The sequence below is a fragment of the Leopardus geoffroyi genome, chromosome D4 (genome assembly GCF_018350155.1).
Source record: "Leopardus geoffroyi isolate Oge1 chromosome D4, O.geoffroyi_Oge1_pat1.0, whole genome shotgun sequence".
NCBI lineage: Eukaryota > Metazoa > Chordata > Mammalia > Carnivora > Felidae > Leopardus > Leopardus geoffroyi.
The window spans coordinates 67307784-67379872 of NC_059342.1; positions in this window are offsets into that span (position 1 = coordinate 67307784).

The following is a 72089-nucleotide window of genomic DNA, read 5'->3' on the forward strand; positions in this document are numbered from 1 at the left end:
CTGCAACACTTAATCCCGGGTCACTCCTGCTGGTGGGCATGGAAGTGTTTGCGCCAGGCATAGCTCTGGGACAGTATGAGGGATGGTCATCTTCCTGAAATTTTCTTTAACATTGTCCTTTCCAGAGGGCGCTCACTTAAATTCTTCAAAGAGCTTAATCTTAAAAGAGAGCTGTCCTGCTATCTGTGGCCTCTTCAAACAGCCATATTCATACTCCCTAGCTTTTATGAATTTCCATTAAAACAATGCTGGGACACAGGTCTGAATTTCTGATGTCCTGTGATCTCATAGGACACATTCTGTCTCATAGTTTAGGCATGTAACCTACAGGCTAAATAATTACTACATTTTAAATAATGAATAGATTCTTTACAGAAAACTTACATGAATTATTTGCTTTGTTTGCTTTCTTCTTTGGAGGTAGCTAAAAAAAAAATCTTAACAATTGTTTAGGGCTTTCTGAAAATTGTCTTTTAAGGATGATACTGCATGTACTGTCTAGAGATGTTGTTGGAACAGATGTTGTGAGGCTCTTACACTATAATATGCTAAGAATGCCCATGTATCCCCCAGGTGTTATCACAGAAAGTCTGCAAACATATTCATTGCACTTCAGGGCGTTGCCTTCCACTTGACCCTTCCATTCTCTTGATTGTTCAATGCACAAGAGTTATTAAGAAGCTGAAAGATGATTATTACACTCTGTTGTGGATGCCAGCCATATACTGGCAGATTTTTGAAAACATTCAGGAAACCACCATAGGTTAATGACATAACAGAATATGAAGGTTCTAGTCTTGGACTAAGCTAGCCTATTTCATAGAACAAAATATGGGCTAGGAAAGGAGGCAGTATATCATAGTAGTTGAGCACAGACTGTAGTACATCTACCATTTTTTATTATTAGTTTTTAGATAGAGAACAGAGAAGAGGGGCAGAGAAGAATCTTAAGCAGGCTCCACACTCAGCACAGAGCCCAATACAGGTTTTGATCCCATGACCCTGGGATCATGACCCAAGCTGAAATCAAGAGTTGTGTGCTCAGCCAAGTCCCCCAGGTGTGCTGTAAATCTACCCTTTAATGGCAGCTTGATCTTGGGCTAATTTTAGCCACTTCAATATCTCAGTTTTCTCATCTGAGAAATGGGGATTATAGTAGTATTCCCCTCTGTAAGATTATTGATAGAACTAAATGAGATAATGCGTGGACACTGCCTATCATGATGCCTGGCATATAGTATGCCTTTGAAAAATATGTTACCTATCATTATAGGATAAGGTTTTTAAAAAATCTATCATCTGAGTAAGAAAAAAAATGGGAGATTAATCAGCCAATCCAAACATTTGTTCTTAATGGTTAGCAGTGAGTCCTTGAAATTCTGCTGGTAAAAGGGAACATCTTTGATCATCTCCACCTGCATCAGCCCTTCTAGTTACCCTCTCAGAGAAAATATCAGACCAAATAGGGAGAATAGCCCAAATAAAAGTCTAGAGCAGAGGTTCTCATAGTGTGAGCCTTAGGTCAGTCACATTAGCATCACAGGGAACTTTCTAGGAATACAAATTCTTTGGTCAGGTACCTTAGACCTACTAAATCTGAAAATCTGGAAGTGGGGCCCAGCAATCTGGGTGTTGATAAGCCCTCTAGATGATTCTTAAGCGCAGATTTGGGGACCACTGGCATAGAGCCACCAGCAGTAAATTTGTTGGTAAAACGCAGCCTGCAGTCATTGCAGAGAACTCATGGAGGGTCGTGAGCCCATGCCTGCACTTCCAGCTGCCTTCACTAATCTCCACCTGAGCCCTTCCAGCCCCAACTCTGCCTCCTGTGGCATCTTGGTTAATGGTCCTGCGCCACGCCATCTCTCTGCCCACTCTTCTGGATCCTTCTCTCACTTTTCATCCAGCCTGGCTCTAAGAACATGTTGATCTCCCTGCCTGAGTGTTTGTGGCTGTCTGCTCCTCTCTCACACTGCCTCTCACTGGGTTTAGGATGACAGTGCCACATTTTTGTTGTTTCTGACCTCTTTTTCTTTGGTTTCCCCAATCTTCTCTCTGTACTGCCATAGCGTGGCTTTACTAAAACATGGTCTTATTCCACCTCTTGAAAATCTTCAAATGCTATAGATAAGCTCCTTACCATGATATTCCAGACTCCTCACAACCTAACCAGAGATTACATTTCCAGCCTCCTCTTCCTGCCTGAGTCTCTCATACCATATACTCTAGCCACCTTACTTTTACTCAGTCAGTTCCAAGCTCTTCCATGCCCCCTTGCTCTGCACATGCATTTGTCCCCTGCCTCGCATATTCGTCTTCAATATCTGCTTATTGAGGTTCTATTTAAAAGCTCAGTGTTGGGGCGCCTGTGTGGCTCGGTCTGTTAAGCATCTGACTTCGGCTCAGGTCATGATCTCACGGTTTGTGGGTTCAATCCCCGCTTCGGGCTCTGTGCTGACAGCTCAGAGCCTGAAGCCTGCTTCTGATTCTGTGTCTCCATCTCTCTCAGCCCCTCCCCTGCTCGTGCTCTGGCTCTCTCTCTCTCTCTCTCAAAAATAAATAAACATTTAAAAAAATGTTAATAAAAAAATAAAAATAAAAATAAAAAAAAAAAACAAAAGCTCAGTGTTAACATCACTAGTCCCAGAACCTTCCTTGACTCTTCTAAGGAGATTTAGAATCTCTCTTCACCTGGAATATTGCATTTTTTAAAAAGCGTTTACTACTCATATTGATGGTTTTCTTACTAGACTGTGAGTTTCTTAACAGCCAGAAAAAAAAAGTATCACCTTATTTACCTTTGCATATCCAGCACTCAACACAGTACTTAGGACTTATTAAATAGTTGCTTAATAAATGTTTGCTGATGGAATGAAGGAATGAAAATAAGCATATTGTTATAAGAGAATTTTCCTTCTAAGGAACAAAACCTCAGCTGCCAAGGCATAGGATACTGCTTCTGAGAGAGTGTTTATGTTCTGGATCACAGTGGCCATGGAAGAGGGATACATCTCTCAGGGAAAACCATGGAAGAGTTTGGGCAGGTGAAATGTAATTATCCAAGCTGGCCCCAGGCCAAGGATTCTAGGAGCCACCGAGAGGCCAGGGCTAAACACAAATGGGTACGACCTTCATCTCGAATCCCTTCTGAAGTGCTGCACCTCCGGCAGTGTGGAGCCCCCTAACAGCTTGCCGGGGCCTGGGGTCAGTCTCACTCACAGGGAAAGGGCAGCAGAGCCCTGTGACCCAGCTGAGCCGGCTGCTTGGCTCTTGGCTGCCTTTGGTCTAAACACAGCCTGTTGTGGGAACAGAAGCTGGCCTGTGATCTCTCTTTCATTCTTCTGGGCTGCTCTGCTGCATTCCTTCCAGCTGAAGTTAGCCACATGCACTTGCCTTTGAGGACACAAGACCCCAGCGTGTAACCATAGCTTGACCTCAAGTTACCGGCAGCCAATTCCCTCACCTTGTGTGTGTGTTTGTGTGTTTGTGCTTATTTCTAGAAACAATAAATCCCCTTATCCAAATGATCAGGCAGCACGTGCACAAATGCACACAATTGAAAAGCCTTATTTTGCAGATTACTTCAAATCTTTTCTGGAAGGAGGCTCAGGTTACACAAAAGGTGGCTCAGGTTACACAAAAACACAAACTCGACTCCAGCCAGCGTCTGAGCTGTGAGACCCCCTGACTTTGCGGCGAGTTGGGCTCTCAGAGGATCTCCCTGGGAGGGGTGGCAGGTAGTAGAGGCCAACAAGCATAGCCAGGACGCCTGGCCCCTGGGTTTTAATAGAACTAAAATCATAGAGCCTAGGAGATTCTACAAGGAAATGACCTTGGAGGTGGCCACAGGAGACAGGCAGAAGAATGCAGAGCAAAGAATGAGGCACGTCCTTTATACAAAGAAATCTCACATTTAGTCTGTATTGTGCCTCTCAACCATTCTCCAGACAAGATTTTATGCCCAGAGCAGAGACTTTCCCCTAAACAGCAATATTCCTGTATGTTCTACTTTTCATTTCCTTGATTCTCCCTCCAAAGGTCTCCAAGCAATTTACAAACTATAGGTTGTGTTTGCAATTTGGACTCTTAAAGTTTATCCATCTTTCTCTCCCCTCTCACTTTTCCTTTGTCTTTTATGATTGTGATTGAAAAAGAGGCAGAGTTGGGAGACCAAAGCTCATGAATGTATATGAAGCCATTACACTGCTGGGTGAGAGGCATGCCCAGGCACTCTCTTTTAAGTGGTTGTCTCCGCATCACCAGAACTGCTTTGGAGCTTTTCCCTCCAATCCCACAAATTCATTATTTACTCTTTTACTGCATCTATTTACAAGTCCACATGGACCCTCTGGGAGCCCAGTTCGAGCTCCAGTAATGAAGCCTGGCTCACTCTACTTTGATATATCTCATTGCTACTGCTGCTTGGGGGATAGAGAGTGTGCCCATCTCTTTTTTGGAAGGTCAGCCTGACTGAGGACAAAGACTTTAAATTGTGCTCTGTGGAATCCTGGAATCCTGAGGAGGCTGTCAAGGATTCTAGGAAATACCAGTAATAAAATCAGCATGGGTGTTTTTTTGTTTTGTTTTGTTTTGTTTTTATTTTTCAAGGCACTGTGATTTTGGTGTGGTTGTTAAACTTTTTCTGAGGTTAAAATATATATTTCGTGCAAACAGACTGTGCTCCCTGAAGCTTAAGCGTTTATCTCAGGGATGGATCGAGTGTGTTAGGAGGAGCCAGGGAAGAGTGGCTACTGGGGACGTTCTGTGGTAGTAACTTGTCCCAAATAGAGGTTTGCCTGTTTGGCTGGGATGTCAGATCCAAGAGGAAGAATACCTGGCGGTCCTAGACACTCAGTAACCGTTAGGTGAGTGAATGAGTTTTCTGGGTGCTCTGTGTCCTCTGATAGCCCTACTTGCAGGCTTCATTAAGCTCCAGGCCTTGTGCCCATTTTGACCAAGGGAGGAGTTTTGTCAGCAGCTTTGCTGTATATGTGCCTCACATGCTTAGAGTCACGATCCTCAGGCCTGACTGGGACTGGCTGATCCCATCAGTGCTGCCCAAGTCTCCTTTGCCATGCAACACTTGTCCCCCAGGGGAATCCCTGGTCTCATGGCTCACCTTCAGTCCTAGCTCTCCCCTCTCCCAGCTAGTGATGACTCAGGTCCCTGCTCTCTAATCCCTCTGATTCAAGGACAGGAGCTCCGGGGTCCTGTTACCACTGAGTTTTTCCTCCAGATAAATGCCTACTCTAACTCCAGAGTCTTGGCCACTGATTCTCTAGTCCCCCTGATTCAAGGACAGGAGCTCTGGGGTCCTGTTACCACTGAGTTTTTCTCCAGATAAATGCCTACTCTAACTCCAGAGTCTTGGCCGCCAGCTGAGATGATCAGGTCCCTGGAACTGACAGCTGTGTAGCCTGGCTGTTCCCTGGAATATGCTTCTCTAGCTGGTGAAATCTCCCTCTTAGAGCTGAGCACAAGAGTATGGGGACTCTCTTCACCCATATACTCTAGTCCCCCAACCTCTACTCTGCAGAAAGATCAAGGTTCTCAAACTAGAGAGAAGGGAATTCCCTAACCTCTACCCAACTGGCCATAGGTAAGTTAACAATAACACATGTGCCTCAACTAACACACATCTAGTGACTCTTTGGGAAAATATCGAGGCCCTTGGCCTGTTTGTTCTCTGAGGTTGCATTTGTAACAAATGGGCAAAATCACTACCAAAAAATTTCTTTATTATAATTGCCTTGGGAAAAGTACTCAGGGTGAAAGAACCCCACTTCTTGGAGGATTTGGTCCCCTTCCCTCCATAAGGAGTGAGGAGGAGTCTCATTCTACTGTGGTTCAGTGATGGGGGAAGCAGAAGTCCTGGCAGTGACTTTTGATGAAGATGGGTAGAGAATGACCCACAAGGATGGACAAGTAAAGAGCCTGCATGGACAAGACATATGGGAAAGGTTCAGGAAGAGACACGGAAGTTTTTAGTGGAAACAGCTGCTGGAATCTAAGAATTACAAAAGAGTACAAAGGAAATTTTGAGAAGATTCACTTGGGTTATGGTTATAATCTTCTTTAGTGGTTTTTAAGAGCACAATAAAAGGTTTCAATTATTTTTGGCTGTTGAATTAGTTTACTTGAGTGAGACACCATGCTGGAATCCAACTACTTGAGAACCAGGGATTTCATTCAACAAATATTCACTGCCAACTACTGGGCACAGAGCAGTGAATAAAACAGACCCAAACACCTTTCTCATGGAACTTATTGGAAGAGATAGAAAGTAAATAAAATAAGTAAATTATGCCATAAATTGTAAAGTGGTAAATTCTATGAAAAAAGTAATAAAGTGGGGGGGGGGGATAGAGAGAGAGAGAGAGAGAGAGAGGAAGTCCCAAGGGAGGAGCATGTTGAAAATTTTAAATATGGTAGTCAGGGAAAGCCTCCATGGGACATGGGAGCAAAGCTTTGAGGTCTGCAAAGGGTGAGCCAGGCCAGATATCTAAGGAAAAATCTCAGAGTTGGTGCCAGGGCAAGTTTGTTTTACAGCAAGGAGGCCATGTGGCTGTAGTGTAGGGAGTAAGGCAGTAAATGAGTGCAGAGGCCTGCTCACCAAGAGTTTTCAAGTCATTATAAGCCCATGGCTTGTCCTCTGGAGAGCTTGGAGAAGAGGAGCAATAAATATGACTTAAAGATGACTTAAGTTTTAGAAGGAGGAACTTAAAAGGTGGAAGAGGAGGCAGACATAAGGAGAACAGGTAAGAATTATTACAAACCTTCAGAAGATAGTCAAAGATGGTAGCAATGTCTATAGTAAGAAATGTATGAATTTGTTAACACTAGGCATCCATTTATTCATTAATTATTTAATTTAATCATTTTATAAATGGTTTAATGAATATTTACTGAGTCCTCCCAGAGAAGACAAATAGTTAATCATAGGAAGCCCATCTATCTCCAGAATTCTAAAAGTCTAAGGAACCAAAGAAGGGTTCCTAACTCACACTTTTCCATCATAGAATCTACTGACAAACATAAACCAGAAGTGTTTGGCAGATGCCATTCACATTCTGTATGGGCAGAGGACTGAGCAGGGGCAGAGGCTCAGAGCCAAGAAAGTGGAACGCTGAAGAACACAATGTGGTTGGGGCCTGGTGTATGGGAGAGGCTGGAGGTTATGCCCCAAAGGCAGGTGGGAAGTGACTGTGGAGCATGGTGGTGAGAAAGCTGCAGGCTAGGTTGGGGTATGGGGGTAGGAACTCCCCTTGGCAACAGACATAGCAGTATACGAGGATTTGCTTCCCTCCTTCCCACCTGCTCTGGGGAAGGATACAGGTAGTGTGCCTGCAACCAAATATGATACTGAGGCACTGAGGCAGATAGTCAGCCAGAAGAGCACCCAGACATCACCCAGCCACATCCACTCATTATCTAGAAGATGGTATGGAAGCCCAGAGAGGGGAGGAATTTTCCAAGGTCACCAGTTAGAAAATGGCAGAGTGGGCTCTTAAGCCTGGGAAGAGTTCTCTCTTATTGCCCTTGAGTGAGCCAGGAAGTGTTTTTCAGTCTCTTTTTTCTCTCCTTTATTCATTGGCATGTGGCCCTTTCTCTCTGGCATTTACTGGTCAGGACCCATCCATGCCAAGGATCTAGTTTCTGTCTTGGTAGGCAAATCATGGATAGCACAAACGTTGCCTCGGAATCATGCTGGTCTTGGCTCTTTCTCAGGAGTTTTGACCTGCGGCCCTTTCTCACCTCTTCTCATCTGTTGGGACTCATGACTTGCTCTATAATCTCTTTCTTCTATGACAGCACATCTCTACCTGATGACCCATTTGAGGCTGTGCCCAGTTCTGTTCTCTGAATCTACCCAAGTCTCATTTTTCCCGATCCCAAAGTCTAAAATATTCTCTTCTAAACCCAGCATGTAAGGTGTCTTTCATCTCTGCATTATTTCTTTTTCTCTTGTCTTAGTTCTGTTAGGACCTTTTCTGTTTTAAATCCTGATATCTTCTCCCTCTTCTTGTTTATCTTTCTTGTTGATTATCCCACTATTCATAACAACACCTAGGGATTGATTGGATAATTGGGCAAGAAAGAATCTTTTTGGGAATGAGGGGTAAGGAGGGAAAGAGGCTATAAATAGTCGTAGCTTATTATTTTTGTGTCAAATCTGTGTCTCTCAAACAGGGGCCTGAATTTTAGGTTTGATCTGGACCGTGTAGAGTGGAATTGTTATGCCTCCTCTCCTTCCTCCTCCTCCTCCCTCCCTTCCTTCAGATTGTGACTTCAGACTGCCAACAGTGTGAGCTTCCTTATCTTTCTTTTATGTACCATTGCTAAATCATACCATCTTGGCTTGTTGATTGGAATCCCTTTGTGTCATTTTCATGTTTCTAACTCATTCAATCTATAACTTCAAATACTACCTCTACTCTGATGGCTACCAATTTTGTACTTCTAACCCATATATCTTTCTAGATCTAAGACTCTTTAGATGGTCACTTCATTCTCTTATAACTGTTACAAGTTTGGGGTTGAGTCCCAGTCCCATAATTTTTTGGCTATCACGTAAGGTAAGTTCCTTAGATTTTGTGCTGCTTTTTTCCTCTGTGGAAAAATGGAGAGAATATGAATATCCATCTGTCAAATCTGGTGGGAGAATAAAATGAGATAGTGGATGTAGAATTGTCTTATAACTTGCAGTGGATGTTAAAAAAGCCCCCAAATAGATGGCCAACAGACACATAAAAAAGTTTTTCAACATCACTAATTGTCAGGGAAATGCAAATCAAAACCACAATGAGATACCACTTCACAGCCATCAGAATGGTTAAAATGAAAAAGACAAGAAATAACAACTGTTGATGAAGATGTGGAGAAAAAAAAAACCCTTATTGGTGGGAATATAAATTGGTGCAGCCAGTATGGAAAATAGTATGGAGGTTCCCCCCAAAATTAAAAATAAAAATACCATATTATCCAATAATTCCACTATTGGGATTTACCAAAAGAAAACAAAAACACTAATTTGACAGATATATGCACACTTGTGTTTATTGCAGCATTATTTACAATAGCCAAGATATAGAAGCAACCTGTGTCTATTGATAGATGAATGGATAAAGAAGATGTCACACACATACACACACATGCACACACACACACAATGGAATATTGCACAGTCATGAAAAAAAGGATGAGATCTTGCCATTTGCAAGGTGGATGCACCTAGAGGGTATTATGCTAAATGAAATAAGTCTGACTGAGAAAGAAAAATACCATATGAATTTACCCATATATGGAACCTGAGAAACAAAACACATGAATACAGAAAATAAAAGCAGAACCAGACCTATAATATAGAGAACAACTGATGGTTGCTAGCAGGAAGGTGGGGTTGAGGATGAGCAAATGTGTTAAGGAGGTGGGAGGTAAAGGCTTCCAGTTATGGAATGAATAAGTCAGGGGAATAAGAGAAGTTGAATCACTGAAACTAATTAACATTGTGTGTCAACTATAATAAAAAAAAAAAAAAGCCCACTACAAATCATTGTCTTATGACTTGTATTTGCAACTTCAGCAGATACCAGCTAAATTTAGAAATTGCCCCTGCAATAGACAGGTGTTGCCACCAGGTGGCAGGAGAAACCCGTGATGCAATCACAGAAGGAAATGCTCCAAGAGAAAATAAATTCTGACTGTTAATGGCAGAGAACTCTTCAGTGATTACTAAATAAAACACAAAGGGTATTTATAAATCACAGCATACCTGAATAAACCAAATATAAATCCTGTAATACAATGTGTTTCAAATAGTTTTTTAGGCAATGGTGTTCATTTTCCAGATAAAATCTTATACAAAATTCCAAATATATAAAATAAATAAAAGTGGCAAAGATACTGGGAATCTGCTCCCTCATGCTCCTCTTTTATTCTTGAGCCACCTCTGCCAAACCTGAGATCTTCATGGGACATAGTTTCATTTTATTATGGTATTTTTGAATTTTATTTATTTTATTAAGGTATAATTGACATACATATTAGTTTCAGGTGTACACATAACGATTCAATATTTGTACATATTGCAAAATGATCACCACAATAACATCTGTCACCATATATAGTTACAGAATTTGGGGGATGGAGTTTTAAACCACTGTTTTTATATTTTCCCAATGCCTTGTTAAAACATTCTTTTATCATTATGAAAAAATACCTAGTACTCTTTAAAAATATAGTTTTAAAGTTTATATAAAATTTAAATCATAAATATATAAAGTGTATATAAATTATAAAATTTATAGAGTTTGGGCCACCTGGCTGGCTCAGTCAGTGGAGCATGCGACTCTTTTTTTTTTTTCCCTCTTAAATGTTTATTTATTTTTGAGAGAGAGCACGTGAGCAGGGAAGGGGCAGAGAGAGAGGGGGACAGAGGATCCGAAGCAGGCTCTGGGCTGACAGCAGAGAGCCTGATGTGGGGCTCAAACTCACAAATTGTGAGATCATGACGTGAAAGAAGTCAGATGCTTAACTGACTGAGCCACCCAGGTGCCTACATGCCACTCTTGATCTCAGGGTTGTGGGTTCGAGCCCCATGTTGGGTGTAAACATTGCTTAAGAATAAATCTTTTAAAAATATATCGAATTTATAGAATATACAAACATATAGAATGTTTATAAACTCTATCTAGAATTAGAACATATAAATATAAATTTTTACATTTTGGAATAAAAACATCTTAAGACACTTAAGGAAAGTTTCTTAAAACAATATTCTTTTTTTTTTTCAACGTTTATTTATTTTTGGGACAGAGAGAGACAGAGCATGAACGGGGGAAGGGCAGAGAGAGAGGGAGACACAGAATTGGAAACAGGCTCCAGGCTCTGAGCCATCAGCCCAGAGCCTGACACGGGGCTCGAACTCACGGACCACGAGATCGTGACCTGACTGAAGTCGGACGCTTAACCGACTGCGCCACCCAGGCGCCCCTTAAAACAATATTCTTAATATTCTCAGCTGCTCTCAACCATTAATTGTTGGAAAATTTCTACCTAGCTTTCAGTCCAAGAGCAGACTGAGGACAAACGTTCAATCCCTTTCACCCTTAAAAGTATCAATATGATTTCACAGAACTAGAACAAATAATCCTAAAAACTGTATGGAAACCCAGAAGACCCCAAATAGCCAAAACAATCTTGAGAAAGAAGAACAGAGCTGGAGGTATCACAATCCCAGATTTTAAGTTATACTACAAAGCTAGAATAATCAAAACAGTAAGGCACTGGCATAGAAATACACACAAAGGTCAATGGAACAGAATAGAGAGCCCAGAAATAAACCTACATTTATATAGCCAATTAATCTATGACAGAGGAAGCAAGAATACACAATGGGAAGAGACTGTCTCTTTAACAAATGGTGTTGGGAAAACTGGACGGCTACATGCAAAAGAATGAAACTGGACCACTTTCTTACACCATTCACAAAATAACCTCAAAATGGATTAGAGACCCAAATGTGAGACCTGAAACCCTAGAAATTCCTAGAAAACACACACACACACACACACACACACACAGGCAGTAGTTTCTCTGACATGACCTTTAGCAACATTTTTTAAAAACGATTTATTTGTTTTTTTAATTTACATTCAAGTTAGCATATAGTGCAACAATGACTTCAAGAGTAGATTCCTTAATGCCCCTTACCCATTTAGCCCATCCCCCCTCCCACAATCCCTCCAGCAACCCTCAGTTTGTTCTCCATATTTAAGAGTCTCTTATGTTTTGCCCCCTCCCTGTTTTTATATTATTTTTGCTTCTCTTCCCTTATGTTCATCTGTTTTATATCTTAAAGTCTCATATGAGTGAAGTCATATGATATTTGTTTTTCTCTGATTGATTTCACTTAGCATAATACCCTCTAGTTTCATCCACGTAGATGCAAATGGCAAGATTTCATTCTTTTTTTTTTTTAATTTTTTTACATTATTTTTGATAGAGAGAGACAGAGCACAAGTGGGGGAAGGGCAGAGAGAGAAGGAGACACAGAATCTGAAGCAGGCTCCAGGCTCCGAGCTGTCAGCACAGAGCCCGATGCAGGGCTTGAACTCACAAACCGCGAGATCATGACCTGAGCTGCAGTCGGATGCTTAACTGACTGAGCCACCCAGGTGCCCCAAGATTTCATTATTTTTGATTGCTGAGTAATATTCCATCATATATATATATATATATATATATATATATATATATATATATACCATATCTTCTTTATACATTCATCCATCGATGGACATTTGGGCTCTTTCCATACTTTGGCTATTGTTGATAGTGCTGCTATACACATTGGGGTGCATGTGTCCCTTCGAAACAGCACACCTGTATCCCTTGGATAAATACCTAGTGGTGCAATTGCTTGGACTTAGGGTAGTTCTATTTTTCATTTTTTGAGGAATCTCTGTACTGCTTTCCAGAGTGGCTGCACCAGTTTGCATTCCCACAAAAGAGATCCTCTTTCTCCGCATCCTCACCAACATCTGTTGTTGCCTGAGTTGTTAATGTTAGCCATTCTGCCAGGTGTGAGGTGGTATCTTGTCGTGGTTTTGATTTGTATTTCCCTGATGAGTGATGTTGAGCATTTTTTCATGTGTTGTTTGCCCATCTGAATGTCTTCTTTGGAGAAGTGTCTATTCATGTCTTTTGCCCATTTCTTCACTGGATTCTTTGTTTTTTGAGTGTTGAGTTTGATAAGGTCTTTATAGATTTTGGATACTAATCCTTTATCTGATATGTCATTTGCAAAAATCTTCTCCCGTTCTGTCAGTTGCCTTTTAGTTTTGCTGATTGTGTCCTTCTCTGTGCAGAAGCTTTTTATTTTGATGAGGTCCCAATTGTTCAGTTTTGCTTTTGTTTCCCTTGCCTCTGGAGATGTATTGAGTAAGAAGTTGCTGTGGCTGAGGTCAAAGAGGGTTTTGCCTGCTTTCTCCTCTAGGATTTTGATGGCTTCCTGTTTTACGTTTAGGTCATTCATCCATTTTGAGTTTATTTTTGTGTATGGTGTAAGAAAGTGGTCCAGTTTTTCCAGCACCATTTAGCTTTAGCAACATTTTTAAAGGTATATCTCTTCAGGCAAAGGAAACAAAAGCAAAAAATAAACTATTGAGATTACACCAAAATAAAAAGCTTTTGCACAGTGAAGGAAACCATCAACAAAATGAAAGGGCAACCTGTTGAGTGGGAGAAGGTATTTGCAATTGATATATTGATGAGGGGTTGGATAATTAATGATCACAAAACTAATGAAGGGAGTAAGAAAGAGGAAATGAAAATGAACCAACAGAACTGACTTCAGAGGAAATAAGGATAATTCAGGGAAAAGAAGAAAACTTTAAAAGGATTATTAAAGATGTGAATTAGTCAGGATCATATTTTTTAAAGATTTTTTTCAAGTTTATTTTTGAGAGAGAGAGAGCACAAGCACAAGCGAGGGAGGGAGACAGAGAGAGAGAAACAGAGACAGAGACAGAGGATCAGAAGCAGGCTCTGCGTTGACAGCTTTGATATGGGGCTCGAACTCAGAAGCCATGAGATCATGACCTGAACCAGAGTCAGCCGTTTAACTGACTGAGGCACCCCTTGGTGATATTCTCATTTTGTAAAAATGTCTGTTTATTTATTTGTTTTGAGAGAGAGAGCACGAGTGGGGAGGGGCAGAGAGAGGGGAGAAAGAGAATCCCAAGCAGGCTCAGTGCAGAGCCTGATGTGGGGCTCAAACTCACGAACTATGAGATCATGAGCTGAGCTGAAATCAAGAGTCAGACATTTAACTGACTGAGCCACCCAGGCACACCAAGATGATATTCTTATAAAAGGAGAAGAGTGTATTATGATAAAGAGGCAATCAGTGACCAAAAAAATTCCAAGGATTTAAAAACCGTAGTTCTTAAATCAAAGCTGCCACACTGTACGATTCTAGGGGTGTAGCTGTATGAGTGGAGCTCTCTCAATGGCAGTGTACCACCTGTGCAGCCATATGCAATGGTCTGAGTTTGGAGGTCAGGCACCTGGATGCAAGTGTAGACTATGTCACAGCTAGGGAGATAGCTTGACTTCTCTGGGCCTTAGCTTCCTTCTGACCCTGAAATAGTGTGGGGCTAGAAATATATTCAAGGAAACCACAGCAAGAGACCTTTTCCTGTCTTTGGTTCCTACAGACGTTAACAGACTCCTACAGGTGGTTCTGCCCCTTTCAAGGTCATTTAATCTCTGCATTTAGAACCTGGTGCAACTTTTCTCTCCTTTGGATCTGAAGCTGGAAATGTGAAGGAGTTGGGAGGGCACCCTCTTCCACCATCCCTTGCCCAAACTCTGATTAGTCCAGAAGCAATTCTTTCTCAGCAATCCTTCAGTCCTGGATGAGGTAATATCTCCTTCATAAAGATGAGAATGGAACAAATTCAATATAAAGTTTATGGGAAAATTCTGTTGCACAAGAGAAGCAAGGTAATGTACTGTGACTAAGCAAATTCACTTTCCCCTGAGATAGATTTCTTATAAGAAACTGAAAACACACACACACACACACACACACACACACACACACATATATATATATATAGATATAGATAGATAGATAGATAGATAGATAGATAGATTCCTAACAAGGCATGCAAAGATACTTGTTTCTATTAAACTGACCCAGCTGTTATGGGGTAGGAAGGGAATATGAAAATAAAAGGATGCACAGAAATGAGCAAATATAGTAGCTAAAATAAAATCTACATAGGAATCAAGAAATAGGAGACAGGATGCTATTTTAAAAAGCAGTTAATGGGGCGCCTGGGTGGTGCAGTCGGTTAAGCGTCCGACTTCAGCCAGGTCACGATCTCGCGGTCCGTGAGTTCCAGCCCCGCGTCGGGCTCTGGGCTGATGGCTCGGAGCCTGGAGCCTGTTTCCGATTCTGTGTCTCCCTCTCTCTCTGCACCTCCCCCGTTCATGCTCTGTCTCTCTCTGTCCCAAAAATAAATAAACGTTGAAAAAAAAAATTTTTAAAAAGCAGTTAAGTGAGGTAGAAGACAAACTCTAGGTGTTCTCAGAACACAGAGGAAATGGGCAAAGATATGAAAGCAATATCAAAGAAGATGGCAACTATAAGCAATAGAAAGCAGAAATTAGCTTCATGATTAATACCCATTTGAGGAAAGAATCCACAATAAATGGAGTAGAGACAGTAAATATAAGAAAAAATAAAAACAGGATTTCTGATCTTAAAAAAATCTTTAAAAATTAAAAAAAAATTGAATTATAAAGAAAAAGAAATAACCCAGCAAACATCCTGAGAATAAAGTAAAAAACCTATTTCTGACAAATGAGCAAAAAGCAGATTGATGTTAGAATTCTTGGCAACACTGAATGCCAGGATACAATGTAGCAATGTCTATAGAATTTAGCGGAGAAGGCTGTGGTTCCTATGTGAAGGGAATAAGAAGATACTGTCGGATATGTTTGGTATCTGGAGAAATACCCCACCCACATAATATTGCTTAAAAAGTTGTTCACATGGTGTCCCAGATCCTTGAGATGTGATATACTGCAGTGAGCATTGACACAGGTATCATTTAAGTAATAGTGACAGAAGGCAAAAGACTATATATAAAGAAATTATACATATTATATATATTTAAATGAGAAAATAATATTATCTGGATTCAAAATAAAAGAAAGCAGAATGGAAAGAATAGAGGCAAGAGAAAATGTCGGTGCTAATTTTCATATTTTCAATAGATTACAGTAAAAATTACAGTCTCAGTATTTGATATAGATTTGAGAGTGCTTTGAAAATTCTCCGTGCAATTTATTACTAGAATTCCAAATTTTTATAGAAGAGTAAAACAAAGATTAGCCTATAAAGAAAAGTGGAACATAAAGGAAATATCAAAGAAAGAAACATAAAATGTCATTAGAAACACGAGCATAACAAGTATGAGAATAAATATAAATAGTTTAAAATTTCCTATTTAAAAAAGTTAAGCTTTCTCCAATTTGATCATAAAATTCAGTGGTTTGCTATGTTCAACAATAAACTAAAAGGCAAAGATATATTAGGAAAACAAAAAAGAAAGCAGAGTGGTTATAGTAGTCACTACTCAGAATCGTTTTATTTTGTATTTATTTTTAATTTTTTAATGTTTATTTTAGAGAGAGAGAGAGAGCATGAGTGGGAAGGGACAGAGAGAGAGGGAGACACAGAATCTGAAGCAGGCTCCAGGCTCTGAGCTGGCAGCACAGAGACCGGCTCAGGGATCAAAGTTACGAACTGTAAGATCATGACCTGAGCAAAGTCGGTCACTTAACTGACTGAGCCACCCAGGTGCATCTAGAATCATTCTATACTGCTAGAACTGCTAATACAGACCAGTGGTTCTCTAACTCTAAGGTGCATCGGAATCACCTGGAGGGTCTGTCAACAAACAGATCCCTGGGCCCCACCCACAGGGTTTCTGATTCATTAAGTCTGGGATGGGACATGAAAATTTGCAAATTTAACATATTCCCAAGTGAGGCTGATGCTGTCAGTCACCAAGAAACACTGATTGAGAGTGGAGATTTAATAGTAACACAAATGTTATGTACTAAGGAACAGTATCAAAATATACATAGCAAAAAACTATGGCAAATACAAAAAGATAAGAGAATAACAAATCTCAACATATTTTTAAAAAATAAAATTACTAAATCTCCCAAAAAAAAAAAAAAAGAAAAGGAAACACACTCCAGGCTAGAGTAATTATGGATAATCTCCCCCAGTTGACAAGAATTGGAAAATTTTCCTATCCTTTGTATTGTTCTAGAATAGGGAAACTAATGAGTTTAAAGCCCATTAAAAAGTAGCATAATCTAAATATTCTCAACAGAGATTGATGAAAAGGAAACCTATAGACCATTCTTAAGAATCTTAAGTGTTAAAAAGAAAAAGTGAGTGGAGAATGACACCTTAGAACCAAACGAGGTTTATCCCATTAAGGGAAGGATCATTTTTAGGAATATATTATAATAAAACATTATATTCATATAGTCACAGTGAGATCCCTAAAAAAAGATAAAATATTTTTGCTACCCATTTACTAGAAAACTTAGCCTTATTAAGGGTTGCTGTGTAAACCCAAATCATCCTTGTTAGTGATCAATAATGGTGATCTAGAGTTCCCATTAATCTCACAACATGAGTGGGAGCATTTACAGTTCTCAAAATAGATGACTTGATTAGGTCAGTTTGCCCCCATTTATGTGGAATATATCTCTTTCCCCTTTCTTTCTTTCTTTCTTTCTTTCTTTCTTTCTTTCTTTCTTTCTTCTTATTTATTTTTTTGGCAGGGGGAGGGTTCATCACTTACACATAACACCCAGTGCTCATCCCAACAAGTGCCCTCCTTGATGCCCATCACCCATTTAGCCCCACCCAACACCCTTCCAGCAACCCTGTTTGTTCTCTGTATTTGAGTCTCTTATGGTTTGCCTTCCTCTCTTTTTATCTTATTTTTCCTTCCCTGCCCCTATGTTCATCTGTTTTGTTTCTTAAATTCCACATATGAATGAAATCATATGATATTTATCTTTTTCTGACTGATTTATTTTGCTTAGCATAATATACTCTAGTTCCATCCATGTTATTGCAAATGGCAAGATTTTTATCTCCAAGTAATATTCCATTGTATTTGTATACCACATTTTCTTTATCCATTAATCTGTCGATGGCCATTTGGGTTCTTTCCATACTTTGACTATTGTTGATAGTGCTGCTATAAACATTGGGGTGCATGTGCTCCTTCAAATCAGTTTTTTTGTATCCTTTGGATAAATACCTAGTAATGAAATTGCTGGGTCGTAGGGTAGTTCCATTTTTAATTTTTGGAGGAACCACCATACTGTTTTCTGGAGTGGCTGCATCAGTTTGCATTCCTACCAGCAGTGCAAAAGGGTTCCCCTTTCTCCATATCCTCACCAACAGTTGTTGTTTCCTGAGTTGTTCATTTGAGTCATTCTGACAGGTGTGAGGTGGTATCTCATTGTGGTTTTGATTTGTATTTTCATGATGATGAGTGATGTTGAGCATCTTTTCATGTGTGTGTTAGCCATCTTGATATCTTCGTTGGAAAAATGTCTGTTCATGTCTTTTGCCCATTTCTTCATTGAATTATTTTTTTTTGAGTGTTGAGTTTGGTAAGTTTTTTATAGATTTTGGATACTATCCCTTTATCTGATATGTCATTTGCAAATACCTTCTCTCATTCTGATGGTTGCCTTTTAGCTTTGTTGGTTATTTCCTTTGTTGTGCAGAAGCTTTTTGTCTTGATGAGGTCCCAATAGTTCATGTTAGCTTTTGTTTCCCTTGCCTGTGGAGACATGTCTAGTAAGAAGTTGCTGCAGCTGAGGTCAAAGTTGTTGCCTGTTTTCTCCTCTAGGATTTTGATGATTTCTTGTCTTACATTTAGGTCTTGCATCCATTTTGAGTTTATTTTTGTGTATGGTGTAAGAAAGTGGTCTAGGTTCATTCTTCTGCATGTCACTGTCCAGTTTTCCCAATCCCATTTGCTGAAGAGACTTATTTTTTCCATTGGCTATTCTTTCCTGCCATGTCAAAGTTTAGTTGGCCATCCATTTGTGGATCTATTTTTGAGTTCTCTCTTCTATTCCATTGGTCTTATGTGTCTGTTTTTGTGCCAGTACCATACTATCTTGATGATTACAGCTTGTAATACAGCTTGAAGTCTGGAATTGTGATGCCTCCAGCTTTGGATTTCTTTTTTAACATACTTTGGCTATTTAGGGTCTTTTCTGGTTCCATACAAATTTTATAATTGTTTGTTCTAGCTCTGTGGTGGACTATGCCTCTTAAATAGTGTCTGTATCAAACGATCTTAAAATGTCCCGGCCAAAAAAAAGAGGTTCCTGGCTTTCTTTCAATCCTTTGCAACTGCTCCCTGGTGCCATTAGCTATGGCTCAAATGGCAAGATTGTGTATGTGACACATATGGCTCCAACCAGGGCATGCATGTGGGAAAACCTGCTTGGGTTCCCTCTTCTCAGGAGGAAGGTGACCTGGAACACATTCCTAGGACTTCTTTTGCAATGTAGACAGTTCGTGGGTATGACTTTCTGAGCCATACAGCATCTATGATAGAAAAGAGTTCGGAAAGAAGGATGATGGAACATGACACATTTTTCCATAGAGGAATCCTTAAAAATACTGGTGATGGCACTAAACCTTCTGCAGCTATGTGGGTTGAAGTTTTGAACTATTTATCTTGCATATGAAATAACACAGTGACTCAAAAGGCCAGAAGAGGGTCTGGGACAACTAGATACCCAAATGTAAAAGTATGAAGTGAACTCCTATTGCACAAAATTAGGAAAATCAAAACAGATTAATGACTGAAATGTAAGAAGTATTCCTAAAAGATTCTTGAAGTAAACATAGATATAAATCTCCATGATCTCATATTTGGCAATGGTTCCTTAAAGATGACACTAAGAGTACAAGCATGCAAAGAAAATGTAGATAAGTGGGACTTCATCAAAGTTAACCATGGTGCTTCAAAACATTTCAGAGGACACTATCAATAAAATGAAAAGATAATTCACAGAATGGAAGAAAACATTTGCCAATCATATATTTAATAAAGGATTTATAGCTAGAATATTTAAAGAACTCATAAAATTCAATAATAAAAAGGCAAAAAAATTAAAAATGGGCAAAGGATCTGAATAGGTATCTCTCCATAGAAGATCTACAAATGGCCAATAAGTACATGAAAAGATGCTCAACATCATTAGTCATCAGAGAAATACAAGTTGAGACCACAATGAGGCACCGTTTAATACCCACTAGGATGGCTCTAATTAAAAGGACAGATAACAAGTATTGGCGAGGATATGGAGAAATTAGAATGCTCATATACTGCGGGTGGGAATGGAAAATGGTGCAGTTGCTTTAGAAAACAATCTGTCAGTTCCTCAAAAATATAAATCTGCAACTGTCATATGACCCAGCGACAACTCCACCCCTAGGTATAAACCCAAGAGAAATGAAAACATACATCTGCCAAACACAAACAAACAAACAAACTTGTATGTAAATGTTCACAGCACCATTATTCATGATAGCCAAAAAAGATGAAAACAAACCAAATGTCTATTATGTGGTCATGAAAAGGAATCTTGATACATGCTAAATGAATAAATCTCAAAAATATTATGCTATGTGGAAGAAGCCAGTCACAGAAGACCACATATTGTAGTATTCCAATTATATGAAATGTCCCAAATAGGCAAATCCATAAAGACAGGAAGTATACCAGTGGTTGCGTATATTAGGGCCTGGTGGGGAATGAGGAGTTTCGGAGCTAACGGGTATGGAATTCTCTTGAGGGTGATGAAAACATTCCAAAATTGTTGGGGATAATGGTTCTGTGCATATGCTGAAAACCACTGAATTGTGCACTTCAATGGATGAATGATGTGGTATATAAATTATATCTCAATAAAACTGTTATAAAGTCTAGAATACTATGGACACTGGGGTCTTACATAGATTGAATATCTTCAATGTATTTTCCATATCTTCTTACATTTAAAAATATGTGTATTTTTCCTGCTTAGAGTTTTAAATTCTCATGTCCCTTCCACTGTGGTAATCCAATTTTTTGCAGTATCTATCTGCTCCCATTAAAGCTTTAATTCCAGTTTTGTTTTCACGTTCATCAAATCTTTCTTGATGTCAAACTGTTACTTCTTCATGACTCTGTTTTAGTTTCATAGATTCAATATATTCTTGAATATTGCTGAGCATATGACTCATAAAAGCTTCAAAATTTCTCCTCAATTTCTACTCAAAATTTCAAAATTTTTGGAGTAAATCTATTTCATAAAAGCAATTTAAAAAAAAGATTTCCTCTTCTTCTGACCTGAAGTATTCTTATTTTATAGATGTGGTGATTTTATTCTGTTTCTTCACTTGGGGCATCCCACCTCCAAGACTCAGCACTCTGCCTGTCTTCCAGAAAGTAACACAAATCAGCCATTTGCTAAATGTAGTACATGCCCTGGGGTAATGCCAATGTTAGTGGTCTTCATTGGGGTCAGTCTACAAATTGCTAATGGAGCGTTGACTAAATTTGCTTGTTTGCGAATGGAGACATCAAATGTTTGCTCTAAGTCACCATCTTACCCAGGCCCCTTTGTGGTCAAAAGGAAATTTTTATTTTAAGCGTAGACTTGTTTTATTTGGAAATTCCAAATAAGAGTAAATTTTTTATATCAATGAATCCTTCAAAAGTCTTCATTTTGCTGTTGGCCAGCTTGGGACCCCGGTCACTCAAGCAGTGTGTGCTCTCTTCTTTCTGGTCAAATTTATTTGCTAAAAAGTTTAATGTTGAATTACCTATACATAGTTTAGAGAGATTGAAACTCAAAGATGTATTGACAGGGATTCAAATAATTGGAAAATCATTTGGAAACTTAAACTTTGAGAAAAAACCAACTTATCTTGTGATAGTAATTACAGGAAGAGGCAATAGGGAGGATTTTGTCAGAAGTAGTGTTAGTTAGACCAGTGGTATAAAATCTGATTACTATCATACATCAAAATGAATTCCAGATGGATTCAAGAGTTAAAAGAATGTACAGTCAGAAAACAGACCAATGTAAAATAGAGTTGTTATCACTTTTTCCCCAAAGAATACCTTACTGAAGCACTGAAGTCACAGGAAAATAATAAGAGAAAGGGTTCCAGGTTCAGACCCATGAAATGAAAAACTTCTGTTCAACAACAAAAGTAACCAAAAATTTTAAAGGCAAACATATTTTGGATGTATTTGTAATGATAATGACACAGTCATGGTCATGGAATTTCATATCTGCATGGAACCTTAGGAACTACTTTGGTCAAATTTTAATGAGGTATAGTGTGGGCTATTAGGTCCACACCGGCCTTGTGGCTAATAGGTGTACTGGTTAAGAGTGTGGCCTTTGGAATCTGTAGGCCTGAGTTGGGTTTCAGCTACTTGCTGTGTTACCTTGGGGAACTCATTTCTATCTGAGCTTCATCTTCTTCATTTGTAACATGGAGGATAATGGCAATCTCTATTTCACAAGGTTATAGGAAGAATAAAATGAGGTAGAGGATTTGGAGTACGTAACAGCATATGGAAAGATCTCAGTAGGTGGTGCCATCATCTTACTCATCACCTTCATCATTGATCATTACCATTCTCATCCACCTCATCCTCATCACTACCTGTATTTGAATCCTGAATAAGCTTTACCTGAAACTTTCCAGAAGCTTTTTGGAGTCTTCAAGTTACCTTGGAGGAAGTCAGTGCAACAGGTGGATGAAATGAAAATGAGGTCAGGTAGGGCAGAACATCACATGTCCCTGCTGTTGGTCTGTTCTGATTCTTCTCTTCGTCTCTCTGCCGGTTTCCCGGTTTGGCATTATTTTCCCTAATTCAGACACTCCATCCCCTGGCCAATTTTGATGTTACATGACACTGTGCAACACTGGAAAGGTTATGAGACTTTTCTTTCTTCCAGTTTCCTCACTTGGAAGTTGGGAATAACAATTCCTACATCCTCATGGTTGTGATGAGAATTTTTTAAAGTGCATGATTATGAAACTTAGCATAGCAGCAGACATACTGTGGGTCCTCCAAACTCTTAATTAATTTTGAGAGAGGGTGACTTGATTAGTGTCACATATGTTATTGAACCAAGGAATGCCCTTGGGCACAGCGTCTAACTATTGTTAGATTTATGGCCTAGTCTCATGTTAAATACGGAAGGACAGGCTGTTGCTTGGATATGCTCTGCTTGACCCATTTTTCTCAGAGCTCCATATCCATCTACTTTTGAAATTCCTGGAGTGGCGTTTCCTCACCCAGTAGAAATAGCCTTTTGGCTTTCTGTGATAGCTTTCTTTTCCTTTTTTTTCTTTCCAAATTACTTATGACCACTTGTTTTTTATACATAATTTAAAGAACCAAAGCTGACACCCCTCCCCCATGTAACAGTTGGCAAAAACACTAAAAATATGCCAAAACTTAATTTTATGTGTGTACTTTTTTTTTTTTACCCCCTAAGAAATAATAAAAAAATTATACTTGCAAAACATGTAGTGTGGGTCTTGAATCAAGTAATCAAGTTACTTCTGCCAGATGCCTTTGACAGCACCCAAAAAGGTCTAGATTCCTGGGAATTACATTCCCTGTGTGTACCCATCCACATATCTGCTCTTTGTGTGCATGCAAGGTGCAGGCTGGATGTGGCCCGCCCCTGAGGATACAATCCCTGGTATTAAAAGGTAATACTAAGGACATTTTTTTGTGTGTTTCAAACAGCATATTTTTGTCTCAACAGTCTGATGCTGAAGCAGACCTCTGGAAAAGCAAGTCTGTTTCTTGTGCAATTCCTCCTCAACCCCCTCCCACCCTAGCCATATGCTTTTTCTATCTAACTCCCATCTCTTGGATGCCATAAGGTTTGGCAGAATCTTGGCATGGGGCTCAGAGATTTGAAATTATGTTGGGTGTGATGTCTGACCATTCTCCCCTTGTCTGTCCAGCTTAACTTTTTGTGGTAATATGGATGCACATGGTAATATGGGTTTTCATGTATTCCTCTGGTAGTTGGAATCAATCACATCTCATTGATATTGATATGCTCACTCTGATTTAAACACCGCCTCTTAATTTAAAGAATTTTATTGCAAAGGTGTTCTTAGCATATGTTCCCAAATGACATTATTCTTCTGTAACTGTAATTCAGTGGGAACTGGATTCAGTAGCAGCTGCATCATTGCCCCTTGGATGTGATTGCTCTGCCTCCAAGTCATAGTACCACAGTACCAAGCACCATTGACAAATGGTTGCCCTCGAGTTATATAATACCGAAGATGTACTCACATTGTTATGGTCCCTATGCTGCAAACACTCCAGGGTATGTTGCGAAACACTCTAGAAAGACCACGCATCAGCTGCCATGTTGATATTAGCTGCCATCTTCTTTCCCTGAGCTCTGCCTTCCTCAGCAACTTCCCATTGGATTTCCTGATATCTTCCCCCTATAGGATCTCTCCTTCCTCAGGTCCTGAGCACATAATGATTGAGAAAGCTCTTGTACTCCTTTCCCTTAACACTACGACCCTTAAAAGGAATTCAACATCTATCCTAGATCCAGGCCCACCAGCTAGCCATCACTCCTTAGTATCTGCTTTACCCACAACTTAACATACCCGCTCAAGTCTGTCTGGTGCTAACCAACTTTTGGACCTATGTACCACCAGGAGCTAGTCCAAGGCACCGATGGAGCTTTTCATTTATCCATTTATCCATTTATTCACTCATTCATCTATTCATTTACTTTCTCATTCATTCAGGAAACATTTACTGAATCCCTGCTCCTAGATAGGCTCTTCTCAGGCCCTGTGATGGGAATAGAAAAATAAGGGGGCAATTATACTATAGTATGATACAGACTAAATTAGAGGGAAGCACAGAATGCTATGAAAACAGGCAAAATTTTACATCTGGGGAAGAGGGATGTAGTTTCTGCTTTAGTTCTCTGCCTTGTACTTTATTGGTTGTACTACCTAATTCTTTAGTTCCACCTTTGGGTAGAAGTCCCTCCCTGAAACTCAGTGAATTTGGTTGGAACCCAGGTACCCTGCTTGACTGCTTTGGGCATTCCCTTCCCCTCTGGGAGATGGACTATGCCTGGTCCCCTGTCCATTCTCTGAACTCTTCCATAGCCCGGTCCACCACCTCTAGATTTCCAAGTGTTTGACCTCTGAGTCTTGGACCCCAACCCAGGTGTGTAGAGGACCAGACTTTGGGAGCTGGGCTGGGACCTACATCCTGGTCCACACCAACCTGACCCTGAGCCAGGTTAGCTTCCCCAGGCCTCTTCTGTCTGGCCTCACCTTATGGCTTCTTCTCCCATCTCAGAGTCCACACTTAATACCTGTCTCCTCTAAGAGTCTAGTATGCCTTGCATCTGAGCATATCTGAATTACAAGTAGAATGGGCTGAACTTGGTAGAGTGAAATCCAAAAATAATTTTTTTTATCAACCACTGCTCTTTAAAGCAGCTCTTTTGGGAACCCTTTTCCTATTCCTAGATAATATCTCAGAGATACTAGCTTTTCTGGCAATTTCAGGCATCAGAACAGACTAATTTGGGGAGTATTAAAAAGCTCAATTTGATTTAAATTAGGTTGGACTCATCTTCCTGCCTTGGAGAAGAGAGACGTGGTCTGTTCTTTTACCTTGCCTCTCAGCTCCTCTACCGCTTCTGGATGAGTGGGAAAGAGGAATAAGAGGGAAATCTTAATTCTTATTTGACAGCTGCTGGCATAATTGGCCTTGATGCTGTCTGTGTGGCAGATGCCCAAATGCTCAAAGAGAGACTCTGTGAGTCCTTGAAGCCCCAGCCCTGGCCCTCCCGGGGATCTCTGGCGTGGGCGATGCATCCTCCGGCTGGCAGCCAACAACCCCTCCTCAGCTCTTTCTCAGAAGGAATACCTCCAGACTCTTCCTGCTGGCATCTCTTCAGCCATCCTCCTGTGTGGGCTCTTTTTAAGATGGCTCCAGCTTAGATACTCTGGGTGAAGTCCATTTGACCCATGGGAAAACCTATGTCTGCCCTTGCTTCACCTTCTGAGGAGGTGGAGCTCACCCCTGCTGGGGCATTCCTTCTCCGCAGGGAGTCACGGGCCACTCCCTGTGGGTTGAGGTGGGGTGAGTACCCCCCCCCCCCCACACACACACTTCTTTCCTTTGTAGAGAGAGGACAGGGATGTCAGACACTTCCTGCCAGATGGGCAACTCTCTTCAAAGAAACCCTGACTCTGACTCTCATAAGCTTGGCGAGGCTGAAGGGGAGTGATGAATTAAGAGATCCGGACCCTGCCAGTTTTGGGCTTCAACAACAAATCTGAGATATCAGGGAAATGCCCATTTAACAGAGCCACACTATGGGGTGTTTTTAACTGAGAAAATGTACCAGCAGGAATAATGACAGACTTGGGGGGACTTGAGCTTCAAGTTGAACTACATGGATTTGTGAACTGAGATTCCCTCACTCCTCAGTGAAACTCCTGTAGCTATAGCTGATGTCATAGTGGACCCTGTTCACCCAAGCTGGTATGAGTCTCCCCCAGAAGATTTTGAACCCATAGGCTCTGGAAGGAAACCAGTGGCAAGCAGGAATTGAATAGAAAGATTTTTAGGTGGATCAACCCTAAACAACACTCGTTGCCCACTGTGGGCCACAAACAGGCTCATTGGCCAAAGGTAGTCATGGTGACTGGCAGTGTGTGTGCCACCAGGAAACATCAGGTGGGACTCATCTCTCACCGGGGCCTCAACCTGTGATGATGGGGAGGGTATGTATTTCAGAGAGAGAGTTTGAGAGAAACAACAAGAGACGCTCTCCTGGAAAAGAATTTGAGTCTGTGAAGGGAAGTTGGGTGTAGGGAGAGAGGAAAAGGAGGAGAAAGAGAGACAAAGAGAAAGCTAGAGAGAGAAGGAGAGAGAAAGAGAATGCAAATCATAGCAAGAGAGCCAGAGAGTAGGTGAGGAGGCGTGAGGTCTGGCCAGCCTCCAGGAGCTCGGTGGAAGGCAGCCTCACAGAGCTGAGCCGCTTCGCAGTGGGTGTCGAGACCACATTTGTGCCACTTCAGTGGGTCATTCAGTTCTGAGCTGCAGGGTTGTGTCTGGCCTCCTGCCCACCCTCATGAGACTCATAGTCTATGTCCCAAAGAACATTAATATGAGGGGTTCGGTGCCAATTGCTTCAAAGGAAGTGTGGATCGGCGGGGGCTGGGGGAGGACCTGGGAGGTACCGACAGGGGAAGAGCCGGTATTTGGCCTGAGGCTCCAAGGGAAGGAATTAGGAAATGTGGTGCCAGGAGAGTGTTTCAGGAGGAGGGAGCAATAGCAGCTGCAGATGGCATGTCAGTGGAAACAGAACCCCTCACATCCAGCAGGAGAGTAGACTGGACCAAGGGCAAGAGTGGTCAAGGGGCCAGGGCTCACCGTGGACTTGGTTCCTTGCCTTCTCTGACCTTTAATGATTTCCAAGCCACCTGGTTTAGTGGGAGTTCAGGTGAGTAGCCGGTCCTATTGTCTCCTACAGTGAAAGGAATCTCCTTGTCACCACTGCCTGCTTCCCGCTTCTGCCTGGCTCCTCAGCCAACTTCCCTAGCCGCATCTTTGCCTCTCCAGCCCACCTGCCACAGGTGGATGGGATGTCACAGAAGCTTCGTGGCTTTTTTAGTCAGCGTGGCTGCCTTCCCACCCCTGCCATAGCCACAGGCAGATAGGAGGCCCAGAAGGAACATTCCTTGAATGATGGAATGAAGGATAATGGAGGGGCAAGAGTGTAACTTTGGAGTCGGGAAGCCTGGGTTTGATCTCAACTTTATCATTTCCTCCTGGATGAGTATGGGCAAGTCACTTACCTTCCCTGTTTCCAGTTTCCACTTAACCCCCTTGGTGACTGTGAGACTTGTATGAAATCACTGTTAAGTAATGCACAAATATCAGTTGTTAACAAGACTCTAAGACAAGGTGTTTTAAAAAACCATATAAAATTGTGTTTTTGAGCTAAGAAACTTTCAGAAATTATTTACCATGGCATATGCGTGACATCAGTGTTTTCCAACCTTTTCTGAAGGTAAGAATTACCTGAAGCTCTTAGAAAATACAAGTTGCTGGGGCACCTGGGTGGCTCAGTCAGTTGAGCATCCGACTTTTTGGCTCAGATCGTGATCTTCTGATTTGTGAGTTTGAACCCCACATCAGGTTCTCTGCTGTCAGTGTGGACCCCTCTCTCTCTGCACCTCCCCTGCTCACATTCTCTCTCTCTCTCTCTCTCTTTCTCTCTCTCTCTCTCTCTCAAAAATAGAATAAAACATTAAAAAAAAAGAAAATACAGATTGCTGGGCTTCTTTCCAGAATTAGGATTTTCAAGGGAGAGGCCTGGTGATCTGTATATTTAGCAAGTGTTCCAGATAATTCATATCAGCAGTCAAGTTTGGGAAACTGGCCCTATGATATTATGTAATACTCAGGTGATGGGAATCCAGTAGAGGCAGTAAGAATGAGAAATGGAGGTTGAGGGTGGGAAAAGAAAGGCATTCAATAATTATTAGAGGTGAGTGCCAAAGCCTTATTTTTTAAGTATTGGGCATTATACTTATCATTTTTAGTCCTGGTTGTGAATCAGAGTCTGGAACCTTTGCACCAAGGAGGCTGACCTTCTTCTGTCGCTCTCATCCTGAAGATTAACAACCCCATTCTGCAGCAGCTGCACCTGAAGTCTGGGGCACTGAAAGCACGAAGACAGGGAAGGACACAGAACCGCTCACTTTAGTAGTTGCTAAAGACAGGGGCTCCTGCCCGTAGGAGAAGGAGTCTGACAAAGAGCAGAATCCTTTAGTCAGGGTGGGCTTCAGCTTGACCCAGAAGGAGAGCTGGTCCAGCCCTTTCTCTCCCTTGTGGGTAGAGAACTCACTTCACTGTTCTGGAATACATAGCCTGACCACTGAGGACAGAAAAACCACCTCTTTTTCTCTTGGGTTGTTGGGCTGGAGGAAACTGTCTCTCCTCATGAGGAGGAATATCACACTCTACTCACCTCTTGGGGAATAAGACACCTGCTGCTTTGTTTTCCAGTTACTTCTCTAGCACAGCCTGGCTGTGTCTGCTCTTCCTAGGTATCCTGTGGTTGGAAATGATGTTTGCCACATCCAGACCTGGGCATTACAACTTCTCTGCAATATTCTTGGCTCTCTTTTTCTTGTCTGAGACACTAGAGGTTAAAGACGCTGATTTGGTGGAATGACACAATGGAAGGATCCAGATCCCTGATCCTGGCATGAACAAAACCTCATAGACCTGCATGGGACTATGAGAGCAGTGAGAAATACACCACTGTGATTTTAGGGTTGTCATCATGATTAATACATCCCTATAGACTGGAAATTTTGTGATGGTGATTGATGTCCAACGCATCTGTATAGCCTCCATAGCTAGAGACAGTGCCTGGAATTGAGTACATGCAAATGAAAATACTGTAGGTTGAGGAAGGGGAGGAGTCATGAATACTTTGGCCACTAAAGCAAAACTGATGAAATTCTATTCTTTGGATAAAATGATATAATATTAAAAGCACAGATTTGGAGCCAGATTTACCTGAGTTCAGATTGCCACTCTGCCACTGATAAATCAGAAATTTTATCACCTCTGGAAGCCTGTTTCATCATCTGTAAAATGGGCCTGAAAACTACCTAACCTGATTGTTTTGAGGATTAAATGAACTGACATTTTTGACACAGCTACAGGCTATCAGAATGTTCATTAATGTAATATATGCAGACTGGTTCCTACCTGTGACAATCCCTGCATCCATGCATAGATTTTTTTTTCTGGTTAGATTTATATAGACATAAATGTATTGGACCTGTCTTATGCCCAGAGAGGAATCTGTTATAACAGTGCAAAAGTTACTCATGGAGGCTAGAGTGCAGTTAGACTTCAGGGGCCTCTCTCTGTCCTTTAGGAGATAGTGGCCCCTGTTGGGGCCACTGCTTTATTCTTCTCTCATTCTCCAGACCAGTTTACTCTGGTTCCTGGACCACAGCTTCTGTTGCTAGAGTTCTCTATCCTAGAGATCAGCCAGAACAGACCAGTCTAAAGTTTTGGGGAAGGGAGCTCCGTTCACTTTATTAGAACATAAGCTCTGAGGGGCGCCTGGGTGGCGCAGTCGGTTAAGCATTGACTTCAGCCAGGTCACGATCTCGCGGTCCGTGAGTTCGAGCCCCGCGTCGGGCTCTGGGCTGATGGCTCAGAGCCTGGAGCCTGTTTCTGATTCTGTGTCTCCCTCTCTCTCTGCCCCTCCCCCGTTCATGCTCTGTCTCTCTCTGTCCCAAAAATAAATAAATGTTGAAAAAAAATAAAAAAAAAAAAAGAACATAAGCTCTGAGAGGACAGAGATGCCATTTCAACTATTTGGTACTTGTCTCCCAGATATACAAAATTCATGCCATGGCTTAGAAGAATTAATGTTGTTAAAATGTCCATACTACCCAAAAGAATCTACATATTCAGGGGATAACTATCAAAATCCCAATGATGTTTTTCACAGAAATAAAAAAATTAATTCTAAAATTTATATAGAATTACAAAAGACCCAGGGTTGCCATAGGAATTTTTGAAAAAGAAGAATAAAATTGGAGGCACCACACTTCCTGATTTCAAATTATATTATAAAACTATAGTAATCAAAACATATGGTACTAGCATAAATACAGACACACAGATCAGTGGAACAAAATCAAGAGCCCAGATAGAAACCCAGCCATATACAGTCAATATTCAACAAGGGCATCAAGAATATTCAAAGGGGAAAGTATAGTTTCTTCAATAAATGGTTGTTGGGAGAACTGGATATCTACATGGAAAAGAATGAAATTTGACCCTTACCTTACACCAAACATAAAAAAAAAACAACTCAAAATGAATTAAAGACCAACCTAAGAGCTGAAAGCATAAAACTCCTAGAAGAAAACATAGGGGAAAAATCTCTTTGACATTGGTCTTTATTGATGATTTTTTGGATGTGACACCAAAAGTATAGGCAACAAAAGCAAAAATAAACAAATGGGACTACATCAAACTAAAAAGCTTCTGCCCAGCAAAGGAAACAATCAACAAAATGAAAAGGCAACATATGGATTAGGAATAAATATTTGCAAACCGTACATGTGATAAGGGGTTAATATCCAAAATATATAAGGAACTCGTACAACTCAAAAACATAAAAGCAAATAACCAAATTGAAAAATGGGCAAAGAAGTTGAATAGACATTTTGTATATGGAAGACATACGAATGGCCAACAGGTATATGAGAAGGTGTTCAGTATCAGTAATCATCAGGGAAAGGCAAATCAAAACTACCCTGAGATATTCCCTCACACTTGTTGGTATGGTATTGCCTACACACACACACACACACACACACACACACACACACCCAATTGTTGGTAAGGATATGGAGAAAGGGGGACCCTTGTGCACTGTTGGTGGGAATGCAAATTGGCACAGCCATTGTGGAATACAGTATGGAGGTTCCTAAAAATTAAAAACTAAACTACCATATGACCCAACAATCCCATATACTTGTGAGTATATATCCAAAGGAAATACAATCAATATGCTGAAGAGAGAACCACACTTCCTGTTCACTGCAGCATTATTCATAATAGCCAAGATATGGAAACAACCTAAGTGTCTGTCAATGGAAGAATGGATAAAGAAATTGTGAGATTATATATATATACATATATATATGTATATATATATACATATATAGAAATTCTTCCATTGACAGACACAACCTAAGTGTATACATATATAGAAATTCTTCCATTGACAGACACAACCTAAGTGTCTGTCAATGGAAGAATGGATAAAGAAATTGTGAGATTATATATATATATACATATATATATGTATATATATATATAACTTTATATTATTCTATAAATATACATAATATAAATATTATCTATATTATTATGTGTATAGTATATATATATTATTTAGCCTTAAAAAAGAAGGAAATCCTGCCATTTTTGAGAACATGGATGAACCTAGAGGATATTATGCTCAGTGAAATAAGCACAGAAAGCAAAATGCTGCATGATCTCACTTATGTATGGAATCTGAAAAAGTCACAGCCATAGAAGCATAGAGTAGAATGGTGGTTACCAGAGTGGGGAAGTATGGCAGGAATGGGAGATCTTGGTCAAAGGGTACAAAGTTTCAGTGTATGCAAGATGAGTAAATTCTAGAGATCTAAGGAACAGTATGATGACTATAGTTAATAATACTGTATTATATACTTGAAACTTGTTAAGAGAGTAGACCTTAAGGGGTGCCTGGGTGGCTCAGTCAGTAGGCGGCTGACTTCAGCTCAGGTCATGATCTCACAGTTTGTGAGTTCGAGCCCCACGTCAGGCTCTGTACTGACAGCTCAGAGCCTGGAGCCTGCTTCGGATTCTGTATCTGCCTCTCTCTCTGATCCTCCCCCACTCACACACACACACACACACACACACACACACACTCTCTCTCTCTCTCTCTCAAAAATAAATAAACATTAACAAAAAAAAAAAGTAAAAAAAAAAAAAAGAGTAGACCTTAAGTGTTCTCATTACAGGAAGAAAAAACAAAGAGGTAACAGTATGAGGTGATGTTAATTAATCTGGTTGTAGTAATAACCATTTCACAATGTGTAATGTATAGCAAAATATCATAGTATACACCAGTGAGATAATAGAAAATATATATTGGTGTCTGTCTTTGGTTCCTGGCACAGAGTTCCTGAAAACCTTGTAATTTCCTAGGTGATAGGAGTATCAATTTGTTCTAATGAGGCAAGTCTGGGTGGGCTCCTGGATGAGGGCTGGTCCCTGGCAAGACCCAGCCATGATTAAAAGCTTGGAATTTTTAGCCCCACTCACCATTCTCTTGAGAAGGGAGAATGGCTGAAAATGGAGTTAATAATCTGTCATGCCTACATAATGAAGCCTGCATTAAATCCTAAATGAAAAGAATTGGGAGAGCTTCTAAGTTGGTGAATACATGGAGATTTGTGGAGAGTGGGGTGCTCCAAGAGAGCATGGAAGCCCTGTGCCCTTCCCCCAGACTCTGCCCTGTGCATCTCTCCCATCTGTCTGTTCCTGAGTTATATCCTTTTATGATTAACTGGTAATCTAGGAAGGAAAATGTTTCTCTGAGTTCTGTGAGCCACCCTGGAAAATTAATCAAATCCAAAGAGGGGGTTGTTGGAACTCCCAGTCTATAGCTGGGCTGTCAGAAGCCCAGATCTGACTTGTGACCGGCATCTGAACTATGTGTGTGGAGGGGGGCGGTGTTTGAGGGCTGAGCCCTGAACCCGTGGGATCTGATGCGATCTCCAGGTAGAGAGTGTCAGAATTGAGTTGAATTGTGGGATCCTCAGCTGGTGTCAGAACAATGCTTGCTGGTACCTAGACCCCATGAATATGGTGGATTTTGTACAGAACCTTTTAATACCTTAAATATATACAATTTTCATAGAAAAAAAAATAGAGATTCCCCAGTACTGACAATAGTATCTGGCTCATAGTAGGCCTTTAGCAACTGTTGAACAAATGAACAACCAGTATATGGAGACACAAAGTTATTTTGTGATGGCTGGGGGTCTGTCCTGTACTAGGACAATTCCTAGCAAAGGATGGGCTGGGTGAACACTCCGATTATATCTCCCAGGGTTGGTGTTTTACAGGGCAATAATGATGGCCACCACTTACTGATCAAGTGCCACTTGGCAGGCATTGCACTACGTGCTTCACTACAGTCTGTGAGGCAGGTGCTATTGGTGTCATCATTATCCACTTTTTAGACAGGAAGCTCAAAGAAGATAAGTAGCTTCTTGAGGATCCACAGCTGGTGGGAGGGGAGCTGGGTCTTGACCCCAGGCAGTCTGACTGTAGTGTTGGAATTATTAACTGCAACACTTACCCATATCTCAGGTAGCCTGTGAGTTGCTGAATGTCTTTTACCGGAGGAATTAGTTTGGATCCTGAGGTTGCAATTTGAAATGGCACCCACCTGGGTGGCTCAGTCGGTTAAGCGTCCAACTTCGGTTCAGGTCATGATCTCGCAGTTGGTGGGTTCGAGCCCTGCATCAGGCTCTGTGCTCACAGCTCAGAGCCTGGAGCCTGCTTCAGATTCTGTGTCTTCTCCCTCTCTGCCCCTCCCCCATTCACGCTCTGCCTCTCTCTCTAAAATAAATAAACATTAAAGTAATTGTTGAAATGGCACTTTGTAGACAGCAAAAGATACTGGGAGGAGGGAGACCAGTCAAGAGACCAGGGGAGAGATGTAGTATGCATCAGGCCTGTGGCCCGGGTTCGGAGCGGAGACCTGGGAGGCAACATCCAATCTCAGACCCAGCAGCTTCTGGCTCCACACGCTTGGATGCGTGTCTCTGATGCATGGTCTTCAGGCCTAGGGCATCCCATTCAGCATGGTGGCCCTGTGGTGATCCCGTGGGTTTGCTGTACTCCCCGTGCTCTTGGGCTGGCACCTGGTGACGAGTAATGGAAATATTCTCCCTCTTGCAAAGGACCTTTCACTGTTGGGTCTGCCCTGACAAACTTTCACTCAAGCACAGCTTTGGAAATTTATGATGCTGTTTTGCTGTCATTGGTCACAATTCCTTTCTGAACTCTCGAATGCTCTCTCTCGACTTCCATTAGAGTCCTCGTCCTTTTCTTCTACTTATATTTTCTCCTGCTTGAGTTGCCCTCCTGTTCCATTCCATCCAAGAAACCCCTTCACTCTAGTTCAATACTGTCTGCCAATATTGTCAGCTCCAAGTGTTGAAAGAGCCAGGAACCTAGAATCTGGGAAAACCCAGTGTTCAGGGACAATTTGATAATTAGCTTGAATTCCTTGACCATAAAGTGAGGATAACTTACCTCACAGGGTTGTTCCGAAGGTTAAATGAGAAGATATTTGTAAAAGGGCTCTGGAAATCCTGTGGCATTATGTAAAGGCTCATTAGCTTAAGTTCCGTCGTTCATAATTTCTTCGCCTTTAGTAATCTTCTTCCTGGCTCTGTGGACAGGAGCTTCTAAAGTGCACAAACACCTACCTGTATGTCAGGTAGGACCTAATTTAAATCACTTGGTCAAGGAGATCCACTGGAACACTTTATCATCCTGATTCAAGGTTGGGGCGCCTGGGTGGCTCAGTCGGTTAAGTGTCTGACTTTGGCTGAGGTCATGATCTCACAGTTCATGAGTCAGGCAGACTCTGTGCTGACAGCTCAGAGCCTGGAACCTGCTTTGGATTCTGTGTCTCCCTCTCTCTCTGCCCCTCTCCCACCCCCTCAAAAATAAATTAAAAAAAAAAATCAAAGTGGGCTTCTCTGTTTTAATGCAGTCCAAATACTTTCTTTACTGCTTAGATGGGCAGACGGCTTTCATTTCTAGTAGTGCTTTCTTTTCTGAAATTAATTATAGCAGTACTTTATTAAAAGTTAATTGTCAGTCACCTTAGGGAGTTGTTTAATGATGTGGTGGTTGCGCTGGCCAAAAATACTTGAGGCCAAAATTAGTAGCCTCACAGGGAGGTGAAACATCTTGAAATTTGCAAGATGGGTTTGAATAGTATCTTCCCAATTTGCCTTGTTTCAAGAATAACCTGGAGTGCTCTGTGAAAGCACAGTTTTCTTGTCCCCACCCCAGAGCCAATGAATCAGCAGGCAACTTTGGGAAGCACTGATTTTGTACATCTGGGAGATATTTTTGATACCCTTATTAGGATTCCTACCTTAATCCCAAATAATAAGTCAATTTTAAAAGCTAAGAAGCTCAACCTATATATTATTTTAACACATCCAGTGTGTGCATTTTTTTTTTTTTTTTTTGCATATCCCCTCATATATAGCAAAAGTGAAACGTATTCTCTGGTAGGTAAAAGTAAAAAATTTATAATATTCAGGTATGAAGTTCATTCAGTGTTTACTTTCTTCCTGTTTATTCTCAACCTAGAAAAAGATGAACTTCCTTGCTTTTTTAATTCCACAAAAGAATTTATCCAAGGAAATATTTCCTTACATCTACAAAAGTAACCATGGGCATTAGAAGTTAGATTATCACTTCAATGGTTTCTGACAGTACGGGATTTCCAAACTATTTCCGTCAGGCTGATTTGAAGATTCAGATTAAAAAACAGGCACTTTGCTGGGTGATTTCCCATATATAATCTCATTTAATCTACATGGTGATTTTGCAAGATATTATTATCTCCATTTTGCAGGTGAGCAAATAAGGGCTGAACATTTAGGGAATTGACTCCAGGTTCTGACACTAGTAAGTGCTGTGACTCTCTTGAAAACCTCATTAATAAGAATCACCTTTATCCCTAAAATGAATTAATATTGAGTCTGGAGAGTTGACTTCCAATGTGCTTCTTTGGGAGATTAATGATTCACGTTAGTATTAAGAATAATAGCAAGGATATTGGTAACATGCAGAAATATTTTTTCTGTAATAGAAAGAGAGCAGGTTTTTGCAGTCATAAAAAAAATACCACTTAGTAACTAAGTGACCTTGAGCAAGATACTAAACTGGTCTGAAACTCAGTCTCTGAAAAATGAAGACAACAGTGCCCAATTCACTCTTCGGAGATGGTTGTGAGAAGTGAATGAGACAAAGGATTTAGGGTCTATGAGTGTCTGTCACATGGTTAATGCTTAATAAAGTTGAATTGTTTCTTCTTTTCTCCTTCTGCTTGCGATTTGAATATCTTCAATTTAACCCATCCATTATATATTTTCTTCTCAGACTTTCCACCAACCCCTTTCTAACTGTAGTAAGATTCTTAATAATAGTACTTAAATGTATGGATAAGAAGTAACATTTATTGTGTGTTTCACGTGCATTATCTCCTTGAATTCTTACCACAACTTTTTGAGGAAGATATTATTATTTTTTTAATTTATAGATGAGGAAGAAGGCAGAAAGAGGGAAGTGGTCGTCCAAGGACATTAGAGTAAATGATAGAGATGAGATGAAAACCGGATCTGCCTTTATTATTAACTGCCATGTTGCCATGTTACCATATTGCTTCTGTAAAAATAACCACTTGCCATTTTTTCCATGCCTGGTGAGATGGCTTCCTGGAGGGGCAGCATGGGTTCTCTGTTTTTCCTGAGACCAGGACTGTCAACGTTGGTTCTGAAGGATGAGTCGTCTTGGTTATGTCTTTCTTTGGGAATTGACATCTTGTGATGGTTAATTCTGTGGGTCAACTTGACTGGACCATGGGGTGCCTAGTTTAAACAATAATTTCTATGAGAGTGTCTTTGGATGCAATTAGCATTTGAATCAGTACACTTGATAAAGCAGATTGCCTTCCTTAATTTGGGTGGGCATCGTCCAATCCATTGACGGCCTGAATGGGACAGAAAAGCAGAGGTAGTGGGAGTGAATCCTTTCTCTGACTGACATCAGTATTTTACTCTCAGGCTGGAACTTATACTATCAATGATCCTTGTTCTCAGACTTTTGGAACTTATATCAACAGGAATTTATACCATGAGCTTTCCCGGGCCAGGCTCCAGCTTGCAGATGGCAGATTGTGAGACTTCTTGGCTTCCATAATCACATGAGCCAACTCTTCATTATCTGTCTCTCCTCTGAGAAGTTCTATGTCTCTGGAGGACCCCCACTAATACATATCTAATCAGGCTAATTTCTAGTATGATGCTTAATCTCCTATCATGATTTTTCCTGGAGTTTTCTTGTGACTTTTCTAGGTGGCAATAGTAGCAATGGCAGCAGAACCAACAACAAAATGGTTTTAAGCATTTACAGATTCTACAACTTCACCCAGTGTTTCCAGAACAGCAAAAGGGCTTATCAGAAAAAGCCCGCATCTGTGTTATTAATGCCAATGTTTTATCACTGATTTCTTTTCACCTTTCATAAAGGTTCTTTTTCCCAACAAAGCTACCTCCCAGATTCTTCAACTTTCCTCACCATTTGCTCTAATATCTTCACTATGTCTTCTTTATGCATGGTGGGTAATAACAACAAGTAATGTGAATGGAGCCCTTTATACTTTATAAAGTACTTTCATCCATATAATCTCATTTTGTCCACATAATATCATTGCCCCTGCTGTGCCTTCTATCTGGAGCACCCCTTTTAGGTCTGGCAAACTCCTATTCATCCTCTGTAGCCTAGATCAAATATCCTCTGTTTGAGGCTTCTGAACTTCCCAACATTCTGACAATCTGACAGCTTTGCTGTTCCTGAACATGCTAAGCACATCCAGCTTTAGGACGTTTGTGTTAGCTGTTGTCTCAGGTTAGAGCACCCTTTTTCCAGATTTCTGCATGACATCGTTTCATTTCAGACTTTGCTGGAAAATCACCTCCTCCAAGGGGCCTTCATGACCACGTGTTTAAAAACATTACTAATGTTCATGAATATTGCTTTCGATTACATTTCAGTGAAGCTGAAAAAAAAAAAGGCAAGATAATATTGGTGTCTTCTCAAGTTTTGTGGGTTTGAAGACTCACGTTCCCTGAGTTCTGGAATTAGGTGGAGCTGCTGACTAGTTCTGGCCCATGCGCAGGGAGCAGAAGTGCTGTGTGTCACGTGGGATTATGGGTGCTTGCTTCTTATTTCTTTCCTCACCTGCTGTGGTGGACCTTGAAGCCTCATGTTGAGGTGGCAATATTTTAAATTGGTGGACCCTTAGCAGCACTGTGTGGAAGTGCCCATCAGGGGCTCCTAAAGCAGAGGGAGGAGCAGAGAAGATTGGAGGAAATGATTTCTCAGCTGAGTCTGGAAGGCTGAGCAGGAACCACGCATTCAAACCTCCTAGTCCACTGCACAACAGACCTCAATGAGAGCAAACTATAAACCTATGTTGGGCTAAGCCCCTGAGACATTGGCATTGTTTGTTTTCACAGTGCAAGCTCAGTGTATCCTGACAGGTCCGACAGCTCCCATCCCCACTTTCTCTGATTCCTTATTCTGTTCTATTTTTCTTCATAACACTTAATACTACCTGGTATAAAGTTATGTGTTTATTTGTTTGTTTATTTACTTGTTTATCATCTACATTTCTCTAGTAGAATGAAAATTGCATCAGGGAAAAGTTCCATGGAGACTTTGTTTTCTCTACTGCTGTGTTCTTATGGTCCAGTATAGTGGCTGGTACATAATAGATGCTCAATAAATAATTTTGAATGAATAATTGAATAAATGGCTACCCAGGCCTGTCATACACTTACCACACAGCCTGATGGTGTTTTAATTTACATTTATCCATTTAACACACATTTCTCATTCATGCCTGTTATGTGCCCAATGGGCCCTGGGGGATAGAGTGTATTATATGACTGTCTCCCTTACGATGAGCACTGGAAGGCCAGAAGCTGTATTTTTCCTATTTGTGTCCCCAGTTCCTGTACTTAGCAGATATCCAGTAACATTTGTTGAGTAAAGGAATGACTCAGTGCCCATGAGGAAGGCACTGTTAGCATCTGCAAAAGAGGACATGGGCTGAAATGACTTTCTTGGGCTCACATAGCCAGTAAGAATAAAGAGCAAGCTTGACTCTTGCCCCTGTATCATCCTGAAATATATATTCTTACAAGGAGACATTATTCTCTTCAGTTGTGACTCAGATAAAGCATATAGGTCATTATGGACATCCATAGGGGCTGTAAGCCCCATGAGGGCAGGGTCATGTCTATTCTTTTCATTGGTGTTTCATCATCTGTGCCTGCACAGTACCTGGCTAATAGCAATAGTAGTTCAGTATATGTATGGAATTAATGAATGAGTTAAATTTAGCAACTTTTATAAATGTGTCCCTTTCTTTATGATAAACTTCCTTGAGCATTTTACTTTGTGAGATGTTAGAAGGCCTGCACATGTCCTAAAGAATGTGTCAGAGTATGACAGTCCTGGCCTTTTTGCTTAAAAGCTCATTTGAACTTCTTTCTTCTCTTTTCGGGGTTTGTAAGTTCAGCACTCACAGGTGGCTGTCCATCTTGCAGCTACAATGGCACATTGCCCTGATGATGATGGGGCTTTAAGTTCTGGCATATGAGGGTCAGTCTACTAGATCTTACCCATCCACAGAGGTCTTTGGGAGAAAAACTAGCTTGCTTTCCTCTTAGTATATTTTTGTATCAAGAAACACAGTGTATGGTGGGGTGCCTGGGTGGCTCAGTTGGTTAAGCGTCTGACTTCAGCTCAGGTCATGATCTCTCAGTTTGTGAGTTCGAGCCCCGCGTCGGGCTCTGTGCTGACAGCTCAGAGCCTGGAGCCTGCTTCAGATTCTATGTCGGTCTCTCGGCCCCTCCCATGCTCATGCTCTGTCTCTCTCTGTCAATAATAAATAAACATTTAAAAAAAGAAAAAAAGAAACACAGTGTATGAAACTTGCAGACTGCCTGGATTTAAATCCTAGTTTCAGCAATTATTAGCTGTGTAATCCTGGTTTGGAAACCAAACTTCTCTGTGCCTCAGTGTTCTCATCTGCAAAATGGATATAATAATTATATCTACATAATAAGTATAGGTGTGTGTGTGTGTGTGTGTGTGTGTGTGTGTGTGTGTATCTCACATGGAACAGTAACAGGCACACAGTAAACATAAAATAAATGTTAATTATTACTATAATCAAGAACATATCTACTATTTAATTAAATTTTACTAGTGCCCATTAGGGCTCAGGTACTTTGTTCTGGGAATAAATGAGTGAATAAATGAATAAGACACAGTCGCCGCCTTTAAATTGTTTGCAGTCTTAAGTGGAAAGACAGGAAAAAGGGCACCTATTACATAGTTGATATGTGCTGGGAGAACAGAAGTTGAGGCTATCTTGGAAGCATATGACAGGGGCTTCTAACCTGGTTGGTGGAATCAGGGAAGACTAGAGGAAATGATTCTAAGTTGAGTCCAGAAAGTTAAACAGAAAGCAAGAATTCAAAGTGTTGTGGTGTAGGGATGGGTCCGGGCATTCCAGGCAAAGGATTATCTGGTAAAAAGACTTTTTGGAGGCTGGAGAAAGTAGGAGGCATTTTCAGAGGAATGCAATATCGTTGGAGTTTGACTTCCGGGGTGGGGAATGGTCCAAGATAGGGCTGGAGAGTCAGGGGCTGGATCAAAAGGATCCTAAAGGTCAATGTTTTCCAAAATTTAATGTGTTAACAAACCATCTGGAGATTTTGATAGAATGCAGATTCTGGCTCAGTGAGTCAGTGATGAGGTCTGAGATTCTGCCTTTCTCACAAGCCCCCATGTGCAGCAGATGCTGCTGAATCACTTTAAGTGGTAAGGGGGTATGATTTGATTATATTCTGTAAAAATGAAGGATTTTAGGCAGGAGCATGAAGCTGTTGGAAAGAAAATAAGGAAAATGAGCAAAGGAAATCAAAAGAAGACCTCTTTGTTCTAAGCCCCAAGCCTTGCCTTTTCCCAAATGAGCTAGACTCTTCCACACCCCAGGCCATTGCAAATGCTGCTCCTTCTTGCTGAGATGTGTTTGTCCTACAGATGAATGCCTCCTTATGCATGAAGTGGAGATGCCTTCTAGGTTTTATGTTTCTGAGTTGGACTAACTTATCAGAATGTTTCTTGGAGAATGTTAAGGAAACTTCCTGCATCTAAATCACTTGGGGATGCTTATTAAAACCGTAGGTCCTCCTTGCTTATGGTAGCTGACGAGTACCAACTGGTGAAGTTGGAGGGGGTGCCGGAGACGGCACGGCAACATTCTGCCACCGTCACAGTGAAGATTGGTTCAGGCAAGACACATCAACAGGTGGTAAATCTAGGGGAATTTTAATTAGGTGCAGGATATTTACTTGATCTTTAACAGATGGGTTATTAGAAGCAAGGGAAAATAGTTTCTATACAGTGGAGGAGGACAGTACCTTGACTGGATGTTTATAATTAACATCACCCGTGTGAGGCAGATGGACAGTGTACAAGTGTGTCTTTAGATATGATGCTTTGAGAAGGCCACGACTTTGCTTAGATGCGAGCATAGCTGGGAATGCGTAGCCTAGATCTATTTAGGAGAAAACATCAGCACATAATAAAGAATTTGGGCTTACCCAAAGACGTGTGGCTGTTGCCCTCAGTTCTGGGAAATAATCTGTATCATAACTGACAGGAGTGTCTTCATTTAGGATGGAAATTAGTCACCTCAGAAAGACCAACCTTGTGACTAGAATGGGGGACCTGGGTCACATGACACAGGTTGACCTGGGGACTCAGTTCAACCATGTGAGCGATCAGTCAATCAATCGATCATGCCTCTGTGCTGTGATGGAACTCCAGTGCAAGCTCTACGCACTGAGGCTTGAGTGGGCTTCCCTCACCCAACACTTGTCTATTGTCACATATCAATTCTGGGAGGCCACTCTATGCTAATTCCTGGGGGAGAGGAAGACAGAAAATTCCTGTTTAGAGCCCTCCAAGACTCTGTCCTATGCATCTATTCTTTTTGCTCATTTTAATCTTTAATCCTTTCCCTATAATAAACCATAACTATGAGTAAAACAGACTTCAGTGAGTTCTTTGAGCCTTTCTAACCAATTATTGAACTCAAAGGTAGTTTTGGTAATCCCCTGACTTTGCAGTTGGTATCAGATGCGAGGATAGACTTGGGGACTATGCCTTCACACTTCACAGCTTGGTCAACTCTGGACAGTTGGACAAATCCCCAATGAGGAACTTTCCATTTAAAAAAGGAGATGATGTTCATTCACAAAATGTCAGCGTCATAAAAGACAAAGTGAGGCTGGGGAACTGTTCCAGATTAAGGGAGGTTTAAAGGGGCATGACAACTAAATGCAATCCCTAATCTTAGACTGGGACTCTACTAGAAGAAAAAAAAATCCATAAAGGATATTGTTGGGTCCATTGATAAAATTGGAAAAAGGATGGTAGTTTAGAAAAAAGAATTATACATCTATGTTAAACTTGCAGTAATCAAAACTCTTTGTGGTTATGTAAGAGAACATCTTTATTCTCTTTAGCAGAAACACACGTAAGTGTTTAGAGGTAAAGAGCCATAGTGTCCCAAATGGTTTAGAAAAATTATATACAGAGAGAAAGAGATCAAATGACATAGCAACTGGCACAAAACACAATGCTATATTGTAACTTCCTTCTAAGTTTGAAATTATTTTCAAATAAGAAGTTTCACAAAATGCAGGCTCTACACCTAGCACTCAAGTCTTTGTTTCTAAAATCATTCTTCAATAAAAGGTACCAAGGCTCCTTGAAGAAATGGACTAGGACTGGTACACGAAAAATGTAAGATAGGCCTGAAGCATCTTATATTGCTAGAAAGTGAGGACATGCTTAAAAACAAACAAAATCCTAAATTGTTGGGCATGTGTCAAAGGGACACAGAGGCCAACCAGGAGAGCTTCCAATGGCCAAAGCCGGAATAATTTGTGCAACCAAATACAACAGAATTGAATTATAACCTAAAGTTTAAAGTAAAGAGCCATTTATTCATACTGACATAAAAATGATTGAATAAATAAATAGCGAGAAGAGACAAATCTCCTATGCAGAAGAGTTCCAAATAATTTGTGTAGGTACTCTGTCCTCAAGGATGGGGAGGGAACCTTCCCATTTCTTAAGTGTGGGCTGCACGTTGTGACTTCCTTCCAAAGAGTAAAGTATGGAAGTCATTTAAGAAAGAAAGAAAGAAAGAAAGGAAGAAAGAAAGAAAGAAAGAAAGAGAATAGCTTTACAGTGGAGAAAACTGACAAACACAACTTCAGTTAGTGACCAAAGTCAATGTCAACAGTGGTAAGTCATGTTGATTGATATGATAAAACGGCACTTCACCCTGTGGTTGCCCTCCCCAAACCCACAACCCCAGTCTAATCATGGGGAAAACATCACACAAATTCCAATAGGGGGCATCCTGCAAAGCACCTGACCAGTACTCCTCAAAATCCTGAAGGTCACAAAAAACGAGGAAAATCTGAGGAACTATCACAACCAGGGGGAGCCTAAGGAGACACGACAACTAAATGTAATGTGGTGTCCTGAATGGGATTCTGGAACAGAAAGAGGCATTAGGTAAAAAGTAAGGAAATTTGAATAAACTACGGACTTTAGTAAGTAAAAGTGTATCAATATTGGTTTATAAATTTTAACAAATGAACTGTACAAATCTATCAGTAATAGAGGAAACTTGGGAGAGAGGGCATATGGGAACTCACTGTACCATCTTCTCAATTCTTCCATAAATTTAAAACTGTTCTAACAAGTAAAGCCTAAAAAAAATGCAGGACCTGGGTGAAAGCACTGAGAGTGGGGCTCAGCAAGCTACAAATTTAGAGTCAGATTAATTACTATCAGTCAACATTTAAAGATCACTGGCTGATCACACGTACTTGGTTGCTCTGTTGCTTCCCCAGCTAGACATGATTTAATCAAAGTCGTGGAGCCTGTCTCCTAGTTTCTGAGACCCCAGCTAATAACAGAGCCTGGCTCAGGGAAGTACTCCATAGAAGCCAACTGAATAATTAATATTAACGACCAGTTCTGCGTGTGTGATAGCACCCGGGGAGAGTAACAGTTAAAACAATAACCCCCTAGGTTCAATTTCAACTAATCTTAATGACTGAGCACTTGCTATCCATCAGGAGTCAACAGATATTTACCTTGGGCAGCCCTGCGATTGTTAATGATTCCAGGTTCCCATCGACTGGTCTTTGAAAGGGAGGAGTTGGGGCTTCCTGGCTCTGGGGTGTGTTCTCTGCTCCCGCTGGTGCTGGGGAACTGGGTGAGGGGACGAGGGTGAGCAGTCTGCAGACATCCAGGGTGCCTGCTGGGGGAGCTGCTTTCCTCGGCGTTGTTAACTGAGCAGAGCTGGGAACAGAGCCAGGCCACCGCCTGGGTGACCTCTCCCGGCTCATTCACAGACACTTATGGGGCACTGGCTCCCTGCTGCTTGGCTAGATGCTGGGGCCAGAGAAGCTCAGCGACTAGCTGAAAGCTTCAGGAGTGCTGGTATCTCCTCCCTCCTCTCCTGGCTTCCCTGTGGTCTGGTCTCATTTCTGGTCATTTTCTTCCTCGATCGGCTGTCTTTTCTTGGCTATGATCTTTGGCTCTGGCTCCGGGTCCCGATTTTGTTTTAACTCTGGGGCAGCAGCGTCTCTGCAGATTGAGCCTTTGCTAACAACGTTCTTTGGCACTGCTGTGGGACAGCACATCATGTTCTGCCTTTGTAGAGACCAGTCCTGGAGACCGTGTGGACTATTAAGGCAAATCAAAGAGCAGCTTTTGAAAAGCACTCCTAGAAGTGAAACAAGCATAGCAACTGTTTCACTCTGTGGCAGGCAGTGTTCTGGGTGCTTTGCAAGTATCACCCCAGATAACCTTAAAAAACAACCCTCTGAGGAAGCATGAGTAGACCCATTTTCCAGAAGAAGAAACTGAGGGCAGGGAGGTTCGGTCCCTTGCGTCTAGTAAGTGGCAGAGAAGGCTTTGCATGCAGGCAATGTTACGTTTGTTGGTTAACAGAAATATATGCATTCAGAGAGATCAATAATGGTGACTTAAGAAAACAGAAGGTTTATTTTTCTCTTTCATAAATGGCTAAGCTAGAATGCAGGGATGGAGAGGTGGGTAAGTGCAGCAGACACATCTGTCCTGTGGGGTGGCCCAGATCCCCTGCACAGTCACCATTTCTGTGCACGTGGACCATCCATCTTCTAGCGCCTGTGCCTCCCTGAGGGCACTCTACCCTCCAGAGCACTCTTTGCCTGGAGTGAGGCAGGCTCAAGGTGCTGGCAAATGAATGCCCCCTTCTTCCAACATTCCTATCAATTTCTGCGGGTGTTGCTGTAAAATCCCTCAGCTCCCTTGCCCTTGAGGCAGGATAACTCTGGGTCATGTTTTACATGCTCCCGGTATTCCCATTGTGATTGAGTTCTAACTGCCCATGGTGGAAATGTCTTGGTAATATACACTTTATTGTTTCTTTCCCTTATCTGCTTTCCTCCCCCACTCCCTCCTGGTGTTTCCTGGAATCATCTCTGAAATAAATGCACTCAAAGCCTTATCTTCAAGGAAGCCAAAACCAAGCACAACAGTGGTGTAGTCCGTAAACCCTCAGGGACCCAAGTTCCTTCTATCTTGTTGCTGTATCATTTCCCAGGGTGTTGTCTTCATCTGCATGGTCAGAGCTGGTTTATTACCAGCACATGTATTTTCTCACCCCTGAGAAAGAATAGAAAGTGGAGAGCAACAAGCTTCTCTTCAATGCTGTATCCTATAGGTAGCAAACGTCACTTTCCCTTACATCTTATTGGCGGGAACCTAGTCATATGGTCACACCTAGCTGCAAGGGAGTCCTTGTGCTCAGCTGGAGTTCCAGGGTTCCATTGTCAAAAGGAGTACTTGGAGAATAAATTAGCATTAATTATAGGCCCAGTACTTCATTGTCTTGTTAAGCAATTGAGTAGGGGCAGGGAGCGGTCTTGGGGTGGAATTGATATTAGAGAGGTGGCCTGGATCAGAATGTAAAAGAGGTTGTTTTGCAGGTTAAAGGATTCTGGCTTTCTTTGGGGGATGGTGGGGGTGTCATTGTAACATTTCATCAGGTATGTGATTCCATGGCATTAAGTTTTTGAAAAAGAGCCCTCTGTTGGCAGCAAGGAGTTGGGTTGATGAGGCAGGAGATTTGGAGATTTGGTCATTAGGTGGCTGACTTTTGCAGGGATCCTGCTGAGAGCCAGTGGGGGCCCAACCTGGGGCACAGGTCATGGAGACAGAGATAAAGTGACTAATTCAAGATATGTGTAATCAGTATTGAGTTAAGAGTTAAGGAAAGCATTGAGGATAATGCTCCTGAGTTCTGTAATCAGAAGTCCAGAGTACTGTGGCACTCTTTCAGCTCAGTCTAGAGGCAATGTATGCATGAGAGAAAGTTGTTTTTCTGTGCCCGGAAGCCTCACTTGCCAACTGAGGGACCTTAGATATTTAAGTCACATCCAGCCTCAGTTTCTCCACCTGTGAAACGGGTTATTATTATTATTTGTGGGGCTTCATTAGAGTGATTAAAGAGGTTGAGGTCCTTTGAGGGTGAATTAATTGGAAGCAGTTTCATACCAAGGAAAAGTCAAGAAAGAAATTGAGATGGCTGAGATTAAAAAGGGGGACACATTACACAGGAACACTTTAAAGAGCGCAATTTCAGAGAGATTTTTTAAAATCATATTTTGTGTGCACTGTTGGAAAAACTCAGACTTTGATATTGAGCACATAAGAAATCCAGATCTGGCTCTCCCACATACTTGGCTGTGTGACCTCTCAAGTTACTCAACCTCTCTGAGTCTCAGGCACCTTGTTGGTAAAGAAGCAGAGAAAAGCGCCTCTCCATTATAGGGTCGTGGGCATTATGTGAGTGTTAGTAAAGTGCCCAGCACAGAGCCTGGCACACAACAGGTACTTTAAAAATATGAATTCCCTCTTCCTTTTGCCTAACAGAGTTCAAAGGATCTAGTTGACTCTGTTGGTTTAGTAAAAAAGGAGTTAATTCAGAGAGGAAAAATCACCCCATTTGATATTTGGAATTCAGTCAAGGGAACCTGGTTGTTTGAGATGAATCTTCTTTTTCCACCAGTTGTGTTGGCATGGTTTCGACACAGCCTTTGTCAGAGCCACTTGCTGGAATACCAAGAAAAGGCTCTGTGGAAATACAAGGCAGGATTAATACGGTGATTTCAGAAATATAAGGTAGGGTGACATGAAACTGATTAAATAACATTTTTCCCCTCCCACCTCAGGGTAATGATTCCAGAATTGAGGGGAATGGCTCCAACAGAAGGAGAGGGAGCCATAGTTTGCGGTCCATATGCCTGCTTCATTTTGCAGCCACTTCTAGCTGCCCATCTGTTTGTGACTGCCTAGTCTAGCCATGGGGCTTATAAAACGGCATCTACATCTATGGATGCCTTCACTCAACAGATGTGAGAGTGAGGGATGTCCACATCTGACACCAAGAACATTCACCATCCCTTTATGCCTCTTTCCACTCTTTTTTCTCCTGTTTGCCTTTCAATTTCACTTAAATATATTTCTCAATTATCGTTATTGCAAAATGTAAAAAGGAAAGGATTCTAGAATCTGTGGCATTCCTGTTCTGTGCTAGGTGCTTGCTGGACATACTGTGTCTATTATATCTCACATAATCATTGCCATTGGATAGGAATGATGAAGAAACTTTGAGCCAGAGAAATGAAGTCGCTTGTCCAAGTTTGTAGACTAGGAAATGGTGACCCTGGGATTGAACTATGGCCTAACTGCAGAGATCTGGACTAATGACGAATGATGATTAAAATACTGACCCCCACCCTGACTCCCACCTTCCACACCACCACCAATAAACCAGCCAAATCCTCTCCCGCTTTCTGTGTCCTCTAGCGGATGACCTCTTGAGAATTTGAGTTCAAATGACTCTGATGCTGAAGGATGAGCTCCCTCTAGTGGAAGAGTATGGTTTGGCCTAACCTCAATTTTTCGGGGACATGGGAACATAAAGATGGCTCTTTGTTTCATGTAGTACAATTTTGTCTAAAGATACATTATTGAGATTCAATACAGTGCAAAACTGGAATCCAAATCTGGGTAGACACCCACTACAAAGTTAATGCAGGGAGAAAATGTTAACCCCTGTGTACCCCAGTGTAGTAAGAGGACAATGGAATTAGCATTTTCACAGAGCTCTGTGATTTGCCAAGAGCTTTCACATCCCTGTCTCGGGATCTTCACATCTCTGGGAGGCAGGTGTTCCTTCTCTATAGTTGAGGGAGCTAGGAATCAGAGAGGTGAGGTGGATTTTTCAAGGTTACACAGCTGGTCAGTAAAGAAGTCATAATTCTAACCTGGGGTTTCTACTTCTAGACCTTGTTCTCTTTCAACTACACCATAGAAATTTTCCATTACAGAAGTAGATCTACATCACAGTGGATCATCTATCATGTGAGGGACAGGTAATCATGGTGGTGATGTCAGAATTAAATAAGACAGATTCAATTATAGCCGATAGTTAAAATTTCCTGCCGTGCCCCTCCTTCTCAGGTCCATCCTCTCACTGCTCCCGAAAGATAAAAATTAAAATGACAAATTCCATTGGATCCTTGCCTGAAAACCCCTATTGCTCTCCATGACTCTCAGGACAACATCCAAACTCTTTGGCTTGGCATGCAAAAATCTTGCATGATCAGAAGCCTCCTTACATTTACAGGCTTACCTTTTTCTGTACCTGAACCTACTGCCACAATGGGAAACTCAGCTTTTTCATTTTTCCCTACAAATATCAGCTTCTGTCATACCTTGCTCCATCTGGAGTAATTCTACTAACCTTTTCTTTCCAGGTGAGATATCGCGTGTCTCTGAAGGTCACAGAATCCCATGGATTATGCCCTGTGCTTCCATCCCTGCTCTTCTCACATTTGGTGTGTAATCTTACTTTCTCTCAACTGTTGCTCCTGGCTTAGTTCATCTTTGGGCCTCCAATGCCTAACACAGCTCCTTGGCACACAGTGAGTTCACTAAATGTTTGCTGAATTTCGTTAGTAAAGGTACAGAGGAATATCTTTGAGAATTGTAGGCAGAATCAAAGCACAGTTGATGTGCGAAATCGGCTTTAGAGCTAATTAAAACTCCTTGGAAACCTGCATTCAAATGCGACTACCATGGTTTATAAAAGAGAGTACTTTTAGGGAAAAATGATTGAAATAGGGGCCGCTTGGTTAACCTTGGGGTTTTTCTTCACTATACATGTAGAAACTCTTTTGAGCATGAGGAAGAGATAGGAGTTTGTGGCTTCTTGAATGACTCATCCTTGAAAGGTCTGGGTTGTTTTGCAGGCCAAATGCAGATTAGTGGCTCACTACAAAATGGTGCTGGAGGAAAGCTCTCTCATTGCCTTTCTCCATGGGCTACCCTGGACCATCTCACTTGGCCCTCCAAGAACCCATGAAGATCTGACCCAGCTGGTCTCTACCCAGCCTTCCTTGAGTTAAGTTTTTAATGGTTTAATTACCATCTATAAAGTCCCCTGATTCAACAAATCAAGGCAGGGTCACTCACCTCCTGAAATTCTTCTACAGCATTCTTGACCAATGATCTTTTTGATGTTAAAAAACAAGAGCCATTTATTTTACCAGCAAAATGAGTTTATTTGGGAATAGCAGAGGAATTACAATTTGGGACAAACAAACTATGGTGAACCATAGGCAAGTCCAGAGAACAGGGGAGATGGGTTTGCTTTTGTTGGGGAAAGGAGGAAGCTGGGAGAAGCTGTTTTGCTCATTTCTCATGGCTGGGCTGTTGCTGGGCAAAGAGAAATTCTTCCTTCCCCCTGCTGGGCTGTGTAAAGTCAGATCCTTCCGGTTGGAGAATGGGAGATAGGTTTCTTGCTGTAAATGGTAGTGTGCGTGAGCTCCCCCTGCAGGGCTTCATGACTCCATTTTGCATGAGGTTTCCTTTATTTATTTTCATAATCTTTTAGCATCTGCTTGAATCCAGTGGGCTCACTACTCTGGAAACAGTCCATCAGTTGTTATTACAAACACTTTGCTTTAAATATTTATCTAAACTCTGCCTCCTTTCACATCCCGCTTACTAGTTGTTGGGTGTGGGAGGCATAAAACCCTCGTTTCTTCCCTCCTAGAAATATTTTTCTCATTGCCCACTTTTGGACCCCTTTTGCTCAGAGACATAGCTAATGGCTGCCTCTGAGCAATCTCTTAGCAGGCTTGGAGGTCTGCCTGCAGTGTGGGCTGCACACAGATGTCACTGTAAGTACGAGATGGGACGTAATGTCTGCCAGCCGCACACCAATACGAACGCATCTGCAGCCTCCTCTGGTGGGAGGTGGTCAAGGCTGGAAAAAAGTATTTATTACAAACTATGATAATAGGAACTAAAATCCATCCATACTCCCTCAATCATAAAAATCAATGGTTCTATTTTCTGTGTTTGCTGCTAGTGTCCGTCCGTATGCAGAGCTCATTTTTAGAGTTACACCAATGAGATAGATATTTCATGTGCTTTTCTTTGCTGAATGAATCCTAACTGTTTCTCGTGTGATTTAAAAATCGCCTGAGTTATTTTAAAGGATGTGGAAACACGATGATTTTCTCGTCTGTGCTCTAATGTTGGATAGGCAGGTTATTTCCAGATTTTGGCAATTGTGGGTAGTGTACAACTGAGTGCCAACCCTTCCCATTCCCACGTGGCCAGCAGCAGCTGCCAGGGACCCCGGCCTGCAGTGAGTCTGTCATCTTTGAGGGCAATAGTCTGCGGGGCTTTGAACACTCCAGTGAGTCTCAAAAGAATCCTGCTGCCCTCGGGCTGGTGTCCACAGAGCTTGAGGAAGGCTTGGCTCCTTCATGCCCCTAAAACCCCCACTGAGTGGCTCCATGTTACACCTGGGCTTTTGTTCTGGTTTCCAATCCCCTCACCAGGAGACTGGCTCCAGCCTTTGTGCTTAACTCTGACATCATCACTAACGGTGCTGCAATGGACACTATGCTGGCCACCCAAATCCTTCTTCGGAAGTGTAGGACGTGGTTCCCTAGCTGCCGGTAGTGTTACCTGCAGACAGTTGTACGAGGTTGCCGCCGTTGAAGACAGTTGCCTTGCCAAAGCCATGGCCCCTTCCCTGAGCCACCTCCACGATAGATGAGGGACATAAAGGCCTGGTCCTCTCTCTGCAACCTGGGACAACTCTGAAGGGCCATCCTAGCCTCAGGGCTGAGAGGAGCTTTTCCATCAGGGCTCCATCACAGCCCAACTGCTCTCTCTGCTCATTCTGCTTCCTTTCCCCCCTTCCTTCCACAGGCAGCAATCCCTAGGTCACATCCTAATAAACCTCCTGCACACTAATCTCTATCTCAGAGTCGACTTCCTGGGAAAACCTGTGACACCTCCCTGGTCCCCGCTGCCAGGCTCCACTCTCCCCACAGCAGCTGGCCACTGCCTGGGATGCTGATGCAGGTGGCACGTCCCTACTCCCCTGAGCCACAATACTGCCCTCAGCTACACTCGGGGCATCACTGGCCCCTGTTGAGGTCAGTTTCCAGATCTTCCTCTGAGATTGTTTTCAATTCTCCTTTCACCCTTAACTCTCCATAAAGAATTACTAAATTCTGGTGACTGGGTGATTGTAGTATGCAGAAATCTCCTGCCATCCCTTCTCCCCCATCCATCTCTTCCTCTCCTCCTACCGTCTCTACTCTGTGGAAGCCTCCATTGTCTGTTCCTCGCCTGGACCATGGCCACATTCTCCTCGCTGGTCTCCCTGTATCCTCTTATCCATCTGCTATCCACTGCAGCCTGAGGAACCATTTCAAAGTTAACATATGTGCATATCATTCCCTTGCCTAAAGCCTTCAGTGCCTCCTTATAACCTATAGCGCAAAGCCTAGACTCTTAGCAGAATCCTGAAGGCTCTGTGGCATGGACCAACCTGCCTCTAAGCACCTGTAAGCCCTGGCCTCCCTCCTGCAAGCTTCCAAGTCTTTGCTCAAGCATTTTCAGAAATCTTTTCCCTGAACTTCCAGGGAGGGCCAAGAGGCCCTCCTTGGAAGGTGTCATGACCCCCAGTGCTCACCCCTTACCTTTAATGTTGGAACAGGCATTCATTGTCCAGTGCACAGTGAGCTCTTCAAAGGCAGCGAGCAATTCCTGTCTGTACCCGTATTTCCAACACCTATCATAGTGCCTGGCACAAAGTAGGCACTCAGTAAACGACCCAGCCTGAAGCTCTTGATTTATCATGCCACAGTGGTTTGCAAACTATTATATCAATTTAAAGTGTTACATGCAATGTGCAGATGAACCAGTTTCAGTATAACCTCACCCAAATTGGGTGTTGCTCGCCTTAAACTTGACGGCTATGAAATGCCCTACATTGTTTTGATTGCGTTTTAAAAATAGATATTAGAACTAAATTGCTGATTAATAGCATCTCTTCTTGTATGGATCTTTGCATTATAATTTACAGTTTCCCATCGGTTTCTTGACACTGGAGTGGGCTTGTCCAAATGTGAGCTGGTTTGAATAAGGCTGTGTGATTTTGAGATAGTTGTGTCCCTCCATGAGCTTCAGTTTCTTTCTGTAAATTAAAAAAAAAATTTTAACGTTTTATTTATTTTTGAGAAACAGAGAGAGACAGATTGAGAGCGGGGGAGGGGCAGAGAGAGAGGGAGACACAGAATCTGAAGCAGGCTTCAGGCTCTGAGTTGTCAGCACAGAGCCCAACGCAGGGCTCAAACCCACGAACTGTGAGATCATGACTTGAGCAGAAGTCAGAGGCTCAACCGACTGGGCCACCCAGGTGCCCCATTCAGTTTTGTTTTTTCTTTTCTTTCTTTCTTTTCTTTTCTTTTCTTTTCTTTTCTTTTCTTTTCTTTTCTTTTCTTTTCTTTTCTTTCTTTTCTTTTCTTTTCTTTTCTTTTCTTTTCTTTTCTTTTCTTTTCTTTTCTTTTCTCTTTTCTTTCCTTTCCTTTCCTTTCATTTCCTTTCCTTTCCTTTCCTTTCCTTTCTTTTCTTTTCTTTTCTTTTCTTTTCTTTTCTTTTCTTTTCTTTTCTTTTCTTTTCTTTTCTCTTTTCTTTCCTTTCCTTTCCTTTCCTTTCCTTTCCTTTCCTTTCCTTTCCTTTCCTTTCTTTTCTTTTCTTTTCTTTTACCTTGCTCTTGACAAAAATCACTTGGTAACTTTTAAAAAAAATATGGGGTCGTGGGTTTATGCCCACTCATTTGGACTCTCCCAATGGAATTGGGGATTTTTAGAGCCTCTGGTGACTGTGACACAGCCAGGATCCACAGGCTGAATTTGGGAATCTCTGGTCTCCCAGGTCTGTAGTATGCAGCCTTCTGTTGGGCCCAAGTATCTGTCAGGCCAAGGAAAAAAGAAGAAAGAGGAATCTACTCTTTGTTCTTATACCTGAAGGTATCTCGTAGAGCCCAAAGCCTCCTTACTCCACGTGGCTCCAGAGGGAGAACAGGCACGAACGTGTGGAAACTCCACAGAGGCAGATTTGGCTCAGGAGACACAGAAACTCTCTGAAGACCCCCATCATCCAACACAGGGAAGGCTGCCTCACAGGCCATGGGGGAGAATCGGTGCAATAGTGTGTGGCCCAGGCACTCCCAGAAAGCAAGCCCTCTCGAAGTGGCAGCTACCCTCAGAGAGGCAGGGGAGCCGCGTGAGAGACAGGTGTCTTGGCTCTGCTCCCTGCTAGTCGTGTGACTTTAGGGCGTTATCGTACCTGCCTGAGCCTTGGTTACTTCATCTCTAAAAAGGGGAGAATAGTAGTTCCTGCTTCACTGAGCTGTTTTTGTTTTTATTTTTTAGAACAGCTTTATTGAGATACAATTCATATACCACACAATTCACCCATTCAAGGCCCACAATTCAATGGGTTTTAGTATATTTGCAGAACTGTACAACCATCACCCCCTCGCTGACTGATCTGGGAGATAGAGTGAGACCGTGCAGGGGAAACTGTTAGCTCGGTGCCGGATGCATAGGGTGTAACGGTAAATGGCAGACATTATTGTTCTTGATGGATTCCTTATCTAGTACAGATACTCACGGTGACAGCCTCGTGGACCTGGTGCAGGGGACAGACACTCAGGCATCAAGGGAGGGAGCTTCAGGTCTGCTCTCTTGTGGCTCAGCATGTCTAGAACAACAACTATAATGCACACACGTGTGAAAATTGTGAAAATTCTCTCATCCCCACATTAGCTCTGTGAGCCGGGCTTTTATCCTCATTTATTCCTGTTCTTCAAAGGTGAAAAGTGAGGCTAAGGGAGGCCGTGGCTTTTCCAAGACCGCCACCGTAGGATCTCTTTATTACAAGAGCAGATAAATAAGTCTGACTATTTACCCCCTACCTTTTTGTTTCTTGGCCACCATTTACATTTGCAAGTTTCCAGAAGAGATAAGATCAAGTAGGGGAAAAAACCCCCCAAAAGAACTGACTTTAAGTTTATGTGCTGATCAGGGACCAGGGAGGTCCCCTCTCCCTGCACCAGGGATCTAGGTGGCTCCCTCTCCCTGTACATCCCGCTTTCTCACCTTCTCCACTGACTGTCTCACATGTGCTGCAGGTCAGGGAGACACGCTAGACAATGATCTCAAAGACCAGAGACCGCTCTTTAATGAGAGAACAACAGTGCAGGAAGGTCTGGAGGCGGCACTCCAAGCTCACCGGGAGCTTGGGCCCTTGGTACGCATTTGGTTTTTGGGCGTTAAAATCCCAATGCTTGGGAATTCCTGATCACCCAGTTTCCACCAGGTGGGTTTGAATCAGTTCCAGCCTCACCTTCTGGGCTATTTCCCTCTTTGTCAGCTGCCAGCTGGATGCACTGGTGTCCCTGTGTGGGTGCTTTCTTGCCGCTGTCTCATCCCCATCCCAACGGAAGCAGCGGGGAGGCAGCTGTTGTAGGCACCACCCCTCCTCCCAGATGGGTGTGCTCAGTGTCGCATCAGCCCCCTTGTTAGAGCAGGGAAGGGGCACCGCGTTTGGGCTCCTGGGACCCCTGACTGTGGCCTGAGATGTGCCCCGCCACATGTCTCCCTGTCCCTAAATCAGGAGAACTACTTCAGGCAGTGGTTTTACTATTCCTGAGTTTGCATGAACCTTGACAGGTCCCCTATCATTGGCCTGTGTCCTGTGCTGGGTACTCTCTGTTCATAGGGCTGTCTTCCTCTTCCCCTGCACCTGCCCCCCAGTGCCAACTGTGGACCCACCTTCTGGCTGGGCATCATCTATTTTTGTTTATGGTTAAATCCTGCCTTACACCTGGTGCATAGCAGGAACTGAGTGAATACTTACTGGATACATTGTAAACCTTCAAGGGAAATGGATATACAGGAATGGATGGTGATCAGCTGTTTGTTTTCAAAGCCAGGATGATCTGAAAAGTTTGAATTATTTATTCTCACCAAAATCTCACCTGTTAGAGAAACAAAAGACTGATTTCCTTAGGTTTTAAAAGATGTCAAAGGACTTAATTTAACATGCTGAAACTCTTCAAATTTCAGAGCAATTACCCTGTATGCCGTTGCTGTATAATCCCAAATCCTGTTCGCAATTCTGCCATTTAGATTTGATGTGTATTCCCACCTACTTGGGCTTAAACTGCTTTTTAATAATTCTGTAATAAAATGATTCCAGCCATCTTTGCTGTTCAAACCCAAATTTATCCAGATATTTATTTATAAACACAACCCTTCATCCATTTCGAAGGAATTCACATACTCTTTGGAGGTATTTCAAGTCTAAGAATTCACTGTTCAAAAATGAAATTTTGTGGTTGTCTCCCTATGGGGAGACCAACGACTTTACTAATGAAGTAAAGGAGAATAATGGGGTGTCTGAGTGGCTCAGTTGGTTGAGCGTTGGACTTTGTTTGGCTCAGGTCATGATCTCAAGGTTCACGAGTTTGAGGTCTGTATCAGGCTCTCTGCTGTCAACATAGAGCTATTTCAGATTCTCTGTCTCCCCCTCTCTCTGCCCCTCCCCCACTTGTGCACTCTCCCTCCCCCCCAGTCTGAAAAATAAATAAACATTAAAATTTTTTTTAAATAAAGGGGAATAATAGTGGCCCAGCATAAACTGCCTGCGAGGCAGACTTGAGAAGGTGACTGAAGGTATAGGGAGTTTTCCTCCTGGCCCTACCTTTGCTGTTCCCTGTACTTGGGGCCCCATTCTGGGAAATTGGCTTGTGCGTCAGAATATTTCCATTTGCCATAGTGGAGCTGTATTTATTTGCTCTGGATTTTAACACATTCTTCAAACGGGCTCTGTTACTGACAGAAGTGTATTCTCCCCCAAAATTCATATGTTGAACAAATCCCTGACCCTCAACATGGCTGTATTCAGAGATAAGGCCTTCATGGAGGTAATTAAGGTTCGATATAAAGGTAGAGCTCTAATCCAAAAGAACTAGTAATAAGAAGAAAAGACACCAGAGTTCTCTGTCTCTGAGCATGCACAGAGGAAAGGTCCTGTGAGGACACAGAAGGTGGATGTCTCCAAGCCAGAAAGAACATCCTCACTAGAAGTGCCATTTCCTCACACTTTGACCATGGACTCCCAGCCTCCAGAACTGTGAGAAATACATGTCTGCTGTTGAAGCCCCCTCGTTCTATGGTATTTTGTTATGGCAGCTCATGTTTTTTGGTTTTTGGTGTTTTTTTTTTTTTTTTTTTTTTCCTTTTCTTCCCCCAGGGACAGTACATTCATTTCCTAGAGCTACTGTAACAAAGGGCTATCAACTTGGTGCCTTTATTAAAGCAACAGAAATTTATTCTGTCAAAGTTTCAGAAGTTAGAAGTCCGAAATCAAGGTTTCAGCAGGGTTATTATCCCTCTGAAGTTTGTAAAGAAGGGCCTTTCCTTGCCTCTTCCCCCTTCTGGTGGCCCCAGGTGTTCCTTGGCCTCTGGCTGTGTTCCCTCAAATCTCCCCTCTGTGGCTTCTGCTTTTCTCTGAGTGTTCTCCTGCTACTAATAGGAACATCTATTGTTGGATTTAGGGCCCACCCGGATAATCCAGGATGATCTCATTTTGGGATCCTTAATTTAATTACATCTGCAAAGATCCTTTTTCCAAAAAAGGACACCTTCCCAGGTTTGGGGGATTAGGATGTGGACATATGTTTTTTTTGGTTCCCATTCAGGCTACTATAGATAGGCTATTTTATGCCACACAAGTGATGACCACTGTGTGTGTGTGTGTATGTTTCTTGATAGATAACCATGCCCTTTTGAAACATGTGAGCTTATGTGTTCTCAGTAAATGCTGGGAGAGGTAGCTCTTATTACAATCTCCATGTACGGAGAAGGAAAGAGAGCTAGAAATGAATTGCTCAAGGCCACACAGTGAACAAATTATGTGGCTACATTTTCACCCAGGGTTTCCTGTCTCCAAATTTCATCTTCTTCTCACAGTGCCCCATTGTCTCTGAATCATTGTTAATGAAACGAAGATGATAGTGTTAAAAAGAATAACTATGACCCTGTATGGGATGCTTACCCGGGGCCTGGCCCTGTGCAAAGAGTTTTATTTGCACTAACCCATTTCATCCCCACTGCAATGCTAAAAGGCAGGTGCCATTATTATGTCCATTCTAAGGTTGAAGAAACTGAGGCACAGAGAGCTGAAGCTAGTTGTCCACGTTTCCCTGCTTGGCAAATGGCAGAGCTAGGATGTGAATCCAGATCTGTCTTAATCCAAAACTTAAAATCTTAATCCATGTTAGTACTTCCTTGAGAGAGTGACGTAGTACCTTGGCATTTCCAAGTACCTATGGAATGAAAACCCAAATGATGTACAAATTAACAGTCCAGATTATGGAGTTAAACCTGCATTCTAATCTGTTTGCTTTTTAAGCCCAGAGAGGCAACCCAACACAACATAACAGTTAAGGGCACGGATTCTGGAGCCAGTCTAGGTTTGCATCCTTGTTCTACCAATTAGTGTCTACACAACAATGAAGTAACTTCCCTCTGTGGTCATCTCAGTTTCCCCATCAGTAAAATGGGAATGATTCATAGTACCTACTTTATGGGGTGGCTACATGGATTAATGAGTTAATGTTTGTCAGGCTTTTGAAACGGTGCCTGGCTGGTGCATGGCTAGTATAATGTGTGTGTCAAACTAAAGCACAAACAGAAACATCAACCTCCCTAGAGTCTCAAGACAGGGATAACACATACCACAGGAAACTCGTGTGAAGGTTAATTATGAAATCTCACGACACAGGCTTGCTTTGGTGTAGCGGACAACAAATGGTGGCTATGGTTTTTATTGCATGCAGAGAGTTGAAGTTGGCCTTGATCTTTTCCCTGTCCCTTCTTTGGCAAAACCACTGCAGCCAGGGTTCCGGGAGATGAAGTCCTCCAACTTCCCACCCCAGCTGGCCCAGAGAGGCACAATCTTTTTGGGTGATTTTAAGGAAGGTGGTATTGCATCAGTCAAAATTCCTGTTAAAGGAGTGTACTTTACTGTCATGGAACTGCAAAGGACCTCAAGGGGACATCTGGCTCTCTAAAGACCGTCATTTCCTTGTAGCACTGGGCTAGCTGTCTTTAGCCCGATTTTCTTGAACTCTGCCTGCCTCCCCCCACCCCCCAGCCTTTTGCAGAGTGAGTGAGGTAATTTACAGGGCACTGTGCATGAGATGGTCTCCAGGGCACATTTGCACTTTAACAGGTCATTGTTCACCCCTGAGATTCTGGGATCTGGAAGGGAGCCCATCCTCCTCGCAAGCCTGCAGGGGAGTAAAGATACACTGAATTGTTTTTTTCGGATATGCACCGGCTGCTTTTGCACTGTTAGGCTCTGAGCTTCATGAAGGCAACAACAGGGCACAGGTGAGGTGTTTAGTGAATGGATGTTTCTAGCACTGAATTGCGTGGGGGTAGTTCTGGCTTACCCAGCTTTCCAGAGTGAAGGAGCAGGACCAGCTTCCTGGATGTAGTCATACGGAGAGGCCCTGAGCTTGGCTAATGTTCTGCTATCACTGTCTTGAAATTCTTGATAGTTTTAGAAGGGGCTCCATGGGTTGTGTGTCTGCTCTAATGAAGGAAGGCTTGTCTACCTCAAGAGTTCTCTGACCACAAGCCCTCAGGAGCTCCGAGGGCCTGATTTGTCTCTGGGTGGTGAATATCTTAAAAGATGTGCAGAAGTTTAACATTTTTACTTGGCCGATGCTTTCTTTAATATGTATGCCCTTGGTACCACAATTAAAATGCTTCCCCTGCCTTCCCGAGATGATGTGCGTATCTGTTGGTCTTTCTCTTTAGTTAGTGGGTTTAATTTCATTTATCCATCAACCAGAGACTGCTGGTAAGCACTGACTCTTGCCAACCAGAGAGTTATTATTTTTCTCAAGAAAGGTAATACTACAGACCTGCCAAGGTAGAAACAAATAAATGCACAGTCTGGCCTGCTGACCACCAGGGCTGATGGAAGGATAGACTGGCTTGGATCACTTGAACCAGGGACTAACCTATAATGTCAAGGGTCCTGGGATCCAGAAAGGACTAGTCTTTCTTCTCAGCATTGCCCTGCCAACTTTGTTCCCTCTGGGAGACAGAGACTCTTGTTGAGTTAGGGGATGCCATTTGGAGGCAGAGGGACCTGGTCTGAATATCATCTCTAGCTTATGCAGTTTCTGGGAACTTGGGCATACAAGAATGAGCAAGAGACAATCTCTCTACCCTTGCAGAGCTCAGAGCCTAGGGGACAGAGCAGACAGAGGAAACCACCTAACAGCACAAAGAGGTCATTGCAAGTGTTTTGGAGTATTTAACAGGGAGGAAATGTAACAGGGGGAAAGGGAGGCATCAGGAGGAATCAGTGTGTGAGGAGACAGAGGAAGGAGGATTTTTCTCAGGTGAGGGGATGGGAATAGGGGAGTAGAAGAAAGAACATGTGCAAAGTCCCTGAGATGGGAGGAAGCAGGGGGCATTTGAGAGGATGAAAATGACCAGTGTGGAATGGCAGGAATGAGAGGCAAGAGGTAGGTGAGGGTGCAAAGCAGAGATTCGGATATTGGTGTTGGTCCTGAGAGCAAGAAGTCATTGAAGCCAGTAAGACACTTTAAGCCTTGTGTTACTAAAATTGGTCTGTTTGAATTATGGAGGGCAGATTGGATGGGACAAGAGTAGGTAAGGGGCCCAGGTAGGAGGCTGCACCACTGGCCCAGACAAAAGCTAGGACTTGGAGGTGCATCACTGGAACAATCTGAGGGATATTTAAGAAGGGAAAGAATGGGACTTGGTGATGCCTTGTTCCAGGGGGTTGTGATGACTCTTGACACTCTTTGCCTCATGGAGACGTAGGAGTGGAGTGAGATAGCCTGCATGGGAAATGGTGCCTGCACACAGCAGATAGCAGGCATTCAGTGAATATTTGTTGCCCTTCTCATCCTTGAACTTGGGTTTCTGAGGCTCTCCTAACCCTTAAACCCTCGGAGGTGCCTGTCTATAGCTTCACCTTCTCAGAGAATTCAAGAGAAAGACCTCTCACCTTTCTAGATCCCATACCTGTGCAGCGGTGACCCTACCTCGTTGTGGGACTTAGTGGGCAGCATTCCATATCGACATTACTGTCCACTAGGGCCCTTGAGTTTTTGTTCTCATGCTGTTGAGGCACACCTCTGTCACCATGTACTTGCTGTCCACACACAGACCACACATGAGGACAGCTGTGTGCTGGCAGGTAAATCTTATGCTGAGGTGGGGCTGAGGCCTTCTGAGGGGCCCCTGATAACTGAGCCATGGAATGAGCACTGCCTACCCTCTAAGAGCAGGAGACCAGAGGGCAGAAGCCATGTAGGCTTCTGTCTTTCCCTAGGTGGTGCCTGGGAGGAAGGGAGGCGCAAAAAGGGCCAGGGGGAGGGTGGGGCTCAGTCAGGGGCCGGGCTTTAATGTATATGCACTTGTGTGCATGAATTTGTGTGCCCATGGGGGTGTGCAGGTGCACGCTTATGAGCAACATGTAATTCTGTTATGTCCGTGTGCTTGCATGCTTGGGTTCACGTCTGCATGTGCATGTATATATATGCATGGCCCTCTGTGTACTTGGGCATATGTACTTGGGCCTGTGGGATGTTTGCTTTTGTGTGGGTGTATGTGTGCACACCATGTACCGGGGTGCCTCTGTGTGTGTGTGTCCCTGCAGGAGCCCTGGGTCTAAGCAGCCCTATCCCCAGAGTCACACATGCCCCCAGCTGCCAGCAGGTGGCCCCTGAGCACCGTGTGCTGGGCTCTGGGGAAGGGGGCCAGCAGTGTTCCTCCAGCCCTCTCCTTCCTGAGAATCACCACGGTGAAGACTGCAAGAATCCTTCTCAAATGCTCTGGTCTCTCAGGCTTTATCTCTGAGCCTGTGCCTACCCTGAGTTCCACCCTCAGCCCATCCAGAGCCACAACTAGTAGTCAAGGGAGACAGTGGGCTTAAGGCAGATGATTCTGACCTGTGGCAAGGTTCTGAGAGTGGCAAGGCCTTATCTTTAGGTAGGGTTACTGGGTGACTGCTCTTGGTTCTGTGCTAGACTCTTGCTGAGAGATACTGGCCCTACACCAAGGCAGACAGCAGGTGCATAGGCGAGCCCCTGGCCCAGGTGGAGGCTGGGGAGCAGTGCAATCTGAGTCAAGAGCTACTCCCTCTGGGCCACAGAAAGGACAGAAGACAATGCCTAGGGATGCTTGCTAACCTCTGCTTGAAGTGGCATTGAACCCAAGCAAGATAGACAGATGGCATTTCCCTTTCTTGGAGGCGGGGCGGTGCCATCATCCATATCTCATAAAGACAGCAACTGAGTGCATGCACAAAGACAGCCAGTCTTTATTTAATCTTGACCGTGTAGCCTCAGGACAATCAGGAAGGCTTGAAAAAGAACCAGGCGTCCAGTTGATCTTGACCACATTCCTGTGAGAGCCACTAGAATGCCAGGGACTCTTTTGGAATTGACTCTGGCCTGGCTTATCTCCCACACGCAGCTCCTGTAGGACAGGCTCCTGGTCTGCTTGTCTCTGGGTCCATTGTGCCCAGTGCAGGGATGAGTGCCTACTACATGCAACTCACTGTTCCAGATTCCAGAGCTACGTGGAGAACAAGACATACAACATCCCTGTTCTTGCCATTATATTCCAGTAGGGAAGACAAGTAAACAAATAGACAAGTCAGTTTTGGGCTGTAAGTGACGTGAACACAATAAAACAGGGTATGTGACAGTGACTTGGGGGAAGGGAGCAGTGGAACTCCTTTAGATCCTGTGTTAAGGGTGGCCTCTCAGAGGTGATATTTGAGCTGAGGCCTGAATGATGACAGTGGGAAAAGCATTCCGGATAAGATTTTGTTTGAAGAAAAAGCTCTGCGGAAAAATTTGAAAATCACTCAGTTAGTCTTCTTTTATTTATATTCATTTATGTAAATTTCAAAGGTAATACATATTCATTGTAACGATTTCAAACCTTATTAATGTATATAAAGTCAAATGTAGAAGTAGCTTCTTTCCTCTTCATCTCCCCTCCCCCAATTGCACTTCCTGGAGAGAATCCCTTTATCAGTTAGGTGGATAACCTCCCAGATTTTTCTCTGTGCATTTGCAAATATATATGTTAATTTCCCACTTTATCTCTACTTGCCTGTCTCATAGGACATTCAAGCTTAACAGTTCCAAAATGGACTCTGGACTTTCTCCACTAAACTTTCTCCCCCTGGGCTTTCTCATCTTAGTAAATAATACCACCAGCCCACCCAGTTGTTCGGGCCCCAAGACTTGGTGACATCCTCAATTCCTTCTTTACTGTCAGACCCCAAGGCCAATCCTGTTGGCTCTACCTCCAAAGTATGCCCATATCTGGACACTTCTCACATTGTCCCCTGCCAGCAACCTGTTCTAAGTCACCAGTACATCTTGCCAGGGACTCCTAACTGTTGGCCATCCTCTCATTGGTATTTGCTGTAATTCATTCTTCACCCAGCCACCAGAGTGTTCGTTTAAAATGGTAAACCTGGTCATGTCTCTCCTTGCTTAGTACCCCAGTGGCTTCCCAAACTCTCCTCTCTAGTCCTATTTTATCCCTTTCTCCTTCTTATTCGTCATCCTTTGTCTCCCTCATACAGTGTCTTGGGGCCTCACATTTGCCGGGCTAGTTCTTTGTCATTATTCTGATCTTAACTCAGTGTCACCCTCCAGGGGAGACATCCCCTAATGGCTCCATGTACCATAGTCTTACTTCTGCTCTGCCCACTCCTGCACCCCCAACGATGCTCTATCACATCACCTTGTTTCATTTCCTTGTAGTACATATGTAATCGGAATGTATCTTGACTATTTGTTTCCTTGTTTATTGGTCTGTCTCCTCTGCCGCCCACTGAATATAGACTGTCAGGCAGAGATCTTGACTCATGTTCTTGTTCGGAGCTCTACTGATGGATATATAAAAGCATTTCCAGGTTGTTGCTAATGAACAAGCCTCTAGTGAACATTCTTGCACATATATCTTCCAGTAATTGTGTAAGGGTTTCTGCGGGACAGATGCCTAGAAGTGGAATTTCTAGGTTGAAGATAGCATATTTTAAATTTGATGGATATATCAAATTACTGGCCAAATTATTGTACCAATTTACACTCCCATTGACATTGACGGAGAATGCCTTTCTCCAAGTCCTTGATGAAACACTGGATAATAGAAATCTTTTTCTTGTTTTTGGCCTACCTTATGAGCAAAACCCAAGTATTTTACTTAGTTTTAATTTGTATTTCTCTGATTATATGAGATTGAATATTTTTTCACGTGATTTTTGGTTGTTTGTACTTTCCCTTTTGGGTTATAAACACGTCGATGGCTCCATCCTCTAATGTGGTTCTATTTGTAAGAAAGAATAGATTACAGGTAGATAATTACCCATGTTGGCCACATAGCACTTGGCTATTTATTTATTTTTCCTGTTGTTTATCTTATTAATTGGTAAGTGCTCTTTATGTTCTGTGGAGCTAATTTTGTTATATATGTTGTAAATATTTTCCTAATGTCTTTCCTTTGTCTTTCAGTATTAAGATATTAATATCTTAAAAAAACAGAGATGGATCTTTAACTTTTCTATTTCTGTTAGTGTGAAAATAGCAACTGTAAAAAATTTTAGAACAATCTATAAAAAGGTATCAAGTGAAAAGTGATTCTCTCTCCCATTATACTCAGCTAACCTTGGGTATCTTTTCAAATTGTTCGTGTTTACACATACATTCATCGTTTATTTATTTATTAGCCATTCATTCCTCTAGCAAATAATTATAAGCCATTTATACTTCCAATATGTATCAGGTATTTACTATATTCTTGGCATCATACTAGGTATATTAAAAAGAGGATAAATATACAGTATCTTTTATTTAAACATTTTTTTTAGAACATGTGCTTTTCTTTATTCATTTTCTTTACATTTCAGATGCTTCTATAATAACACATACATATCTACCTCCTTGTTTCTAATACTTGCTCACTATTCTATTCTATGCATATGCCAGAACATATTTAATCTGGTCCTTATTGATGGACATTTACATTGTTTCCTGTGTGTTTGCAATTACAAACAATGTTGCAGTGAGTATCCTTGTAGCTATATCTTTATAGCCATGTGCAAATATATCTGTAGGGCAGAATCCTAAAATGGAATTGCATTTTAAGTTTGATAGACATTGCCAAATTGTCCTCCAAAACTGTGTTTCAATTCACACTTCCATCAGATGTGTGAGAGTGCCCATTTCTCTACTTTATTTGCAACCCTGGATATTATGTCTTTTAAATTTTTGCAAACATAAGGCTCAGAGTGGTGTTGTATTGTTTCATTTTGCATTTCCCTCATTAGCAGTGTAACTGAGAATCTTTTCATATACTTATTGGTCACCTGTATTTTTTCTATAAATTGCCCATGCTCTTTCCTCATTTTTTACATTGAGTTGTCTTTTTAAAAATTTAAATTGACTTGTAAATTCCATAGATTATGAATATTTAAGCTTTGTCTGTTACATGTGCTGCAAATATTTTCTCCCAAGCTGTCTTTACTTCAGTCTTTTAATGTTGTTTATGGTATAACCTCACCTTTTTGACACTGAGGCACACTGTAATTCCTGTGTAGACCACAGTTCCCTAATGTCGTCCTGCAGATATCTCAAGGTGATCCTAGTCTGGAGGCTTACTGTTGAATCCTGACCTAGAGGTGAGGAGGGATCTTTCACTGGCCTTGCTGTGGCCGTTTCTCCTGTGTTGATAGAGCTCTTCATCATCGATTCACAAGTTTTCCTGCAAACGAAAGCATTTTTGTTTGTTTGTTTAAACTTTTAGGACTTCACGTCTTTTTCTTGCTTAAAAAAATTCCATTACTCAAAACACGGATGGCTGCTCATCATTGGTTTAGATCATCATTTCTTAAACTACTCCAGGGTGTCCTGGCAATTCAGTGGAATTGACTCAGGGGCTGTCACGGTGTGCACACCGAGAGGGTGAAGTGCGGCCTCAGCCCCTCTCCAACCTGTTGTCCTTCTGTGTGAGCTTCTCTGTGAAGAAAGCAGCGGTCTCTGTGCCACAGCAATCTTGGAAAATGTGACTGTAGAGTGAGGCCTTTATTTTCTAAAAGCCATGAAGCTTCAGGGCTTTCCAAGAAGGTATCTTTTTTATACTGTAATCATTCCTTCACCCCTTCATAATGAGGCCATCTTGAAGCACCCTAGCCAGATGCTCGTGGCTGTGTACAGGGCAGATTTTGGTTAATAGGTCATCATGAATTTTTTTTTCTTTGGTGAAGGTACTCAGTGGTAAGATTCATTAGTATCTCTTATTTTTTTTTAGAGCAACATTAACCAACATCTGCTCAAGCATATAAATGTTCCCATCTCAACTGAGAAGTTATCTTGGGGCAAGGGTACAGCAAGAGAGGAAGTGAGCGGAGGGTCGTTTCTCAACATACCAATCTATAATGACTGATAATGACCTGTAGCAGAAATGATGCTTTTGACTATGGTAATGGGAACCCTCACCACGAGGAAAGTAATTACAGTAGTGCCTCCACCCCCGCCCCAGTTTTGCTTTCCTCATTTTCAGCTACTCACTGTCAACCGCAGTCTGGGAACAGACAATCCTCCTTCTGATGTACACTCCTTAGAAGGCCAATAGCCAAACATCCACCAGGTCCTTCAACTCACTCCATCTCATTACGTAGGCATTTTATCATCTCACATCATCACAAGAAGGGTGAGTGCAGTGAGAGAGAGAGACCACATTTACATAGCTCTTATTATACTATCTTGTTATAATTATTCTGTTTTATTATTAGTTATTGTTGTTAATCTCTGACTGTGCCTAATTTATGAATTAAACTTTATCACACGTATGTATGTAAGGAAAAAGCATAGTATGTACAAGGTTTGGAACTATCCATGGTTTCATGCATCCCCTGGGGGTCTTGAAATCCCCCTCTGATCAGGTTGGGTGAAGACTATTGTATCTTTTTTTAAAACAAGAAATCCAAGGTAGGGCTGCTTTCAGGTTGCTTAATTCAGCAGGTCAACAAGGATCGAGACTTTTTTGCCTCTTGCATAATATGACTGTTGGGGTTCAGGGGTCATGTGCAGATCCAACATTGTAAAGTGTTTTTCCTGCCGGTAGACTCTCCGTCAAACCTCTTTTTAAGAGTGAGGGAACCTTCTCGTGAAGGCCCAGCCTGATTCCCTCATGTCTTGTTTGTCAGAGTTGAGGCACATGTCTGCTCCTGGACCAGTCACTGCCAAGAGAATGGGATTAGTTCAATCGGCTGCTGCCAGTTCACAATTTTACCCTGAAATAGGGAGAGGCTCACCTTCTCTTGAGTGGCGGTTACCTGCTCAAAATTAGAGAGGGCATTGCTAACAAGGAAGGGAAGATGGAGAGGCAACCATCTGTGGCTGCTATGAAACTGCTTTTATTTTAATAAATCAGTTAATTAATCAGTTTTATTTTCCCCAAACGTTAACATGATTATCGTTGGAGCAACCTGATGGACTATTTTGAGGTTCTGCAGTTCACTTCAAATGAGTATACATAAGAAAGAGTGTGTATGTGCATATCTTAAATCGGGCTCTACTTCTGGAAGGAGCACTTCACAGGGGAGCGAATAAAACTTTGTTGCTCTGAACACGGTGGAGCGTTCAAGAGACTGAATTGTTGGTGTCAAGAAATAAAGATGGAGATTTATGAGAGGGAGAAGTGGTGCACGGTTCCTTCGTAACGTCCTCTTTAACGCACACTATCCAATTTCACAATTTCATCTGTTTGAGTTTACATCAGCCGAGTTTGGCAACGAAGCTGCCATTTATTAAGAAGAATTTCAATTAATTAGTTAATTATTATTATTTTTTAGATTGGTTGAAAGGAGTTTGGACATGAGGATGGTGGCTAAATAGTGCTCAGCTGGTTCGGGATATTTTCTCTCCATTAAACGAAGCCACAGCTTTTGTTGGCTTCAGATGAAGACTTGCAGGTTTCCCCTGTTGGTAAAGGAGAACAGTGCTGTACGAGGTGGATTGGGCTAAAGGGGTATTCCATGCCTTCATGAAAGTTGGCTCTGTGGCAGGCGAAGGTTGCAAGGTATAGATTCCCATTGACAGAACTGAAATTGTAGGTGTTCTGACTCGGGCTGCTGCTGGGCTCTGAAGACACTGGAAAACTATTAAGTCACATGCAGCGCGTACTATCTGCATCGTGGCAAAGGTAACAAGAAGCATTGCGCACTGGGTCAGGATGCTTGTGGTACCTGGTACCTAGGGAATGCCACAGGCACCAGAGAACACGAATTATGCCATATGCAGCTCCAAACTATCTGAGCTAAAACTGACCGTTCAGGGTCTGGAACCCAGTCCAAATTTCCTCATGCTGTTATGCTGTGGAATGCAGGAAAGGGAAAAGAGAAGGCTTACCCCTTGCTATGTTTTCAGACATCAGAACTGATTTTCCAAAGTAATTTTTCTTCATGCATCCAGACATTTGAACAATGTAACCCGGAGTCAAATCTTGAGCTTCCGTAGCAAGTCATTCTGAAATTGAATGCCGTTCTCAGCCTTGGCAAATATTTTCCCACTACCGCAGTGCTCCAGAGACCTGGTGGTCCTGTCCTATTGGGGGGTGGGGCTGGAGGCATATACTGATGATGGTGGTCTCAGCGTGGGGATGAGTAGCAAACAAAGGAGGATGATGATGATGATGATGATGTGTGTGTGTGTGTGTGTGTGTGAGACAGAAAGAGGGAGAGAGAGAGAGGAGAATATGCTTGTTTCTAAGAGAAGCTCTGGTAACAGGTTTCTGGGTAAATGAAAGTTGTATTGTCTTCCATCAGAGATGACTAGAAAATAAAGTGCTTTAATGCTAATACTGCAGATGTCTGCAGGAAACTCAGCACCACACTGAAGACTGTAGTTAGATAGCTGTGCAAAAAAGTACATGAAGGAAAGGGCTAATGTGCAATACTTCTATTTAAGATAGAAGGAGGAAATAGAAATTGTGATAGCATGCTATTTCAGTAATAATAGAAGGTACTTGATGTTTACATGGTGAATGGATCAATACTAATTCTGTAGTCAGTGCACATACAGTAGTTTGGATTATACAAGTGATAGATGCACTCAGTATAGCTGAAATTTCTACCCGGCAACACTTATTTCTTACTGCGTGTTAGATGGAATTTTCCACCCAACTATCTGGAAGGATTTGCATAAGAATGGTGATAGAGCAGTATTCTTTAATGATGTGCTTTTCTTTGTTAAACTTCAAAAATGTCTATGGTGCATGATGAGGTTTGGGTGAATTGCCAAGCTAATGCTTTTATATTTTCTTTAAAGAGCTTATCTTCACTGTGTTGTGGGAGTTACTTTATATTGTGGTTATAAAGGCAGCGGCAGTAAAGCCGAATTTGTAGCAATCCCCAATAAATGCCTCCTCCTCCTCAAGGGCTTGGTCCTGCTAAAAAGGGAATTTGGGAAGGCACCTGGTTCAGCTGCGATGAGTCAGTGGACTTGTTCAATCTTCTCATACCTGGTTCTGCTCACCAAGAAGTGAGGATGCCTTCTCCTGCTCCAACAACGACCTCTTGTTAGCCTAAATCAGCATTGCCTGTCAAAGGGGCTTGAGATCATCTTAAAGCCCGGTGCTCTCACTGAGGATGAGTTGAATTATTCAGATCAGAGCCTGAGAGCAAATGCTGTTTGGAAAGTGACCTTTTTGTCCTCCCCACAAGAACCTAATGTTTACAATGTGAGGAGGAAAAGGGACTGGAATCTTGGGAATTTCAAGAATGCAGCCACCAAGCAAAAGAAGCTTTCCTTCCTGGGTTGTGCACTTCAAGACTCACTCTCCAGATTCTGCTCCACACCAAGGATTTGCAAGAACAAAGATGGAAAAACAAAACCCCAAAGCTGGAGCCTGCCAGGGTAGTCCAATAGGGGACTTCACATTAACCTCAGTTTCATTGAAGCAAAGAATTTGAAAGCCAAGAATGGAAGGAAATTTAAGGTCACCTAATCTGATCCTTTGTCTAATGCATGAATCTCTTTTCCAACACAGCTTCACGGCTCATTGATCACAAGTTGCTTCTTGAATACCTCCAGGGACAAAGAACTCACTTCCTCTACACAGCAAGGACAACAAATGATGCTATATGTAAGACTTACTGTGTGTCAGGCTTTGTGAGAAGTCCCTAAGATTAATTATCTTATTTAATGCCCACAACCTTATGAGTACGATTCTTGCCACCACCATTTTACAGATGGGGAAACAGGCTGTATATGTTGAAGAGAAAGGATTTACAAGCCTGTGTTCTTAATCCCTGTAGCCTTCTTCCCAGTCCATCCCATCACTGGCAGCCTTGGTTGTTACTTTTCTGTCCCTTGGAGACTCTTGGAATATACTTTGCCCTTCTTTTACATGATAGCCCTTTGAATATTTGAGGCAGCCTCTCAGTCCAGTTTCCTTTTTTTTTTTTTTTTTCCCCTATTCCATGCCAAACATTCCTTTGTTTCAGTTTGGTGAGTTCCTCTAGACCCATTCCTGCTTACCAATGCTCTTCTCAAAACATGTGTCATTTACTTCTTGAACATTTTGAAGAGACCTTCTAATTGTTTTCTTTTATTAGGAGATAGTAGGCTTTGTTAGTGACATCTAACCATGAAGGCATCTATTCTGGGTGCAGAGGGAGACTTTCCAAAGAGTACATGATGAACTTTTTCCATAGCTCTTTTCAGGGAGAAGGCATTTAAAAAATCCAGAGCATTAAAATAAGCCAGGGTTGAGCTTCGATGTCATTGCTGGTGGTAGAGGCAATGTCAGAATAAAGGACAGAAGTCTTCCTGCAAAAGTGTTGAGTGGTGGTCCAATGAAGCCCTATGGGAGGCAGCTGCTCTTGGATCTAATTCAGCCTCTGACTTGGATTCTATGTAGCTCACTAGCATGTCACCGTGTCCTGTACTAGCTTCCCGGCTTGTGAGAAGCGATCATGTTGGTGACACTTTGGCATGTTTCTCATGGAGTTCGAACTCTGATTCAAGCAACCCAGGGCTTGCTGTGTTACCTCGGGCAGATCATTCTACCTCTTTGGGTTTTATTAAGTGTATCATTCTAGCAGTATTAAACTAATTAAACAAGGAAACCACTAGACTGATGTCTCTAATGCTGTGGGCAGCCTCCCTAAGCAAACCAAAATCTAAGGCTGTAAATGCCTCAAAGTTAGGAAATCAAGAAGCTAAGGACAACCAGTCGAACACAGCAAACCAGACTTAAGCTACAGCTAAGTCAATCATTTCCTTACTTTGCATCTACTTTTCTCCATAAAAATCTCTTCCCTGGGAATGCAAGCTGGTGCAGCCGCTCTGGAAAACAGTATGGAGGTTCCTCAAAAAACTAAAAATAGAACTACCCCACGACCCAGCAATTGCACTACTAGGCATTTATCCAGGGGATACAGGTGTGCTGTTTCAAAGGGACACCTGTACCCCCATGTTTATAGCAGCACTATCAACAATAGCCAAAGTATGGAAAGAGCCCAAATGGCCATTGATGGATGAATGGATAAAGAAGATGTGGTATATATATATACAATGGAGTATTACTTGGCAATGAAAAAGAATGAAATCTCGCCATTTGCAACTACATGGATGGAACTGGAGGGTATTATGCTAAGTGAAATCAGTCAGATAAAGACAAAATCCTATGAATTCACTCATATGAGGACTTTGAGACAAAACAGATGAACATAAGGGAAGGGAAGCAAAAATAATATGAAAACAGGGAGGAGGACAAAACAGAAGAGACTCATAAATATGGAGAACAAACAGGGTTACTGGAGGAGGTGCCAGAGGGTGGATGGGCTAAATGGTAAATGGGTAAGGGGCACTAAGGAATCTACTCCTGAAATCATTGTTGCACTATATACTAGTTTGGATGTAAATTAAAAAAAAATAAGGAATAAAACAAGTTAAAGAAAAAAATCTCTTCCCAGGCTCCTATTAGTGGAGGGCTGCTAACCACTTCCAGTTTGGTGCAGCGGGCTTGGAATCGTGTTTTTGCTCAAATTCTTAACTTTTAAAACTATGCCTCAGTTTATCTTTTTTTTTTTTTTTAATTTTTTCAACGTTTATTTATTTTTGGGACAGAGGGAGACAGAGCATGAACGGGGGAGGGGCAGAGAGAGAGGGAGACACAGAATCGGAAACAGGCTCCAGGCTCTGAGCCATCAGCCCAGAGCCTGACGCGGGGCTCGAACTCATGGACCGCGAGATCGTGACCTGGCTGAAGTCGGACGCTTAACCGACTGCGCCACCCAGGCGCCCCTATCTTTTAACACTCCTGG